At 41.2% G+C, this 64,830-nt stretch overlaps 1 protein-coding gene across 1 annotated transcript; it reads left to right on the forward strand.

Moving 5' to 3' along the window:
* Positions 1-388: 388 nt before the first annotated feature.
* On the forward strand, positions 389-55,044 carry SMS (spermine synthase). Its single transcript, XM_050902805.1, has 11 exons — positions 389-474; positions 20,235-20,355; positions 31,129-31,222; positions 31,998-32,062; positions 34,699-34,874; positions 36,740-36,894; positions 37,809-37,898; positions 38,962-39,076; positions 39,634-39,713; positions 50,442-50,557; positions 53,712-55,044. The coding sequence occupies exons 1-11, from the start codon at positions 411-413 to the stop codon at positions 53,752-53,754; spliced, it is 1,119 nt and encodes a 372-aa protein (XP_050758762.1). The 5' UTR covers positions 389-410; the 3' UTR covers positions 53,755-55,044.
* Positions 55,045-64,830: the final 9,786 nt, after the last annotated feature.

Below are 64,830 nucleotides of genomic sequence, written 5' to 3' on the forward strand. Positions count from 1 at the left end.
CATCGGGGAGGGGCGGCCGCGCCGCAGCGGCCGCGATCCCCGCCCCGCGGCGCTCCCGCCGGCGGCGCCGGGGCCGGGGCCCCGCCGAGCCAGGCCGGCACCAGCCCCCGCTGCCGAACACCCCTCCGCACGGCGCCCGCTCCTCTCGCCGCCGCCGGCCTCCCTCCCGCCCCGCCCGCCCCAAACCCTCCGCTCCTTTCCCGCGGGCCGCCAGGCCGCTCAACGGCCGCTGCCCTCCCGCCCCGCCGCCATTGCCCCGCCCCGCCCCGCCGGCCGGGCCCCGCCCCGCGCCGCGCGCGCCCACCCCCGCGGGGCCGCGGCAGCCCCCGCGCGCATATAGGCTCCGCCGCCACACTCCCCGCGCCGCCGCCGCCGCCTCCTCCAGGCATGGCACAGGGCTCTACCTCACTATGGCAGCAGCAGCAGCAGCAGCAGCGCGGCACAGCACCCTGGACTTCCTGCTCGGCGCCACAGGTAACCGCCGCGGCAGGAGAGAGGAGAGGGAGGGGGCCGCGTCTCTTCTTCCCCCCCGCCTTGGCGGTGTGTCGCGCCCCGCCTCCCCTCGCCCCTGCCGCCGCCGAGGAAGCGGCGCGGCCGCCCGCCCGCCAGGCCCCGCGCGGGCGTCCTTTTCCCAGGGCCTCCCTCTGGCGCCCCTGCCCGGCTGTGTGCCCCGCCGCCCGCCCCCCCCCCCCCCCCCCCGCCCTCCTCCGGCATCCTCTTCTGGCGGCGGGCAGGTGCCCCCGTGCTCGCCGGGGCAGCCATGCCCCCGCCCCGGGCAGGCGGGCGGCCCGCTGTGGCCTCCTGCTCTGAGCCCGCCGTGCAGCGCGGCCGCCCCGCGCTGGGGACAGCCCGGCTCGGGGCGAGGCGGCGGTGCCGAGCGGTGCAGGGACGGCGTGCAGATGCCCCCGCCCCGGTCGGTTACCGCGGCGGGTTTCAGCCGGGCGCCAGGGCGGGCTTTCCCCGCCGGCGGCGGGGGGAAGCGGTCGGGCGGGAGGTGCCGCGCCGCGGGCCCCGGAGGAGGGAGGGAGGGAGGGCCTGGTTGTTTCCGAGCGGCCGGGCCGGGGCTCCCCGCGAAGCCCGCCTGGGCTCAGCGCCCCGGTTAGTGCAGCCCTTGCACCGCGCTTCGGGCGGGGGCGATGAAACGGGCTCGTAAGTCCCGAGGAGCGAGGTGCGGGTACAATGCGTGAGTGTCTCGTCACTTCGGTGTTTCTCTAACCTCGTCGCAAAAGCGTGCAGGAAGCGATTAGCGATGGAACTCGGCTTTGGATGAGCCACCGGCTATTTCAAAGCTTTACTCCGTAATTATCTGTAGGGGGCATGTTCAAGCCAGAAACCGAGGAAACCACCACGTTTCACAACGGCCAAGATGGGCGAAAAGGTTTAATCGGGGGGAGCTGCCGCGGGCGCCAAAGCGGTGAACGCTGAGCAAGGCCGCCAGCTCGGGCTGGCCTTCCCGCTCTGCGGCACCCTCCCCTGGGTCAGGCCCTTCCCGGGGCCGCAGTGCCTCCGGGGCTCTGACCTTCCGTGTCGTCCCCCTTTCTTTTTTTATTTGCCTTTTTGGAAGGAGGGAGGTGTGAAGGCGGTTCCCCGCATCTACAGATAAGATCTATCAATAGCTTGATTTGAGGGAGAGGTTCCTGACCCCAGGGGCTTTGCTTCTGTGCGGTGCCCTTCCGTGGCATTGCTGCGTTTGCACTTCAGAGAGCCGGGAGCAGAGAGGGGGAAGGTATTAATGGAGTTGTTCCCAAACAGTATGCTTTAGGATATTCTACTGTGTTTCATGGTGAAAGTCTTCCAGTTTCCATTTTACAGTGAGATTTTTATAATGCAGCTTAGCCACTCTAATAGTGACCTAATGGCGAACGAGATAGTCCTGCCATTTTCCTTGCACCTTCTGCTTGACTGATCTAGCATGAGCAGAATTGGCAAGCTACACCAGTCTGAAAGCAATTTTCGTGGGTACCACCCAGCCCTCCCCCAATGACCTCTTTACCTGTTTAGTTCCCTGAACTATGATGGGTTTGGGCGTTACATCAGTAACTGGCTTCTGCAGAAGGGTCAGAATTGCCAGGGAAAAGAGTAGGACTAGGTGTATTGAAAATAAGCTGCAGTTATATTAGCTGCTTTATGATATAAAAACTACGCCATTAAATAGTGTGTGGTAATGATCTTAAGTGTTGTCTTGCTTTCAGGTAGGTCTTCTGTTCCATTTCCCTTTACTTTTGAAGACAGTGTTTGGATCTTTCTCCAGTCAAGATGGATGTGCCTAAATGGGGGTGGGGGGATAGACCAACTATAGAAGTGTTGCTGTGTACATCAAAGGAGGGAAGAAGCCTTTTTCCCTTATGTTTGTTTCAGTACATCTTTAGTGAGATGTGAAGAACTTTCTTCCACCCATGACAGCTCTGAAGTTGGCTTGTACTTTTCATGTCGAGTTTTTCGTCTCATCTAGTTCTTAATGGGGCAAAGCATAGAGTTGTCTGTAGAGGAAAAATTGGTGAATGTATGTTTGTGGTTTGTGTTAAAGGAGTTAAAGTCTAATGCTGAATCATGGATCGTCAACTAGTTGAGGCTTTTAATGTAAGTTACATGGGCAATAAAACTTCTGAATGGTCTGGAATGCCATGAAATGGCATTTAGTAAAATGAGATGCATGGTTTTGGACCTTCTGATCTTGTGAGGATAACATGTTACCTCTACATTGCAGCTGAAGCTGTTGCATCTTGAGAATGCAGAATCTGTGAACTTCTTGGTAAATGCACACTCCTTATTTCTCAAAACATTAGCTGTGTCCTCAGTTTTTGATAAATATTTATTTTTGGTAGGTATTAATATACCTGTTAAATTTGCCAGCTTGTAGGAAGGCAAGACTTTATGAAAGCAAGTTTGTTCAATAGTTTGTGTTTCATTTCAATGCATCTTGCAATAATGGTACATGGTTATGGTGCCTATTTGTTTAAGAATCTTCGTATATAAGCAGAGTTGTTATATATGGTTGATGAAATCATTTGAATATGGTTCTCGGTGTTCATGTTTAACGCAGTAGCTATCCAATGTTCTCCTAATCCTGAAGGGAATAAAGGCTTCACTGTTGTCCAGCATCAAGATTGAACATGACTATAAAGGATGGGGTAGTGTTTCTGAGATGTTAATGTTTTTCCGGGGTCTCTTTCTTTATGTGCTCTGTGTGTGGCTTGTCTTCATCCTCAGTCTTTTGAGGTTCTCAGGGAGTAAAGGAGGGAGGCTGCCTTTGGATGTCAGTGAAAGGATCTGGAGGACACAGCTCTGCGTTAGGAAGATGGGATTTTGTCATGTGCTAATACTTGCACAGCTATTAGCTAGCATCTGCTTGTGCTGTGGAGTGGTGTAGATTCTGGTGGGTCATTCTCACTAGCTGACTTACTTGGCATGTGCCAAGACCCTTCAATAGCAGCCCTGTTTTCTTCAGGCAGTCCAGTTCTATTGGGATATTGGACTGTGGCGCATGTCATGTACATTCTTTGGGATTCAAATGTGTACTCGGCAAGGATCTTGAGAATAACTGGAATAGCAGTCATTTCTTATTGTTTACCATCATAATTTCTGTAAGGTTGATAGTTGTTGGAGGTATTGAGAGATGCCAGCAATGTTGGTGGAAACATGGGTGTAGTGAGTTAGAGGATGTCCTGGTTTTGGCTGGGATAGTTGATTTTCTTCCTAGTAGCTGGTACAGTGCTGTGCTTTGGATTTAGTGTGAGAATAATGTTGATAACACACTGATGTTTTGGTTGTTGCTAAGTAGTGCTTATGTTAAGCCAAGGACTTTTGAGTTTCCTGTGCTCTGCCAGCCAGCAGGTGTGCAAGAAGCTGGGAGGGAGCACAGCCAAGACAGCTGCCCAGAACTAGCCAAAGGGGTATTCCATACCATGGAACGTCATGCCCAGTATACAAACATGGGAGAGTTGGCCGGGAGGGCTGGATTGCTGCCTGGGCATCGATCAGTGAGTGGTGAGCAACTGCATTGTTCATCACTTGTCTTTTCTTGGGTATTGTTTCTTTTTTGTTATATTCCTTTTCATTACTATTATTATTATATTTCATTATTATTATTGTTAGTATTATATTTTACTTTAGTTATTAGACTGTTCTTATCTCAGCCCACGAGTTCTACCTTCTTTCCCGATTCTCCTCCCCATCCCACTGGGAGGGGGGAGGGGGAAGCAGCTGCGTGGTGCTTAGTTGCTGGCTGGGATTAAACCACGACAGAGGAGAAAACAAGTCCTCTTGCATTGGTTTGAGATGAAGGGAACACAACACTATCTTGGGAATGGGGCTGCATGAGACGAATGAAGCCATGTACCTCTACTAAGAGCTGTCAGTTTTCTTCAAACTTTTCAATACATTTTTTTAATAAACTACAAAATCTACAAATTAGTCAAAAGAAAAAAGGCCCTTTTGTCTGTTTTCATAACTATATCTCCTCTAATTATGCATCCCATCAGTTTTTAAAAATAATAACAGGCAGTCAGATATAAGCAGGGCTGAATCTTTAATAGCTGGATAACACAACCTGACTTTCTGTGATGGTCTCCTCAGTTGCTACTTTAATCAGCTCTTGTAAAGCTCAGTCCTTTGAGCATAAGTATCTTGATTATCTGTGGCCCCTCAGACAAGCAGACAACTTCAGCAGGCAAACAGCGTAGTGTTCACTATCCTAAAATACAAGAAGAGTGCTTTAACATTTACAAAAATGGATACAGATTGCTCGCCTTCCTTAATTGGGGCATAGAAGGCTTTAGTCATGCCTTTCACTTCTGGGCCAATGATGTTTTTGTTAGTCAATCAGAAATGAGGAATTTGAGACTCCTCAAGTTATTTAGTTTAAGGACTTTATCGTGAAAGTACGTAGATGCTTGATGCCTTATACAACATACAGTAATCTAAAATCAATTCTGTAAAGGTAAATCTTCTCATACATGGGAGTGTTTCCATCCATGCATGAATGTGTCATATAAACTTAGCTTTCTTGGTTGCTGAGTATTGAAATAATTAATGTTCTTCAAGTTTCTTTAATGGGGGGGAGATAGTATAGAGACTCTAGAGGTTTGGTTTTTTTATTGGCTTCAGAAAGTTGCTTAGAAAGGGTAAGAACTTGTTGGAAAATCAGTTTTAACTGTCTTAAAGTTTACTGTTTGGGATTATTGCTGGGGTGGGATTATACAGTTCATAGTACAGCTGCACAAACAGTTGTGCTGACGACATTCAGGGCCAGGGCACAGATGAGTGACCTGGTGGAGGAGAGCAGTGATTACCTGAGCTGATAGTGTTACTGAAATAAATTCTTATAAAACTTTTGTGTGAATTAGCACACAATGGGAATGCAAGGGCTGTAGTGCAGGTAAGGCAATGGTTGGGTTTTTAATAAAAAGGGTAAGTGGATATGTGTGTGCATGTGGTCTGTTTTTCTTCAAATGAATGTTTTCATGGAGATAGAAAGAAGAGGGAATGACCTTTTGTGGGCTGAGCCTCCTCTTTAGGCCCTCTGTCAGTGGCTTTGTTCCTGTCCGCAGGGTCCAGTGCTCAATTCTGACACTGCATGTGGGGAAAAACTTGGTGAGAAAATCAAGCCTGTCATCAATAGCATTACATGTAAATAAAAAAATGGCTAATGGCTGCAGTACTTATGTCTAAATGTTGTTGGATGTAGACAACATATTAAGAGATATTCTTTACTAATAAATTGTGTGAAAGAAAAATCTAACAGGAATCATATATTGGATTTGACTTGCAAAAACATTTTACACTTCGGTTAGTGTTTTGCTGCATAACTGCACTTATTGAAGACAAACTTGATTTACAAAACTTTTCTTTTGGAGGTTTTTTCAAGGGGAGGCACTAACTGCTTTACAAGTTAATTAAAAAGACATAAAATGTCTCAGCTGAAGCATCCATTACAATGTAAGAAAGTGATTAACTCTACTGGCAATCCTATATCTTAGACTTTTGGCCTATTTTTAAGCAGACAGGAATGCTATCAGGTGAAGCTTTAGTATGCAGTCAGGTTTGTCAAGATTTCAGTAACTCTCACATCCTTTTTTTGTTTACAGCTGTTAATAATACTGCATGATATACTCCAGTGTTTGACATCCTTAAAAGTGTAATAACTAACTGGTCATACATGTTGTGTTCTGAAAGAATCTTGATTGTAAGATGGTCTAAGTTACTCTACTAAATGTTCTTTTGATATTGGAGTTTTTACTTAGGCTATCAAATTGTTAAATATTTGAATTGCATGCAGTTAAGCTAATATTTTCATTCTTGTCTTTGTTTTGATTGGAAATCTCAATGCTCTTCATAGAGCAGGGCCACAACTTTATGTGGTTCTTGGCTGTGCTGATCTAAACTTTTGGAGGGGGGAAATAGTTGACAAGGCTTTGTTTAGTTCTGCATCCCTTTGAAGCCTTGTGGTTCAGTTTCCTTACTTTAAGGACTAATTAAAAAAAGCCTTTCTGAGGGGACAGTCTCCCAGAAACAGGAGTGTTTAAGAGGACTAAATGATGAGGAAGGGTGCTGTATTGGCTCTTCCTCTACCATCTCTGAAACCTCTACCTGGATTTCTACCTGTGAAAACTCTACACGAGTTCAGCTGCTCGTGTGTTGAGCTGTATCCTACTGTAGTAAAGACAATTTGGAATCGGTGCTGGTTTGGTTTAATAAGTAGATAATCAGCAGTTCTAGCTGTTGAGTCATGGTTCATCCTGCACTGTGTGGAAATACCAGAGAAAGCAGGAAGAGGTGACAGGCATTGAAAACTTGGTGCCTCTTGCGGAGTTTTTCCACATGTTAAGTCAGAATCTTGTGGATGAAGGAGAAAGGCTTAAACTAATACTAAATCCTTGGCAGTTTCTAAGATTATAAATGAAAAACTCATCAATAAAACCTTTGAGCACTTGGCTGTGTATAGAGTTATTTTAAAATTAATATTCTCTGTAATGGGTGTTTGCCTAATGTACTAGAGATGCTAGGGCTTTGTTTTTATTATGAGGCAGATTCTGCTTCTATGACTGGAGCTGGCTGCGGTTAACAGTAAAAACACATTAAGTGTATTTGAATGTATTGTGGGGCGAATGGCATCTCTGAGCCTTGTAGCTCAATTTGACTGGTCTGTCAAGTATTGGGTTGTCTGAAGTGCTGAAACATCTGATTATATTGATAACATGTGGATGATATGCTTATCTCTTTTCTTTACCATATCGATTTATGGTATGTTTTCAAAATTTGCTGACTCCTTGACAATGATCTGTATGTGAAGACCATGTAAACAAAGATTAAACAAGACTTGAGTAAATGCCTCTGGAGCTTGCAACTCTGTTATCAACCCTGGCTAAAGGTGTGTTTGCAGCTAGCTTGCAGCTGCAGTTCAGGAATGGGTCTGTTTTAGTTGTGCTCCCTTAGCAGCCTCTGTGAGCAGTGTGGGCTCAGCCTGTGCTCTTGGCTGGGCTGTTTTGAGCTGAGCCCTGCAGGTCTCCACAGTCTAGTTCTGACAGGCCTGGACCAAGAAGTAGCCTGTTGTGTGTCAGAGCACAAATGGGGCTTGTCAGGAGGTGCTAATACAGGAATTAATAGCTTTCCATTTTTAGCAGCAAGGACTGCTGTGAACTCATTCCTTGCTTTTGTTGGTTTCCAGTTTTGAAGATTAAAATGCTTTATGAATGGAACTCTGAAAATATAATTATCTGATTCTCCAGCATGATGTCAAGTACTCAATGGCTGCTTGCTTGGACATGAAGGAACTGTTGCCTGCAAAGGTGGAGGTTAACAGCATGGGAGATGTTTTCCATGAGGGTCTGGTTTGAGGCTGTGGAACAAATTCCTGCAGGAAATAGACTGCTTCTGACACATCAGTATTTCCCATTTCAGGTACACTTCTCTGACAATGCCTTTTTAATAGCAAAATCCTTGGAAGGAGAGAAAAGTACATATGACAAGTACTAATCACTTTGCTTAATACATTTCTAGAAGATGGTCACGTACCAGGTGATGAAAGTGGCTGGAGAGATGTAAGTGAACAGGAGAGCTGGTATTATTTGGGCATGCTGAAGTTCTGTTACCAAGTACACTTTCTATCTTACTGCTTTTTTTGGATGGAGGGGCTACAGAAACATTATCACCTGTTGTAGTATAAAATGTGAACAGTCTTTATGTGCCAGTTGATGGACTTCATTTGTCTCTCCCAGTAATGCATAAACTGAAGTTAGTGGAGCTGAGGAATTGAAACAACATTTGTTGATGTTAAGGCTCAAGCTCCATATCATGTGAAGTAAGTTTTCTGAGTGCATGAATACTCTGGGTAAAGGTGGTATGCCAAACTTATATATGAGAAAGTTGGTTTGCAAATGCCTTTGGCTTACCTATTTGCCTGCTGCTCAGCTCTGATAATCTGTTGGGATGAAGTGTTGCAAGAAGTTTAATGAAATGCTGTCTTTCAATAGCAAAATTAAACTTGACCAAGCGGCAAGTCTGGAAGAGTCTGTTGTGAGACTTAGATGTTTAAAAGGTAAAAGATACTGTTCGTGGGTTGACTAGAACAGTGTGACAAATGTCACATATCTTTCTCTAGATAAGCAAATGTTGCTTCTGTATTAAAGAACAGTGAATTCGTATGAAGTAGAAAAACCCGTAAGAATCTTACAGGGTAAAGTAGCAATGAGGGAAAGGAAAAAATGTAAAAGCTTTTTTTCTTAACTAAACTTTAGTGTGATTATTAAACAGCAATGGGACTTGTGGAGGCTTATAAATGGTTTTTCTTCCAGAGTTACCAGAGAGTGGCAGGACTTCTGGTGAGCTGTTGTGCACCATTCCAGAAGATCTGCATTTAAAAAGTTGTTGTTAACTGTAGTAGGATGTCACATCATAACTAGCTGCAATTAGATGCCAGGCATAGGAAAACTACTTTTAAAGCATATATTTTATCAAAAATACAGAAAGAAATAATTTGTAAATATCAAAGTGAATGGGAGAGACTTTTTAAACATTCTTTAACTGTGCATGTGATTACTGTGAACGGCGTAGTAACCTGGGAGTTCTTTGCTGCTTTTATCCTCTTTCTGACTTTGTTTTTGAAGGGGCAGTACTTAAATAGTTCTCCTTAAGAGTTGTCCTGGCTGTCTGAATTCGGCATGCTTGGTGTCTTAAACTTATTTTTTTGTCTTGTGGAATGTTCTTGTAGGACTCACCCTACCTAACTGAAAAACATTCCTCTAATAGCTGGCTGAAAATGGTCCCTCAAGTGCTCCCAGCAGCAATGAGGGGCTTCTAAAAGTTTTGCTGAAAGCTAACAAGGAAAAACCCCTCTATAGGTCCCTGTGGCAGGTTCTTTTTAAACTTTGCTAGTGCGTTGTGATGCAGGAGTCATCAGGCTCACTGCCTTCCGATGTTGATGAATCCACAAGCAGGAACCCTGTATTTGTGCAGTAAACAAGCCAGGAAAAGTGTGCTTGCAGTGCTTGATTTCCCAAGTAACTCATCAGTTGTGTCAGATGATAATGTAATACTTATGCAAATAAAATCAAGGTAGATTCTGGAAAGTGATGCTTTGTCTTCATTCTTTTCTTTCAAGTAGTTTTCAGATTCAGACATGCTGCAAGTATTTTAACCGTGACTTTGCTAGCTCTGCTGTAGTCAGCCACTGTTACAGAGAAATGTTTATTTTCCTGTCTCTGGGTATTTTATTAACGATGCTCATAATTGAGCTCTCCTGTAGGCCAGTGTCTGTGTTTAATTGCTTATCTCTTTGCACTGGTACAGATTTTCAGAGACTTCTGTGCACAATACATCCTGGCTCCTACAGGTATCTCTGCAGGACCATGGCATTATGCAGAGGCTAGGTGTACCTGCTGTCCTCCTGAACTCTGGCTGGTGTTCCTTGTCTAACGAGTGGGTAGAGATTCTGGGTGGCAGAGTTTTGGAGACTAGTAAATACATTTACTACTACATGTAGTAAAAGTTTAATAACAAAACTGAGCTGCTTCACTTAAGTGATCTGTTTTAAGCATTCTGAGTCAATCTGCATGATTTAATAAAATAATCTGTACACAAGTGTGTGGCGGTATGTGTAACAGTCACCTAGATAGACTTATGTCCTCAACTGGTTAGTAGGATTTATCCTTCTTGAGTGCTCGTAAAATGCAAAATGCCTTCAGTAAGGCTCTGATCTTCTCCCAGAAGTCAAGAATATATTAATTGGGAAGTCAGTCTGTGGGATGACAGGAAGAAAATATGGCCCCTGGTTATAAAATTTATTAATAAGCACTTTCATGTCCACAACTAATCTTAATTTAGTCTTCAAGTGTGAATGAGCTCTAAATTGGTAGTAAATGCTTTCTTCTGATTCTTCCAATATGTATGTTGCTGTGATGAGTCTTCATTTGTGCTTGAAAAGACTTGCTAGTCTACCTAATTTCATATGTGCAATGTGCTTACTTTATTCAAGCAAGAAAATGATTTGTTTAGGTAACACTTACATTGGCTTAGTGACTAGCTTTACATTAAAACATGAGAACATAGTTTTATTTTGATGCTTCACTTTGCAATTTGGCTCACCTGAAGGGTTGCTATCCTGAAAAGGGGAGGAGGTGGTACTCCTCTCAACAGAGTTGTGTGAGTTGAGTACTCAGGTACTCAACACAGAAAGTGTTTTGTGCAACGGTATAATCTGTGTTTCTTGGTTTCTTCGTTCTGCACTTCTATTCTGGTCTTCTCTCTGTTGTACCCTCTACCTAGGTTGCATGCCTCTGCTGTATTCCAAAAGCACTGAACAGCATGGTTATTAACAGTAAACCATAAAATAGATGTAGAATGACTAATGCTGCCAAGAATGTGGCATTTACTTAGAGAAAGAGTGACAAAAAAGTAGGTGTATACTTGAATCCCTCTTACAGTAATGGTGCTCAGCTTCTGCAGGTTTGATGTGTAGCAGAGGTCATGTTAAAGTAAGAAAAGCTCCTTAATACAAGGATTCTTGTCTCTAAGAAAGCATTTGTACCAGAGATCCTACATGATGAGGAATAAAACTGGCCAACCTTGTTAGCATTCTTTACTTCCTCATTTAAATGATGTGTTTGACTGAAAATTCATGGGAGACTGAGATAAAGAGTGGGAATGCTGTGATATAGTCTAGTAAACCTTATGTTCTGCTCTCACTGGTTTAATTAAACTCCATGTTGTGGTGTTTTGTGATTGAATGTACTGAAATAATCAAGTCTTGTAACTGCATTATCTCTCCTTGTAGCAGAAGTTCAATATTTAACCTTTAAAAAGAGGTTTTTGTCTTAGACTAGATGGAAATGGAATATTGCCTCTTAAATGCTGCCAATGAAAACGTTCTACCACATCACTTCTACTTGAATGTGGAGCCAAACCTGCTGTTCTTATGTGTTGAATTTCAAATTATAAATACCTTACAAAATTGACCTTAGAGTTAAGGTCACAGCTTTTGTGTATAACACTGTTTCAGATTAGTCTTACTCTGTGTGTGTGCTTCCTGGTGGTACTTTGAGGTGTGACGGTACCATTATTCTGCAATTTGATAATAGATGTTTTTAATATTGTAATCCAGTAACTAGAATTTTATGTCCCCTTGAAGCACAAACAGTAAGGCTTAAACCTCACTGTTGGAATGTATTTTTATTGAGGCTGAGGTTACAGAAAACTTCAGGAACTTCAGATTTGCAAAACAACATAGTTCTGTGTACAGTAAACTAAATCTTTGGTTGTCCTAACACAAGAAATTGAATAGAGAAAGAGTGAAGGAGTAACTCTAATGTTTTTTTTTTTCCATTATGGAAGTGGATGGAGCCGATCGACCTATAGTTGCTGAAAACTTAAGGTTTTATGTAGAGTTTTCCCTTAAAGGTGATTAGGGAATCTTACCCTGCTTTTGTGAAAGAACTGAAAAAGAAAAATCTCTCTTTATCAGAGCTTAGAGGAGGAAGTGGGAAAAGGTGATTTTATGTTACTAAGACTGCATCTCTGGGAATGATGTTTTTGATTTTATATACACATGCACTTTGCACTGCTTGCAGAAGTTGAAGCACAACCATTCCTGTTCACTGTCCATACAGTTGCTTTTGGCTGAATTCTTGCTTAGCATTTTAAGTAATGACTTGCTGGTTGTGCACCCTGAACTTGAATTTTTATTGTTGTATAGGAAGGGCTAGGGAAAAGTGACTGTGTAGCTCTGTTCTCCAACATTACTGTAAAGAGATTTGGACAAAGATTTAAGGTATTTCTTATTCCATAAAGGCGATACATGACTGTATGAGCTATCTTAGAAAATGTGTTTGTGTGCTAGTGCCATCTGAAAGCCCCTACATATTTTGTGTTACTTTAGTCACTGTTATTACTAAAGTTATAGTAGTGTGTTTGAAACTACAAGGAAGAGTTCAGCTTTTTAAAGGTGGTCTTAGGGAAGTTGAAATAGCTTTTCTTTTTCCCCCCTTGCATTCCTTTGTCTGAAGCTGTGCTTCCACAGCCGTCGTTCTGGTGAGTGGCAGAGGGAAGACAAGTCAACTTTGGGAGATTCCTGCATGTAGGGAAGACGAGGGAAGAACGTAGGTGTAGATTGTGGAGGGTGTGTGGTACTCTTTACCCAGGGCTGGGTTCCTTGTAAGTGTGTGACCCTGCACTGATTCTCTCGGTGCATATGAATGAAGAATCTGGGACTGAAAGAAAATCAGTATTACTCCTATCTTCAAAAGAGCAAGAAGGAAGATGTAGGGAACTACGGGCCAGTCAACTTTATCTTGATACCTGGGAAAGTGATGGAGTAAATCTTGGAACTATTTCCAAACCTGTTGAGGACTAGAAAGTGTTTGGGTGTAGTTGACATGGATTTACAAAGGGGAGATCATGCCTGACCCATGTGATAGCGTTCTGTGGTCAAAAGACTGCCTTGATGGAGGAGGGAAGAGTAGTGGTTGCTGTTTATCTAGACTTTAGTAGGGCTTTCCACACTGTTTCCAATAACAGCTTCATGGACAAAGTGGTGAAGTACAGGTTGGAGAAATCCACAATGATGTGGATTGAAAACTGAACTGCTGGGCCCAAGAGGTTGTAATCAGCAACAAAAAGTCCACCTGGAGGCCAGCCAGTGGTAGTATATTCAAGGAGTGGTAGATAGTGAGGCCAATGCACTTTAATATCTTCATTAAAGACCTGGGCATTGGGACAGAGTGCATCCTCAACAAACTTGCAGATGACACAAAATTGCGAGGGGTGATTGATGCACTGTAGGCACTCCTGGCCTACAGGAACCCAATGAAGTTCAACTAAGGGAAATGCTGAGTCTTGCACCTGGGAAGAATGACCCCATACACAAGTACAGGCTAGGGACAGCTTTGCTTTCAACTTAGGGATCCTTCCTCTCAGCTCAGCCCTAATGAGGCATATCTGGAGTGCTGGGTCTAGTGCTGGGCTCCCTAGTACAAGAGAGTTGGTCCTACTGGAGTAGGCCCAGTGTAGGGCCATGACCATGATTAAAGGACTGGAGCATCTGTTGTACAAAGAGAGGCTGGATTAGCTGGGACTGCTCAGCCTGGAGTAGAGAAGGCTCAGAGGGATCTTACTCATATAGAATCATTTAGGCTGGAAAAGACCCTTAAGATTGAGTCCAGCCATTAACCTAACACTACCAAGTCCACCACTAAACCATGTCACCAAGTGCCATGTCAAATTATATATATAAAAAAAAAACCTGATGGGGGGAGTAGAAAAGATGGAGCTGGACTTTTCTCAGTGGTGCCCTGTGTGATAGGACAAGAGGCAGTGAACACAAACTGAAACACATGAAACTTGATCTGAACATAAGAAAACACTTTTCATTGTGAGGGTGGTTGAACATGGGAACAGGTTACCCACAGAGGCAGTGGAGTCTCAATCTGTGGAGACAGCAAAAACCTGACTGCTTGTGGCCCTAAGCAACCTGCTGTCATTGAGCCTGCTCTGAGCAGGGGGTTGGATGGGACAATCTCCAGAGGTTACTTCCAATGTCTGCTGTTCTGTGGTAGGTAGCTGACCTGGCTGTGCCAGAGGGATGTGCACAGAATTGACTTTAAGTAGAAAAATCAGACCTCAGGTGAACTACAGGCTTGCTCAGGGGACATGGTCACATCATTGGCTTAAGCACTCTTTCACTCTTCCCTCACACTCCTTTTTGTCAGCACTAGCTCTTAAAATACATGTTGCAAGTTGTTTTTAATGCTTCACATGCCACTCCACTGCCCCCCTAGTAGAGTCTGGTGTGTGAGTGTAAAGGAAGAGGCAGGAATGAGAGAGAGTGGGAGTGCTCTGTTTGGTGGCAGTGCACTTTTAGCTTGGCATGGGTCAACAACAAAAACCACCTGGAGTTCAGTCCCTAGTCAGTTGGATGCTTTGGGGAAAAGGTGGCTGGTTGCTGTGGACCATGCGTGGGAAGGGAAGAGGCGGGTTGCATTAACTTGTGCAGAACATTGGAAGAGAGGGGAGGTGATTATTGCAAGAAGAATGTAGAGTATTTAGCTGGGTATAAGAGGAAAAACTATTATGCTCTCAGAAATGCTGCATTAAAGACTTCTAGTGTCTGGCAGAGAGACTTGTTATCTCATGCGGGTGTGTTTTGTGTGTATTCTTCTTGGCAATCTGAACTTATGTAGAGGTGGTGGTAGTGGAGGGGAAGAATGAGGGTTGAATTCTCCTGTTGGTAGCTGGGTATCTTTAATACTTAGAGCTCATTCTGATTCATGATTGTTTTACCCATAATTTCCAAAAGGATACTTGGATGCACTGGGTGACTTATACTGACTAACTGTGATTACATGGATGTGCCGGTAAGTTCATGCACTTGCTGTTGTGGCACAGTATAGCTTGATTTGCCTATATTCACTATGTAGCTGGAAGTCCTCAGAGCAGGAGTATGGGGGATGTTCTGTGGAAACTCTTTAGGAAAAAGCAGCCTTCTACTCTGAACCTTGTGTAATACAGAATGATGAAAAGGAGTAAGTGCACAGGGAAACTTGATGATCTGTTTTCTCATGGGTGGTTGAACAGTAGATGACTATTTCTACCTCCTGCCCCTTTTTTTAAGCCTCATGCCATGCATGATTTGCTGACTTCTCTGTTTAAGTCAACAAGATGAGGCTGATTCCCACAGGTGCAAATTGATTTAAAGGAATAATTTTAGTATAGACTTCTGCTTCCTGCTGTTTTCAGCTTTCACAGAGCTGGCAAGGACAAAACAAATGATTCTTCCTGTGAGTGAAGGGGTTCTGACAGGAGACTTCCAAACTTAATACCTGGGAGGTGCGTGTTGCTGAAGCCAGTTTTTCATTTGCATCTGTTAACATGTTGGGCAAAAGCTAGCTTCTTTGTCCTGGGGAGTAATGAAAGCAGAGGCTTTGGGGTGTGCTTGGAGGGGGTCCTTTCATTCTTTTGAGGCATGGGTTTATTTTGTAGTGGTGGTTGAAGGAAAAGGGCTGGTTTAGGCAACTGTTGTCATTCTGAACTTAGTTCATCCTGTGATATTTCTGTGGAAACTTCTCTGGATAGTCTGTTTCAAACACTAGTGTGCTCTGCACACTCATTTTCCATGCAGGTGGATGCTTTTAACCAGGACAAAAGGAGTACAATTCTTCCTAAGTTAGCAAGTTTTAAGAAAGAGTGCTGTGCAGGAGTTGGTGACTAAATGATAATCAGTTATCTGCAAATTATGTACTGTGCTATACTCTCATGTGTGGGGGAGAGGGAGCTAGTAGGATGAGGCTGTTGGCTTTCCATAAACTGTGGTGCCTTTTTGTTGCTGTTTTTTATTATTTCTCCATTTGGTGTAGTGCCTAAAGGAAATCTAGGGCATGTGAAATACAGGCACTGGAGTCTAAAGTTTCTCCTCAGCTCTGGATTTTAAAATTTATGAACACTTTGCTCACTAGCATTTCTGCAGCACACCCCTAATTCTGGAGTTTTTTCATGATTAAGATTGAGATCCAATATTGGCATTGGAAAAATGCCTCCAATTAGTCTATGAATGAGAGGAACCCCTGTACACCTATAAGCCTGGTTACTGTGTTTCCAGTAGGTGGTGGTGGAGGGAGGCACCATGAGTGGCCTGACTTGGCTGTGGTGGGCTTGGTGCCAGAGCAGTCAGGTGTGCTGCTGCAGCAGGTGGAAGGCCCAGCCTCCTGCTGCCCTCCTCTTGAACTGCCCCTGGGACCTCACCTGGCTAGAAATGAATCTCTTCTCAGGCGTGTTCCCTTCATCACTTGTATCAGACACCCTCCCACCTTGCCTCTGTGCATTTCCTTTTTGTGTGAGGTTTTTGAAGAATTGGAATTGACAGGTAGGGTTCCCATGTGTGAGAATTTGGCTTGCACAACACAATGACTTAATACATTGAAATGATTAATTTACACAGCTCTGAATTGAAACAATATACCAGGCATTCAGGTTGCTGTTTACTATTAGCATATTCTGCATTTTGGCTCCTAATGTACACTAACTCTTTAATGTATTGTTAATGAAGCAGTTCGCTTAATTTGATTTTTTTCCTTCACCTTTCTCTATTGAAAGTGTAGCTACCAAGGGAAAAATACATCAGAGGTGTGGAAGCATATACAAGTGCTTTGTGTCCTGTTGTTTTGGTTGTGTTACATTCTTGCTTGCTAGAGGAAATGGCTCAAAATCAGGGTAAGAAAAATTTGAAGTCAGAAATGGGGTGAATATTTTCAAATGAGAGCTAATCTGTTCCCATAGTTTACTAAGATCTTGTCAGTCCTCTGGTATGAGGAGGTCTTAAACCAGAATATTTTTAGAGATAGTCTGGCTCAATAGCAGATTACTGAGCTCACTGTTGGAGTATCTGGGTGAAACTAGCCAGTGTTATGCATGAGGCCAGACTGGATGCTTATAGTAACTCTGGACTTTGAGCTGCGCTCATATTCATAGATCACTGTCAGATATTGGCTTCTTGGCTCCTAAAATTTCAGAGGAACGTCTGCAACTGCTGCAAATCATATCTGCAAGTGTGCTGGGATTCCAAAAATGTCTGGCTTAACTGGGCATTAACTCTCTCGAAATACGTATCTCTCAAATCTTATACACAGTGTTTTTGTTTCTGTCTTGTAGAGTTGAAACTCTGGGCCTCTTCATTCCTTCTGGCAAATAATTATCAAATAGTTAGAACAGTATTTCATGCTTGGTAACCAGGGTTTGATTCCTTTGTTCATGAACAGCCAAAAAAAAAATGGCTACTTGAATTAACCTTTTGATATAGATTCAAAGGTGTTCCTACTGTTCTAATCACCATTGTCCTTTTTGCTTATCAATGCTTGATATAGCATATCTGAGCTTGGAGTGAGGTGGTGGCAAGTGGATTTGGGTGAGAGATCCTGAGATTCCTGAAACTTCCTGATGCCTTCAAGCAACCACTGATGCCTCAAACATTTTGAAAAGGAGTCTCCAATTTTGGAAAATTAATTAGCCCTCCAAGGCAAATCTTGTGTGGTATAACCAAAAGGAGACCTGATGAAAGAGCATGTTGTTGTTGTTTTAATTTCCTAAAGTTAATCGCATAATAGGAAGAGCTCAGTCAAGCTTGTGCCTGGCTGCTTAGCAAAGAAATCTGCTGCCGAATGATGAGCAGCTTGTGAGGCATTAGTATCTTCATGGAGCAGAACAATACCAGTGATGATTTGTCCTGCAGTCTCTGCCAAGACGCACCTAGCAGGAATCCTTGAAGTTGTTGAAAGCAGATAGGCTAAATGTGGTATGAGCACTTCAGTTGTTCCAGAGTCTGTTCTCCATCTTACTACTTCAATGTCTTGCAGGAGCTGCAGAAGTGAAGTGGTCAGGGGTTAGTTGCACACTATTTCAGTTTGGGTTTCATGCTAATTTGCTGGCCTGGAAGGGTATGGCATGCGTTATTAAACTGAGTTCTTGTTTAATGTTGTTGTGGTAGTGACATAAGAAATAAGTAGGGGAAGGAAATGAACATGGGTTTTCTAAAAGATGAGGCAGAAAGTAAAGGCATGGGGCAAGGAAGCAAATGCCAAGCAAGAAGAGGGAACCACATGTCTGAAGTGACAAAAATAGTTGTCAATGTACTGGCTTTGGAGCAGCTCTTCCTATCCTTACCAAAAAGTGATGCATGCCAGAAGCTGCAAAGTTAAAGTGAGCAGTGCAAAGTTCCCTTCCCAGTGCAGATATGCAGAGACTGGAACCAGTTTAAGAACTGTGGCTCTAATTATGGCCCATTTCTTGTATGCTTTTGATGTTCCAAAAACATGTTGGCTTGATTGTTGGCCCACTTATTACTACTGTAACCGTGGTTACTGGGCAGATAAACTGTGTACTCAGTCTTAATTATTGCCTGTGCCATTGTGGTACCTGACTGATGCTGGATAGGAAGTATAAAAACTTACTGGTATAAATGATGCAGATTTTGACAGGCAGGTAGGGAAGGAAGAAAGCTTCATAGTGATAGTGGATTCTGTGTGGGGTGTTTCATCAGTGAGGGTAAAAATCATCAATGGTGCTACCGACTGAGAAAGGGCCAGCAGTCAAATCATTCACTGTTGTCCAACAGAACTTATTTTTCGTTGATTCTATTTCCCCATAATTTGCAACATGAAGAGTTAATGAGTGAGATGTAGAAGGTGAAAAATAAGTATCTCAGAACATGCATTCAAGATCAGATAGTACGAGCAGTAAGAAGCAGGGCCTTTCCACTTTTTATTACATATCCTTGGCAAGATATTGGGGAATTGGCTTGCTCTTGACTTTGTGTAGTGGAAAATTAAAGTAAATGCTTTATCTGTTGTTTCAGTCTGTCTGGTTAAAACATACAGGGATAATAGAGTCCAGGCTTTACAGATGAGCAAACATAGGTTTCAAGTAATCAGGTTTTCAGTTTAGTCTACTGTGGAGTTGCGTAGAGATGATAGATGAGCCCAACTTTGATTTACTTGGTATAGATTTTTTTGTTCATTTATTTGAAGCTTGTACAAATCAGCAACATCCTGGAAACTATTGGTGATTATGTCTGCAGGCTACACTTACTGGTTTCCAAGGTATATGCATTTGGGGGCAGGGAGTAAAACAAAATAATTGCCTTGGGAATAACTCTGTAATAGGTTGGGGCAGGGGGAACAGTGTGTCAGTGCTGAAGCATTGGGTTATGAACTGTGGCTGTGCCAGGTGATTTCTCTGACAGACAGACTCTAAATCCTGGTTACATTATTGACATATTGCATGACCATACTGGCTTAGTTTTGTGTTTGTGAAGCAAAAGTGATGATACTTGCCTCACTGGGACAGCCTGTAGATTAATATTGTGTAGTTCCTGTTCTGGTAGGTGCAGCTTTGCTAGCATCCTCCACTAACTCACCTTGTCAGTTCCAAAATCAACTGTCAAAACTTGCAACTTGTTTTTGGGACACTTGTTTGAATGGAGCATCTAAAAGTGTTGTAATGAAGATTATTTAAAAAAAAACCTGTAAAACTAATGTGTACAGCAAACCTGAGGCTTCTGAAATCGGCACATTCTAACTGAAGAAATAACCTTTATGGACAAATCATCAGCTTGCTTTTGAAGATAATTACCAGAGTAACTTCTTTAGTTATTTCCAAGTGAATTTTTGTGTGTTTTGAGTGAGAGGTCTTTTCCATAGCATCATGAAGATTTCAGTTGGGGGCCTGCTCTGTCCTGGATGTTAGAAAAAGGATGTTTCTACAGGGCAGAGTGGATAGGGTAGTTTGTCCTGTCTAGTTTTCAGTGCATTTGAAAACATGTTGAGCCGTAAGACGGGGAAACTAAGTTTCTTGTCAGTGCTGTGGTTTCTTTCTGGGATTGTTGTTTACGTATTTTTAAGTGATTTAAAAAATAATTACATGAGTAAGGACTTGCCTGGATTGTGATACAGTATGGGACCAATAGTAGCCATAATAAAAGTACTCTTATTACATCCATTGTAGATAAACCCTTCTGCTCAGGGGTAAAGACTAATTTAAAAGAAAATTGTTTGGATCCCCATGCACTGAGGAACATCTCTGGGGATGGAGAGGGGGAAGGGAGAAGGTACATGAAAGCTGTTGTTCAGATGGAACTCAAAGAAAAAGTCCTCCAGGCTGCCAGCAAAAACTGTTCCGGCTTTAAAAAAAAAAAGCAGAACTGATTTGAGTGGAAAATCCTTACTGATTGATTATTTTTTCCTCCCTTAATCTCACAGCTGACTGCAATGCCATTCTTAAAGCTCTACAGCCCATTTTTCAGGAGCAGGGAATGACAGAAACAGTTCATAACTGGGAAGACCATGGTTATCTAGCAACCTACATCAAAAAAAATGGCAGGTGAGTGGATTTTATCTTCCTTCCTATAGATTATGTCCACTCTGTCCTCCCTTACAAATATTTACTTCTTCCTGTATTTTGGATCTCCTTCTGGGGTGCAGGCAGGGCAAAATGTTCTTTTACTAGCCTTGTGTCTGAAGGGACTAAAATAAAGCAGAATCCTGTTGATAATCTTGGCTGTGTCATCTTGCAGTTTGGATTTCAGAAGAGTTGAATTGGTCAGTCTGGGCTGTATTGATGTAGTAACATTGTATGGCGTCTTCGTCTCAGGGCCAGTCCTTCCAGATGCAGGACAGCTCAAGTCAGTTCAATGTATTTGTGATTCTTCTGGCAATTGAATATGTCTAACTATGTTCAAGTCTAACCTTATGTGAATGATGAAAACTTTCTGTATCTGTCTTGTTATATGTGCTTTTAAACACTTTTATACACTTCAAATTCTCAAGTAGCTGCTGAAGTAACTAACAGCATGACAAAGGTGGTTGGTGTCATTAGTGACACTCACAAAGCAGAGTCTACTGGGATAAACTGGTAAGCAAAACCACATTCACTTTATTTCCTGAAGCTGCTTTACAGTGTCAGGATTAGTTAATTATTATATACATTTATCTGGCCTATTAGTAACTACTGTAATTGTATTGCACTTCATTTGTTTCCAGTTATTCTGTTGTTTGTTCTTGACATTCATTGTGGCAGTTGCTGCTTTTGTTCTTTTTGAAATCTCTACTTCAGTGTTCTTCAGGATTGGAGTTAAGCTAAATAAGCTTTAATTTGTTGGCTCTCTTTTCCTGGGTGTCCTGTTAAGCAGCTCAGTTGGCCACACTCCTAACATGAGAATTGCCTAAGGATTTTTAAGTTATATTGGTGTTCTCTCTCTCATTACAGAGAGAGCGAACTGATAGGTTTAGTAGGAAAATCAGATCCTAGGCAAATGTATTGCCTGCTGGAATTTGTGTGTCCGTATATTTACTCTGTATGAACATATTTGTATGTACAGCTCTATGTATTTTATATATAAAAGTAGTGTAGACCCAACTATACTAGTGTAGTTGGGGCCTGACTTAATGTAACAAGTAAGCTGGCTTGAGTCTAGTCTTATGTTTATATCTTTCCCTATCATGCTCTATGAAGTTCTTAGTATATTTCAGTCAGCTTTTCAAATGTGACACTGGCTTTTTCTGATGAAAGTTATTTGGTTTTTTATACTTGATGTGCCTAGAAAAACCTGTTACTTGTCTCTTGGTTTTGTACAGTCTTTCTTATTCTGTTTTTAGTTCCTTGTGCTTTTATGTTCTTCCTGAATAATTTGATAAAGATTCCAGTTCTGGATAACCTTTTGTTTCTGGTCAGTGAAAAGATAGCCAAGTTGGTAATTTACTGCTCTGATGCTATCCTTCTTCTGTATTGGGTTGAGTTTGTATTTAGTTCCCCTAAAAAGATAATATCAAGGATATACAAACTCTGAACAATTAGAAGGTAAAATATCTAAAAGTAAAAAGGACTTACATGATTAAAGATTGGCTTTCTTTGATTACATGGCCTCATTTTGCTTTCCTGTGCTTCCTTGAGTCTGAAAGTCACATGAGATGTGAATTCTTAAACTGGCTTTCCCCTTTGCAATCTCATCTCTTCATTCCCCTTAAGAAGACAACCTCTTCTAAAGGAACGGTTTCCAGAGTTTAATTACCTGTCTTTTGACACGTTCCAGGAACTTTCTGGAAAACTGTCCTTTGTGGTATAACTTTTCCAGGAGATAACTGAACTGGTATCTAGAAGCATCTCTGAGTAAGGTCCTTATAAAACACTAAATTTTAAAGTATCCAACCTGATTTCTCCTCCTGCACTGTCAACTGAAAATGCTTGTTGCTGCAAATTCCACTGTCTTCCTCAAGTACTAGAGTATAATACTAATGAATGTTTGAAGGGGGAAAAGAGGATGTAAAAGTTGATATGTCTGTGTAGGAGAGGTGGGGAGGAATTAATGGGAGACAAAAGCCTGTGCACTGGTGTACAGTGCATTCATGTTAACAGAAGAAAGTTGGTCAAGTTGCCAGTTTCCATGGTAAAGCAGAGCCCCTGTGGGGATATCCTTGTTGCTCTGAGTGTAGGCTTGGGAATTCAATATATTGGAGAACTATAAATCTACCTCCAGTCAGTTTTTGGATGCTTTTCAGAACTGTCCTCAAGTGGATAGCATCCTATTCTCCCCACTTCCCCCCCTGCTGTTTCCTGAAAACCATGTGTAATAGATGAGCTTCAGCAATTGCCGAGCATTCATACTGGCCCTAAATGGGTTCTTTCCTATGTGTTTTACTATTGTTGATCTTCTGCTTTCCAGCAGCATGACACTTTGAATCATCTAGCTTTTCACTGTGCTGCTAAATACAACTTAAGCTTTTGCACCAAAGGATAGTTCACAGTATTCTTACTGCTGTGGGAAGATGAAGATGGGAAGATGGGCCTAGTGGCCTTCCTGCAGGGAAAGAAGAGAGGGTCTGTTATGTTGGGTCTTGGTTCTAGATACCTCTTGCCACTGTTTACTGTGCTAAGTAAAAGAGCTGGGGAGCAAAGGCAATCACTCAGACATCTGTACTGCTGCAGATTGCCAGCTTGTTTCCTGGATTTCTTCTTTAGGGTTACACCAGCAGTTTGTCAGCTGGCAGGTTCTGGGTTGGTTTGTTCAAGTCCTCTCCCAAAAGGCAGTGTTGGTGAGGCTGCACAGTTTGGGCTGCTTCTGCTGTCTTGCAGTTGTATCAAGTAGCCTCACTCTTCTCATGTACAACCCTCATGCCATGCTCCAGGGCATGCAATGCATACAGTCAGCTTGATGTAAGATACTTCCCTAGTGACTGCAGCAGAGCCCTTGTGTCACTTCACGTGCTTTGATATGGCAGTTGGTGGGTTGAGGGAGAAACCTCACTATCTTGGGGCCCTGGGAATACCACATGGGCCACAGGGAGAAGTGGGGCTAAGTGGTGTAAGCATGGATGTGGCCTGCCTGTTCTGAGGGGAGTTCAGCTCCTTGAGCCTAATAGCATCATATGCTAGACATCTCTTAGACTAGCACTGTTCGTCTTTTCAACTCGGTGAGAAATATGATAGAGAATACTGAGTTTCAGGAAAAAATGTGGACTTAAAGATGCTCTAAATACACAAATGGGCTTTCTACTACTGCAGCACCATTTTTGCCTTTCCTGATTTGCATAGGCTGATTGACTTGCTCTGTCACTCTCCATTTGACATGTTTTTTAGCAGTCAGATGCAGAAGTCTCCACTTCTCCCAGTAAATATGCAGGTGCCGCAACCTTGCCTTTCCTTGTTCCCTGATGTCTGTTGTGCTTCTCCGTCTGCGTCACTGATCCAAGCATGAATGGGCTCCCCAACAGATGTGTGGTTAACTGTCAAAAAGTCTTAACTGAGCTTGATTTTAATGTCAAATTACTGTTGTCAGCTTAATGTTAAATTGTGTACAAGTGTTGTCAGTTCAAAGTTACATTTACTAATGAAGATTCTTAACACTTATGAAATAAGTTCTCAAAGTTCTGATACAATACAGGTCTGGAAATAGTTGAGCTTTGAAGAGAAGCTATCCAGGAGAGCATCCTAACCATAATAAGGAATTGCAGTTTGCAGCCTCAAAACTGAAGAATGAAGAACAAGAGTGCATAGAAGAACTGAATATTAAGAGAAGATTGTTCACTTTGCAAATGGCTATTTTTTCTGGTGCGGTGTTAAATGTAAATTAATAAAGAATGGTTATTGCTTTCTCTTGGTATATTCATTGCCATCTGAACTCCAGTGCATACTGGATTTATTTCCCCTGGGAATTACTCACTTTGCCAGTCAACTTACTGTCTGTAGTGGTGTGAGTTTAAAGTACTTTTCTGTGCTTTGTCGGCTCCATTAAACACTGAATTGGGGAACAGTAGCATGTACAGGAAAACTTTCTGTGAGTTTTGGGACCTCAGCAGTTTTGTTTCCTTAAGTTTTCAGATCAGTTAAACTGCATATGCTTTTTTGAGGCAGCCTTAAACAGTGTATTTGTGTTAATGTCAGTTGATGTAGTTTCAGTTAACTGAAACTACAAAGGGTCTGAACACTTAACCAATAGACTGGACAGTTAAACCCTGCAAAACAAACGAACATTTCGTGAGTGGTAAGAATGAACTGGTGAACATAGAGGATTTGACACTAAATAGGCTTTATTTTAATACTAGCAATTTTATGTCTGCATTTTATCATACTTTTTTTAATTAGTATAAAAATCTTATCTGACACAAGTAGGAAGAAATTAGCCGAGGCATGCAGACTTTTCTTCCTTCCCTGCAAAACAGTATACTTCTGGAAATGAAGTAGCTTGGAGTAAAAAGCAAGAAAAAAAAAAAATTGTGGTGGAGGGGTAGGTACATCATGAGCAGTTCCTGTAAGGATGGCCCGGTGTTACTGGGCACAAAAGTTCCTCAGGATGAAAGATGCATGAGTTGGTGCTGTATGTGAGTAGGGGTTTTGTGAGTATGCACATACAAACACCTTTTTAACCAGCCAAAGGTGACGGAGCCATTGCAAGACAAAGATGTGCGGGTGATGTAACAAGCTGGGTACTAATCCCAGGAAAAAAGTGTTTGAGATAAGATAGTAATGTGTTGCTAAACAGTGTCCATACTCCAAAGTCTGCAGAGATAACCCCTGTAGCTTTCAGGGTGCCCCGTGCTACAGATTGTTGAATTGTGGGCACTGCTGTTGACAAAACTTTGTCTCTGACAGAGTTACTGTGTGAACAGCCCCGTGGAGGGCTGTGCTTGTTAAACGAATTGGAGCTGATTTGGGGATTAAGCCATGCTTTCCTGTTGTCATTACCAAAGCAACAGATCCCTGTTCTCCTTTGTCTGAAGCTAAGCAAGCAAAAGTCACATGTGGCAACTCTACCTGGTCCATTTACTTTGTGATTTACTCTGACAAAGGACCTAATTGAGGGAAGTTCAGCTGAAAACATTTACTAATGAGGTTGTCAACACAAGGCTCTAGAGCTGGGCAGGAAATGGCTCACTTGAGCCACTCAAGTCCCTGCCTGTAGTGGTGGGGATGAATACACTTCTGCTTTGCTAGTCTGCTTGCCCAAATGCTGCTTGGGGAACAGTAGCACATGCAGGAGAGGAGCTCTGTCTCTGGGTTTTGGGGCCCCAGCAGTCTTGTTTTCTTGAGCTGTGTGTTTTCAGATAACTTCCAGAATGTTTTCAGGGTCACCTTAAGCAGCATGCTTTTACTGAAGTGTCACTTACTCTAGCTTTCACTGGACAGTTAAAATGTTAGGAATGTGAAGGCTTTATCTCATTAATGGATGTGGTACTTTGTACATAGTCATAGGGCTCAGTATATCTTAACAGATTAAAAAAATTAAATCTGGGGTAAGGAGAAAATCATTAAAGCTAATCTTTGGTATCTTCTCAACTAACTATATTTTAATAGCATCACTGCTCCCAGGGTTTTTCTTGTCCTTTGTGCATCCATGTTCCCTCTTTTATCATATTCCGCCTGAAAGTTCTTTTAAAAAACCTACAAAACCTGAAACTTAGAGTCACTGTTTCTACAGTACAAGATTGTCTTTTAGAAAAGCTTTGACCTCCCGTATACACACATCCATTTCTAGTTTCTGTTCTGTGTCTGAATTCTTGTTTAGGGAAATGTAATCCTACTGGCATTTGACTTCACTGTTCACAACAGTGCAAGATTTACCCAGCTGAAGTTGGTTTGTATGTCACTGAGATGATGAATATGTTAACACCATGAAGGGAGGAGTGAGTGTTTCTACTTTTTTCTTTCCTGTGTTAGTCTCTTGCTAACCACTCTATATGCTAGTCAGCATATTTTAAAGGAGCAGGATGAACATTCCTCAGCTCTTTGTTTCAGGCTAAAATGTTGTAGCTTATTCATGGAGTTACCCAGAGAGCAAAAATGGGCTGAAGAATTGGAAGCAGTTGCTAGGAATCAGCAACAGTTTAGAACTGTGGTAGCTTTCACTAGTTTAATTTCCTTATTTTGTAAAAAGAGAACAGGAATAATGGTGTAGTGAAAAGCTGTGGTTGCTTAATTCCTTAAGGTCCCTTAAGTACTCTGTAATTAAGATGAAGAACATTTTAAAAAAAAAAGTTGTGACAATTTTTTGGTGGGGGGGGGGGCGGATTTCCTAGTATAAGCAGGTTTTCATTTCCTCCCTCATTAAGAGCAGTTTGATAGGTGATGCTTTTATTGGCAAGCTATTTTTTTCAAATACTTGAACTATGCTATCTGTTCTATAGTGACCCAAAGTTAGTCTGTCAGCAGATAAAAGCTTTGATGGGTGAAGAGGGTTTTGTAGGTACCTGTCTGTCTATCCAGTTTTATTCTCTGGGTATGGTGTGGGGGGAAGTCCTTTCCCAAATACACGGGATTGCTATGTTTCTTACACCTCAGTATGAGTAACTAAGATAGGATACACATTTTTGGCTTAGAATGTGTTGATCTCCCTGCTTCTGGTTCTTTTTAAGTAAAGACGATGCTCATCCAAAACCTTTCTCAGTTTCAGTTACTTTTTGATTTGTGCAATTGCGATTTATTTCTTAACATCTAATGTTTCCTGTTGTTCAGTTGACAAGATGCAGCACTCAAGACAAGATGCTGCACTCAGTAGAATTGTTTCTGTAGGTGAGACTCATGAGTTTGCGTGCAAGCACAGAAAGCTTGAGTACTGCCCTAGAAGATGTGGCAGGTATGCAGGTGCAGCAACAAGTGGAGCCTTGCTACAGTGGAGGCTGGTTTTCGCATGTAGATTTTGTTGCCTAATGCAAAGGAGAGGATCCCTCCTCACTGAGCTTTTTTTCTCACCACTTTTATGAAAGTGCATGTGGCCACACACCAAAAGTCTGCCAGGTGTTTTATTTTGAAAACAGGAATTAAATTTTTCAGTAAGACAAGATGCAGGAGGGGAGACTTTTGAAAACTTCATTTTTTCACAGTTTTTTCCCCTCATTTAGATTGTAAAGTAATCTTTGCTATATTTTCATAGGTAGAAAACAGAAACTGTATTATCATGGTTCTTAAAAGCCCTCCTCCAAATACTAAAAGAGCTGCTGCTGCTGAAAACCTGCATTCACATGTGTTCTGCCAAGCAGGCAAGTGTAAAGTAACAAAAGTCAGCGTAGCCTTTGCTCTCTGCTGATAGAAGCTAGTAAGTCTTTTGTGGGTTCAGCCTTGGTGCTGCTATTGCCTTAGTGCTACTAGACTGGTCGCTTTTCTGAATGTACACTTGTACTGTTCGCTGTGTGTTTAAATCTTTAGAGGTATTTTAGCTTATTTTGGGTGTTCATTTCCAACCAGGTGACTTTTAACCAAGGTATAACCAACCTGGATCTATATTGGCTTCTTTGAAAATTTTGAATTTCGTTCAAGATTGTTTACCATAAATTAACTGTCTGAGATTATCAGCCAGACACTCAGAACTTGAATTTTTGTCCCACTGCACTGCTCCAGCCTGGTGCCTGCCTTTCATTTCCCCCCCACTGCCCCAGGTGTCAGGACCTTGCTATTCTTGTAGAGGTAACAATTAGATGAAATGAATGATGGTTCTGCGGCACGACTGTCTCTATTCTAATGTGATCATGTCACTATGATGAGTCTGAAGTTGTGTGGTTATCCTTTTCAGAGCAACCCTGCTGTCTGCCTCTCCTTGCCTCCCACCCAAAAAAAGACCCCAAAGCAAAGGCAGTAACATTCCCTACTGCGGAAGTATTTCATGCAGTCACAGGGGAAGTGAAGACAATGTCAGCTGTCAAATCATATGACAGCATTGTGATTCTTGTAGGAGAGGAAATTAAAAGAGAACTCAAGTCATGGGACAATCAATCTGTTGCTTATTTGTGTCAATAGCAACCCCTGGAATATGGGAATAAATGTGACAAAATTTTTCTAACAGTGCAGATATTTCTGGCACTGTGCCGGATTTCAGAGAAGTTAATAACAGTGCTGTCTCATGAACTGCAGATACTCATTTCTGTCTGTAGTGCTGCAGCTCTGAGAGCCTGGAGCAGGTCTATAGACTTTACCAGAAATCTCCCTTTTCACTGTGAGTGGTTGCATCCAAAACCTGCTGGAGTGACCAGTGCTTCCATCTAGCGAGCTCTGCTCTTTTGTCTTTCTCTCCTTAAAAAAAAAAAAAAAAAAAAAAAAAAAGATATTACCTCCTGGAGTCTTGCGATAAAGCTGTTTGTTCTTACACTTATGCCTGACTATTTTTTCCTTTCATGTTAGGCACATTACAAAATAAACCCCTGCTGACATGAAAATCATCTAAACAGAATCCTGGTAGGGTTTTCTCCAGAGCTGTCCTTTGCAGTAGCCGTTCCCTCTATGCTGAGTACCAAGAGACTCTAGGAGAAGCACACAACTAATTTGAATCCCTTTGGTTCAAGGGATTGTAAGGTCATAGAGAGAAGTGCTTAAAAACTCTGAAGCCCTGTAGAGACTGGTGAGGGGGGAGTGTGTGTCTCCTGCCCTCTCTTCTTTTATTGTTTTATGGTCCTACTTGTGTCTTAGTGGTATTGATGGGAACATCAGCTAAAGCTGTAAGATGTTGTGGTCTCTATGCAAAGCATGAAGTGGCCCATGTATCGGAAGTACTGAACTGCGTCAGTCACCAGCAAGTGGGGCGCAGCATCCTAAAATGTGCAGGTAAAGTGTTTACCTGCCGAAGTTTAGAATAGCTTCCTCTGCTTTGCTTTGGTTTTGGCAGGAGTGCAGTAGAATGAGTTTGCTGGTTCTCCCTAAACACTTTCTTATATAGCTTGTATGAGGGAAGCAAAAAGCTGCCTTAGAAATGTCTTCAATACTGAAAACACTCTTATTCTTCTAATTAGTTCATAAACCTGGTCTCTTAAGTGATAGCACTCTATCTGGTAGTGAAAAAGAAAAAAAAAAAGCATCTTTGTTTACTACTTGACTATTTTCTGTTCATCCTTTCATCAGGGTAAAATAGCGTGTTTTATGCAGGAGTAATTTCCTGGTGCGGGGGGAATGCATATTTTAAGGCTATTCTGTGGTTTCGCTTAATGGCCGTGGGGAGTACAGGCATTTTCTGGTCCCTAATCAAAACCACTTGTCGGGAGGACACCTAGTGGACAATCGCCGAGATGTAGGGAGGGTCACTGAAAGATTGTGACGATCTGCAGGTACTTGGGAGGGGGAAACATGGTGGGCGTGGGCGTATTGTATAGAAACGTCTCTCCTCCTGAAAGCAAGACCTGTACGTAAAGTCTTCGGGAAAGCCTGAGACTTCCCAGGCTCATCTTTTGAAGAGAAGTGGGTGATGCTCTGGTTTCTCTGTCAGCTGTAAACACATCACAGCTACAGATCACTGCTGTCCAAAGCCATCAAGAGTGGTTTTATTCTTGAATCACTTCAGTCAGTTTCATCATTTGATCATTTTACAGTTACCGAAAATTACAATCTTCAGATAACACTTACAGAATATTCAGGATTTTCTCTCTGACTACAGCTAAGAGTGTTTGGCCAAAGTTCCCACCACCATGGGAGAGGCAGTGTTCGTATTGAGGCTGACGGTTTAGGAAAGGAGCTCTGGAAGGGACAAAAAAAGGTGGGAGTGGTGGGGAGATGGGAGGTCACCTAAACTTTTTGTCTCAACAAGAGTTGGTTTGTGTTTTGCCTTTGAGGCTGAGTGGGGTGGTAAGAGCAGACAAGCAAAGAAAGGGGCATTCAGAGAAATGTATACAGCTTTACCTGGGGCTTCTCTGTGGTGTACTAATGAACTTCCATCCCTGAAACCCCTTCTTTCTTTGCTCGGCTGTTCCTGTTCCTGTCCCCTCCTCTGCCCTCTTCTTTCAGTGTATGCCTATCCTCCCTTCCTTTACGTAATACCCTTGTAGCCTGTTTCTTTTTGTCTTCTCCCCTCCCCAGTATGGAAAGGAGATCACCTCTGCTACTCTGTGTTTATTTTCTTGTGTCCTTCCCCATAGTCCTTATCTTTTGTTTTGTTTGTTGCAAGGTCTTGAAGGTCCTCTATTTGTCCACCCAACACCTAGCATGGTGAAGCCTTGCTCTTTGGTCTTTAAATGCTCCTGTAATAAATGAAATATACAGTAGGAGTTTTGTCTGTCTTGCATCTGTATTCATCAATGAGAGTTTGCTGCTGTAATTTCTTTGCCAGTCAAAGCTGTGGTTTGTTCCAGGACACGTACTGTTTTTCACTTCTAAATTTTTGTTCAGCTTTGAATGTGAACACTGTCTCTGAATAGTTGCTATAAAGTTTAAAAAAAACCAAACAAAAAAACCCCAAAAACCCCACCCTAAAGCCAAGAATTGAGAAAGAAGGTATAGGGGAAGGAAAGTGTCCAGTTGTTTTCTTGAGGCTTGATTTCAATTAAAAAAACAAAACAAAAAAACCCAACACAACACACCTGTTCAAGCAGGCCTTATTTAAAGAGCTGTGACTAGTAGGCAGTATATTTTCCCCTCATACCATAGTTCTGATTTAAACACCCTGTTTCACTGCCTTGCTGCCTGCTGATTTTTAGTTGTGTAGTGACTGGCATGCTCTTGCAACTTTGTTTGGTACTTAGTGACTTGCAGAGGAAGACTGGAGCTGGCAGTGCCAACAGTTAGAGATGGCTGGAAAAAGAAACGTGCATTCTGAATTTAATATAACTCATTTCAGACTTTCTTTCCTCACTCACTCTGATTTTTGATAATAAAATCGTCATCACTGTCTCTCACTTTATTTTGTAGTTTTGCCAATTTGAGAATTCACCCTCATGGATTAGTCTTGGTGGATCTGCAGAGCTACAATGATCATATGAAAGGAAGAGAGGAAGTCGATCAGGTATGAGTGATGCTTATCTTACTAGGCTTATCAAACTGCATGGGGAGCCCACTCTTTTCTTGAGATCTATCAAAGTATATCTTGGTAAAAGATTATTAAATATCAAAGTTAGTTCAAACCTGAATACTTACAGATGAGGACTAGTAACACCTATTGTAGTTGCATACACGAGTGCGTGTGCGCACACTCTCTCTCTTTTGCATGTCCTGGGCCTCATGTTCTTTGCTGTAAAAATTGTAAAGACATAGCAACCTTGGTTAGGGCTCAGGTGTCTTCGGGTACCCAGGGCAGTGAGGGAGAAGTGATGCTCAACCCACAACCTGGTGTATTAGTGTATGACTTTTTCCCTTCTCTGAGTATAGAGGCTCCCCATCTCTCAGATTAAACTTCTTCCCCACAGAGAAAAATAACTTCATCTTCCCTGATACGACAGCTCCAGAAATTGGATATTGCAGGGGAATAGGCCACTGCTTTGGCGGGAAGGAAACCTTACAGGGTTCTCGCATTCCCTCTTTGACTGTGCCTGAAAGGTCTGGCTATGTTATCCTGGAGGACAGCTAAACACAGTGATGACAGCTGCTGCAATATGCATGTTCTTGCTAGTAACAAGGCTAAGGCGACCAGCTAGATATTCATAGGCTTCTAATGTTACATTTCAAAGCCTTTCAGTGCAGGTGCTACTTTTTATTGCCTTCCAAGTAGCCTAATTTAACAGATATTTTACATTAAGTGATCACCTGTAAATTTCACCTCTCTTGTTTGCTATTTTTTTCAGCTTCTAAACAAAGTAGAAGAAAGAATGAAAGAATTGTTTCATGGTAATATAAAAAGGGTGAAACGGTAAGTTCGTACATCTACTTCTGTATGTGGCTTGTCTGCATAGTTGCTAAAGATAATAAGCAAATTATACTTTGCTGTACTGTGATGAATAGCCTGGAGTATGAATTTATGCGTGTGGTTTTTTCCCCAGTATTTTAAAATTGTTTTATTGCAGAATTGACGATACTGTGAGGTTTGTCACTTTGTTAAACTTCATCTTCAGTATTGTTACTTCGGGCAAGGATTATTTCTTTAATTTGCTGCAATGGTTGCATGAAATGGTGGGAGAAAATGCAACCAGGAAGCAAGAGCAGACTGCTCTGGAAAGGCTGGGGAGCCAAGGGTGGCAGGGGATAGGCCAGGACACGAACTGTACCCTCTGGGCGACATCCCACAGCTCGTGGACAAGGCGAGCAGGGCTGGTGACGGTGACCATGGTCTGCCCCAGCCCTGTGACTGCCAGGCTGGGCTGTAGTACCGAGGCAGCTCTGAGACCAAGCTGGGTGTCAAGGATTGGTGAAAGACTTGGGCAGGCCTGGGCAGAGCTGTAGCTCGGGCAGGGACCAGGGGTGAGGGCTGGAGCCAAAATGAAGCTCAAGCCCATGGAGGCGGCCCTGCCCTGACAAGGTTTCCTGCAGCTCTTTCTCTCACAGCTCTGCCCCTGCTGCGCCTAGTGGCGCTGGCCTTGAGCAAGTGTGGCAAAAACCCCGGGGGCACTTGTGTGCTTAGGGCCCTGCCAAGAAGATAGAAATGTTTTGTAGCAAATTTTTTTAATATGACTGAAGGAGGGAGGCTTTGTAAGCCTTCTGTCATTTCGGTTTACTTAAATACAAGGTTATATATTAAACTGTAGGGATGCTGATTGTGGTTCATTGCCTGCTGCTGAAACAGCATTCATGCTGGAGTTGCCCAGGGATCTGGAAGGACACAGCTTACATTGGTGTCTTCCTTGCGGCTGTCTGGCAGTGACTGGCACCTCGAAGCCAGGGAGCACTTACTGCAGGCATGCACTTGCTGGAAGGTGCAGTGGGTGCTTTAAAAACATAGTCAGAAGTGGAGATGGTTTAAGAAAAGCAAAAAGCAATGTAAAATCAACAAGATTCAGTAAAGCCAAGGAGCAAACTACAAAATGGGAAAACAGCTAAGCGGTACTGTAGCAGAAAGTAATCTGAAGACTGTATGACACCACAAGTAAAGCAGTAGTGATTTGCAAGTGATGTTATACCTTGAATATTGTTTTTTGTGTTTAACAGTTGTATGTAAAACACAGAGAGGTAGTTATCTTGCTTTACTTCATCCTGGTAAAGCCTCACCTGCTGCACAGTGTGCAAATGTTAGATAATCTTGTGTACATGTATATGGGGGAGAAGCTCTCTCTTTGAGGATATCTTAATACTGAAATATGATATTGGGAGTTTGTGGAATCGCTATGATAGGAACTTGTTAAAAATGGGTCAGGAAAAAGTCTGCCTGAAGTGATCTAGATTAATTTGGTTACCTTAGTATAGGAAGATGAACCTCCTAAAACAGTGGATCTGGCATGGATCTTGTCACACACCCCTCCCTCAACTTTTTTCTTTCTTTTTTTTTTTTTTAAATTTGCTTTGCATCCTTCTGGGGTGAGCTTCACACATGCAGCTCCACTAGAATGAATGCTGCTGGAAAAGTTGTTCCTGCCTTTTTGTTGTCTTGAGGAAGCGAATAGATGCTCTTGCTCACCGTGTACTGCCATCTTGCGGCTCACTGAGGGTAGAAAATATTTCTGAAATGTTTATTGAGAATCACTAGTGAATTTAGAAGAAGCTTGTCTGTGTCTGGACTTCTGCTATACCCTCCTCTGGGAAAAAAAGCTCTTAGCTCTCTGAAGTGTATGTGGGAAATCTGATGAACTCTGTGCCTGCACATTTTGCTTAAAATGGAATGCAATCATATTGATTATTCACTGCCATTTCAAATATGTATATTACAGGCGAAATACTGATTTGAACCAAGGTACTTCTATATGGAATTAAAAAAAAAAAAACCCACCAAACAACAAACCCAAAACAATCTGTGCAGATGCTTGAACCACTTTTAAAAAGTAATGCAAACTGTCAGCTGATATTGAGGATTGTGCTTATATACTGCAGGGTGACTCAGTTTGAAACACTATAATAGTTCACTTTTTGTCTTTGTGTATGTATTTAAAATGTCTCTCAGTACAACTTTAGAAGGGTGAGATCCACTAATCTCAAAGAAATGGCATTCTTAGCTGAACTGAAGGTGGGAAGAGGTTTTGTCATGGTTTTTTTGTCTGCATTCTGCTTTTGTATTGTATCCATTTCTAGTCATGAGCCGATTCTTCTGCGAGGCTGGTGTGTTATGTAAATCCCCTCTTAGGGTAGAGATAGATTCATGGACGCATTGTAGAAGTTGTACATAAAGAAGAACCATTTATATTTCATCTGTGCCTTAGCAAGTTATGTATATTTAACATATGGCTGATAGGTTTCCTATCTGTTGAGTGTTATATCTTGCAAGTTTTCTTAGATCCCTCTTGTAAATATTATTTATTTATTATGGTGAATCCACAGGATGTTTAGAGGGAGGTTTTTTTTTTTAAAAAAACTCCTTCTCAAATGTTTTGTAATCTTTTTTTTCTTATTATTTCTTTCTAGATTGCCAGCCATTTTGAGAGGAGGTGTCATTGATAGATACTGGCCCACAGCTGATGGGCGCCTGGTGGAGTATGACATAGATGAAGTTGTTTATGATGAAGATTCACCTTTTCAGAATATTAAAATTCTGCATTCAAAACAGTTTGGGAATATTCTTATCCTCAGTGGGGATGTTAGTAAGTATCATCTCATTTGAGGATCTTTTGCGTGAAATTGTAGGAAGTGTTGTTCTTTCTATGGCACAGTTTTAATAGATTACTAAGGATCATGGTTCTGATGCTGGAAGCTACATATATGCATGTACACCTATATCTGTTCCTGTATATAAAGTATTTTAATCAGAAAGGCTGACCAATGTAAAATCTAGACTACAAAAAAGATTTCTTCTTTTCCCAAAGTTGTCGTCATTGCTGTGGAAGGTGGCACAGGAGAACAGAAGTCAGAGTGCTCTCTAGCAGAGCTTACTCTACTCCTTTCTTTCATATGAGCTTTTTACCTGTTGGTTGCAAGTCCAACCTCTTTGAGGGCTTCTCTTTGACAGTAAAACAAGCTACTTTGTCAGTCTTCAAAATGCAGTGGAATTCTAAGGAAATACGAAGAAGTAGGAGCTGGTGGGTGTGTGTGGGGGGATAATCCTGCTGCTCCTTTGATTCTCTAAGGGAGTCACCTGCTTGGTGAGATACAGGACAGCTGTATCTTAAACTATTTAGCTGCTTTGTTGGTGAACATCTTTTGACTCTGTCTTCTTCAAAATGCTCAGTTGAACTCTAAGTTAATCAGAAGAGTGACCCAACCTTTATGGGAAGGTCTTTATATGTGGTACTCTGTGCCTGCTGATCTTTGTATTTTTGAAAGTGAACTTGGGAGAAGATGGGCTACTGTTCTTTTAAGCTGGATAAGAATGCTGCTTGCTAGAAAATCTAGGCATCAAGGAGTATGCTTTGTAAAATTTTTCGGTACTTATGTTGAAAAGTACTGACTGAGGTAAATGAGGGATGTTGCTGTCTAGGGATAGAATACCAAATTTCAGTCTAATAGTAGAGTAATTAAGAAATTTGACTATAGCTTTTTGAAATCACCAGAAATACCTCTAACCATTCAGTTAGCTTTCTGCAACTGTCAGGGGAACTTCTGTGCTGATGGCAGCTGAAAAGTGTTGTTATTGGATTCATTAGCAAGATATTTCTAATTCAGTTAGAATTGTATTTGAAATCACCAAATTAGTATTCCATGCTTCTAGCCAGAAATTTTTATCAGTTTCATATGGAGATGAGGTTTTTTTGAACGTTGTCACAATGTGCTTCATAGAAAGGGAAGTATGGCATTACTTAGTTACCTTCCATGGGATTTTAAGGTACTGCTTTGTGTCATTTTGTTACTGTGCACTTATAAGCGAAGTGCCGATTGCCAGGCAGAATGATAGGATATGCCATGATGTGCTGCTGCACAAAGCTTTGCCCTTGTAGCTCAGATCTGTTACTACAGCTTAGGGATGTTATCTCCTGCTTTGAAGCTAATGGTGAACAAGTCAGCAGAAGGTGTGCTTCAGGGCCCTTCAGCAGTTAGGTGTTAACGGTCATACTTGTGCTTCTGTGCAGGGATCCACTGGGGTGCATCTAGGTTGCTCTTTTTAGTTGGGATCCAGAGTGTGCTTTCAAAAATCTCCTGATTTGTTTCTTGCAGCACTAGTCTGCGGTAAAAACCCACTGAAGTATCAAGTGTGGACATCAAGCCCTAAGTGCTGACAGTTCTGCTCTACAACTTTGCTTCTCTTGGCACTCAGTGCTTCCTAATGCTGAGGTAGTCATTGCTGGGTTTGCATTGAGAACTAGAGAAATCCTGTGTGGGATTCTGAGGAGGATCTCATTAGCTTTGGTAAATCACCAGCCTCCTGTTACCCGGACTGTCTCTGAGAGCTAGGTTGTTTCTGTAGATGCTCTTGCTTTGGTCTGTATTATATTACCTTTGGATTAATACCAATTAATGAGAAGAATTAAAGATGTAATGTTTCTGTCCAATTCTTTCTCTTCCTTCCGTTCAGATCTGGCAGAGAGTGACCTGGCATATACTCAAGCCATAATGGGCAGTGGAAAGGAAGACTACACTGGGAAAGAAGTGCTAATCCTAGGAGGTGGTGACGGAGGTATACTATATGAGATAGTCAAACTGAAGCCAAAGATGGTTACTATGGTAGAGATATCCTTTGACAAATGACTGATCATTCATTTCAACATTTTTCAGCCTGCTTTTTCTGCTGATGTCTTAGCATTGAGCACAATTAACTGTCAGGTTCTGACTTGCATGAGGAGATAGGGATTAAAATGAAATTTCTTTTTGTCAGCTTAGAGGGACTCAGTGACTACATACTTGTGCATCATTATGTAGCGCGTGCTTTCAAGTTCCCAATCCATACTATAACTCTTGAGTAGCAATTTACATAGAACTGGAAAGCAACACTTCTGTCATCAGACCAATATCTTCTCTGATAACAGAAGACAGGTCTGTCAAGTCTGCAGTTTGGGCTGAGTTCTGCCGCCTTGGGTTCTTCTGTTTTTCTAAAGAAAGCTATAAAAAAAAAAAAATCCCTAGAAGCAAAACAGTTTAATCAATAGGAATGTCAGGACTTGGTGAATTGTGTTGGTGGCAGAATGACCAGCTCTTGCCCTGTCTTAAAAATGCTGATACAAATCAAATTTTCAACGTTCAGTAGTTCAAATAGTTTGTAATGTAAACTGCTGTTAGCCACATGAAATGTTGATCACCCTAGGTTTTGGGATCCCCTTACTAGAAACTAAAAATAATTGTTTTAAAAACGTAGGTAGCTTTATGGGGTTTTTAAATACACCATCCTCTTGTTCACATTTCAAGCTTTTGCAGTAGTGGTAACCTAAGGTACCAGAAATACTGTAAAACCAAAAATAAGCACTTCCTAAACCTCTAACTGAATCTGGAGGTGAATACATAAGGTTGGCTATTGCAATATGTATACCAAGATATACATCTTACTATTCCTTTGTGAATGTCACCCTTTTGAGAATCTCTTTCTGAAGAAATAGAAACTGTTACCTGTATTATTTCTGGAATGTAGAATGCCTTAACCAGCTTCAAACATTGACCAAATGGTGATCGACGGGTGTAAAAAATACATGCGTAAAACATGCGGAGATGTCTTAGACAATCTGAAAGGAGAGTGCTATCAGGTAATTTTTTGTTTTTCTTTCATTAGAAGTAATATTTCAAATACAATTATACCTAGCCTGCAAGACTGCTATGGCAAAGTTTTGGGGAAAAGTCTTGTGATTTTGCTTAATTTTGGGAAGGATTTTTTCCTTCTTTATGACACGTCTAAATTTTAATAGCTGGCAGTGGGATTTGTGTTGGAAGTATATATTAGTGTCAAAATACTTTAACTCTCCATCTTCACTCTTTTAAAAAGAATTATATATAGCTTTTAAGGAATGTGAAATACGAGAATGTTTATTGCCATAGCTTACAAATGAAGAGGAAATAGCCGTAAGGATGCAGTGTTAAACATCATTCCTTAAATTGAAGAAAAGATAGAAGAAATGTGTATTTAAGTTAGTTGTCCTGTACTATTGAGAATATCTGAATTTGTAATACACATTTTAAAATTATTTTCAATTTGCAGGCAAAATCTCTTACTGTTACACTGCTAGTATATTACAAATTAAAAAAAAAAAAAAAAAAAAAAGAAAAAATCATGCATCCCTGCAGTTAAGGTCTTTATGTGCTGCATCTGACAGAGTTTACAAACTAGCCCAGGTGTAATCTGACATCTTCACTGAAAATCTTTTCTTTCTGTTTTCATTACTGCTCCTTAAGGCTCTCATAGATACTAGTTTACAGGTGTGAGCTAAAAAAAGCATGCAAAAAAAATAACAAAAGTCACATGCTACTTTGGATGAGTCAGTGGCCCTGCATACAAATACCTTCTTTTACTTGTGTGTTGGAGGACTGCTGACTGTTGTTACCATTTGGTAGGTAGAACAGTGGTCACCCAGCAATCAGTGACAGAGCTAGGAAATTCAGTCCTGTAGTGCCTACGTTGTCATTATCATAATTCCTACAACTGTTCCTCCTTTTTATATGATGTAAAAAGTTGAAAATGGAGCCTAAAATTAAACACACATTTAATTTTGTACTTTTCCGCTCCTCTTAATTCCCGTGAATCCACCTTTGTTCTTTTTACCTAGTCAGTTTTAGGGTATTTTGAGGACTAGCTACAGTATTTCATTCTTACAGGTTCTAATTGAAGACTGTATTCCCGTACTGAAGAGATATGCCAAAGAAGGAAGGATGTTTGATTATGTAATTAATGATCTGACGGCTGTTCCAATCTCCACATCTCCAGAAGAAGGTTAATCTTCTAATTTATTTTCCTAAACTTCTGAGGATTTTCCACGTTTCCGCCCCTCCACTGCATAATAGTTGGCAGTTTGCAACAAAAATACTTTGATTCTTGCCTTTTTAATAGCAAATCTGAGAGGCAAAGAATGATAGTAACATATCCATTCTTTTTGAATTTTTCTTGAATGTTAGAAAAAATTAGCCAGTGCCTAGGACTTTTTAAACTGTGCTCTTATTCCAGAATAAAATGAACTGATGTAATTCTTGAGAAAGCTTTTGGGGAGTTCGCATGCCAGTAAATTTTTCCCCACTCTATAATTTCTTGGACATGTCTGGAAAATTACTGTGAAGAAAAACAGATACTTCCACCATCATAGCCATTGTGTATGGGTTATGTGGTTTTTTTACTGGGTTTTTTTCTTGTTGGTTTGTTGTTGGGTTGGGGTTTTTTTTAAAGGTATAGGATAGCTACTTTTTAAACAGTAGATATATTGCAAGTCTTCAATATTTAATAGTGAGCAAGCGAGTAATGTGCTGTTCTGTTTTTAAATCACACTCTATATGCAGATTCCACATGGGAATTTCTGCGGTTGATTCTTGATCTCTCAATGAAAGTCCTGAAACAAGATGGAAAATACTTCACACAGGTATGATGACATCTGCATGTAAAAAAGTATTGCTGTATATGTATTGCAGTCTGCATTTTTCAGGTAAAAAAAGGGGAAGGGGACAAAACTAAACCAACTAAAAATCTGCTAGCAAGCTGGTTTTCTCCTTTTAATGAATCATTAGGGATTTTTGCATGAAATTTCAGCTTTGCTGACTTGTCTTTTTTCATTATTTCAGCTGAATTTGTAGTGCTTGTGTCTTTGAATTTAAAAGCGTAATTTCAAGAATCAGCTAGGCGTACTACAGAATATTTTAGCTGTAAGCAATTCTTGGAAAAGCAGAACAGATGTACTTTATAATCAGATACATGGTTTTTAAGCTAGTGTCTCCAGTTGTAGAGTGTAAGACATGAAAATTTGTCATCCATAAAGGTGTAAGAATTTGACATAGGTACAATGGGACGAGAAAATTAGTCATTTGGGAGTAAATACTCTCTTTTTGCTTGCTATCCACTCCTAATGCAAGTCACTGGTTTGGCTTCTGCAAAACGGATTTTGAACACTTGAATATGTTTGTTACAATACTTGGCATTTTGTGAAGTATTTTAGAGTCATAAATAAGATTTTTGTCCTTGTGTATGGAGTTTTTAATGCAACTCTATTTAAAAATAAATAATTTAAGATTTGTATACTTGCTACAGTATAGGCACCTCATGGATAATATAATTGTGGTATAGCTTTCATCTGAAGATACTTTCTGTATGTAATCCTGAATTTGGAATGCCACAAAGCTGTATGCAATTGAACAAAGACATGACAAGACCCAGCAGACAGTTGAGTGAAGGATAAGTCTCTGAAGCTGTATTTCTTTTGTCATGCCCATACCTTAACTAGTCTTCTGATGTGTGGAGCATCTAAGTACAGCATTTTGAAATAATCTTGTTAAGCTCTGGAATAACCTACCTAAAATTATGCATTTGAATTCTATTCCTATCAGCGTAGAGTTTCTAAGGTGTGCAAAGGAACTGATTTACTGTAAAATTGGACAGGTTTATAAAGAAATGCAGAACTCATAGAATGAGGTTTTTGGCAACTTTAATGTGCTGCCTCATTTTAAAATCCTGTGGTTGTGTGGATAAGAAAAATTATCTTGTGGTTGAAATGTAAGATATGACTAATATGGTTGTCTCACACTGTAAATCTTAATGGCTTTTCTATTCTGTTAATAGTGGAAATATTTATGACAGACTGATATTGAAAGGACACTACATCTTTTGGACAGAGCAAGCATTTGTGTTGCAGCTGTCATACTTGTAACATACACAGTGAGACTAGCTGATTTTATCAGAACGTATGTAGCTGACTGTTGGAACGTATGTAAATGTATGTCTGTGGACAGGTATCTGTCAGACTTTGCAGAAGGACTCTGGGAAGAAGCTTGTGCTGAAAGCTGGAGTGATGGCTGTGCTGCAGCCAGGGTACAGGGAGGTTGTGTCAGCTGAAACCAATAGAGGCTGAGACTGGTTGCAGCCCTGCTGTGTGGCCTGTCCTGATGGGAGGAGATAAGTCAGCTCTCCAGCATCTCTGCTTGCATGGGAAGAAAGGACAGCAGTACTGAACCGGCCCTGGTGGGTTTAAGCCATTGTGAAACTGTGCAATATCAGTTTCACAGTCCCAAAGCAAGAAGGTGGGACATGGCAGGATGGGAAAGGAACAATATTAAAATTGAAGTGGCTTGAATTTGGACTTGCGGCTAACTGGTAGCCAGTGAAAGGGCTGGAGTATAGAAGCAGCGTACTCTAGCAACTTCATCTTCCTGAGGGTGCTGAAAAAAGGAAAATTAATATTGGGGCAAACAGCTATCAGAGCTTTTGCTGTATCTACTGATATACTACTTGGCCCATTTGATGGTCCTTGTACCCTCTTCCCAGTTGGGCCTGATTTAAAAACGAAAACAAACAGAAAACCCCTCAGAAAACTCAGTAGTCTGATCATAGGAAGAACAGACTTCTAGGGGTGTGTTGTGGTTTAGGCCCAGCCAGCAACAAAGCACCACGCAGCTGCTTGCTCACTCCTTCCCCTCCGGCGGGATGGGGAGGAGAAAATACAACGAGAAAGGCTTGTGAGTTGAGACAAGGACAGGGAGGGATCACTCACCAATTATGGTCACAGGCAAAACAGACTCGATTTTGGGGAAAAATAAACCAATTTAATTTGTTACCAATCAGATCAGAGTAGGATAATGAGAAATAAAACCAAATCTTAAAAACACCTTCCCCCTACCCCTCCCTTCTTCCAAGGCTCAGCTTTGCTCCAGATTCCTCTGCCTCTTCCCCGCCAGTGGCGCAAGGGGATGGGAATGGGGGTTGCGGTCAGTTCATCCCACATTGTTTCTTCTGCTCCTTCCTCCTCGGGGGGAGGACTCCTCACACTCTTCCCCTGTTCCAGAGTGGGGTCCCTCTCACAGGGGTCAGCCCTCCACGAGCTTCTCCAACATGAGTCCTTTCCACGGGCTGCAGTCCTCCCCAAACTGCTCCAGCGTGGGCTTTCCCATGGAGTCATGGCCTTCTCTGGGCCCAGCCACCTGCTCCAGCGTGGGGTCCTCCACGGGCTGCAGGGGAATCTCTGCTCCAGTGCACCTCCTCCCTCTCCTTCTTCACTGGCCTTGGTGTCTGCACGGTTGTTTCTCTCACATCCCACTCCTCTCTCCGCTGCAGCTCTTCTTCCCTTTTAGCAGTCTTTTCCCCTTCTTAAATGTGTTATCCCAGAGGTGCTACCACCGTCGCTGACGGGCTCGGCCTTGGCCAGAGGTGGGTCTGAGTTGGAGCCGCGGAAGCTTCTAGCAGCTTCTCACAGGAACCCCCCCTGTAGCCCTTCCATGCTACCAAAACCCTGCCACACAAAAGCAACACAGAGTGCTTTAAATAAAATCAGCTGTCTATAACTTTTTTTAAATTAGGTTTTGAATTAATCTAATTGAAGCTGGATATCCAAAGGATTGGGTTAGACTATGGACAGAAGTTCAAACATGACCACTACGGACTTTGGTAGCTGAGCTTAGTCACGCACTGGGAACTCATAAATGGTTTTGAATGCTCTGATGTGTTAGCTGTTAAATACCAGGATCTTTCAGCTCTGTGTATTAACATTGGAAATTTAAGTTACTTTTGTTCCAACTGTGTACTTTCAGGTTGCTTATCTTAGGTAGCAGGCTGTACGAAGGAATCGCATGCCTTTTAAGGCAGTTGTGTTTTTAAAATCCAGGACTTTGTGTGCCTCCCCCATGCCCAGGGTTTCTTCAAGTGCATTTTGGTTCTCTAAAACATAAAATATGTTAAATATCATCAAGAAAAGTGACTGGGGGAATGTCTACCTATTTGTTAAAGCCTGACCTTTGCTATGATGAGGAAATGTCTCATAGGAAAGATGCTGCAAAAGGGTCATTGTCCTGTTGGCTGCTGGCCAGCTATAGATGCTTCTTCTGCCTTGGTGTTATGTTGTACTAATGTTTGAAACTCCTGTCCTCTGTAGTTTGTAGCCTGTCCTCTGATAGTTCTGCTTGCAGGGGTTACCTTGTGCATCCTGTTAGAATGTCATTTATTTCAATGCCCAAAAAATGCTTTACCCAAAAGTGGAATTCTGCTCACAGAATGTCAGCCTTTTTCATACTGTATTGCTGCCTGACTCTAAATGCCGGTGCTGGGAAAAATAAATGGAAATGCTCATCACCTCTTCATTTGAGCTCTGCACAAGTTTTGGAAAATGTTCTCTTCAGCACATGAATTGTCATCAGGCAGGGTCTAGAGCTGTATAACTCTAGATATATATATAATTTATCTGAGATGATCAAAAGAATTTTTTTTTTGGCATGCTACTCTAACACACCTGGTTGTTCCCTCGGGATGCCATGGTGATCTTCAAAGCCGTCTCCAGATGCTAATGCAGAATATCCGTTCACCACTAGGTGGAGACTGGTAACTAATATTGCCTAGCAGTTCATTAACATCTATAGAGAGATTCTGCTATTTATTCGTATTCCTAGGGGATGCAAGAACATATGTGGCCAATTTTAGGATGAAGGAGGGACTTTTGCTTGTTTCAGCTCTGGAAAGGGCAGTTTGTGGATCTCATTCTCTGCTGCTGTAAGTCTGTGCTTAAGTATATCGGGTGGGGAAAAACGCCTCCATACTTGCTTTATGCATCCACAAATAGTAATCACAATGAGAACAAAAACTTACTCGTGTGAGTAGCAGTCTTGCTTTTCATGTCCTTGCTTTTTTAGCTGCATCATCCATATTGAGAGTCTGGCAGCCTACATAGGACCTGGACAGAGAAAGGTGAGCTTTAGGGCCCCTAGCCTGCAGAACTTGCAGCCCTGTCTGTAAGTTTAAGACTTGAGGCTTGTTTGCGAAAGCTTGTTGTTGAACATAATCCCACTACTCTGATGCTTAAGGTCATATGGCTTGCTATACTTCTGTTCTTCCTTCTCCTGAAGCTGGTGCTTTGAAGTGTTTGGTGATGTAATATGGGTCCAGATCTGTGAGGTGCTCAGTGTTGCCTTCTCCAAGGGGAGCCAGTTACAGGTGCAGGTTCCCAACCATCACAGGGGAGAGGACTGGGAGTCAGTGAGGATGTAAGGACTTGGCATATCCTGAGGTCTGGTTTCATCTTTAATGAATGTTCCCAGTGACTTGTTTCTGAACACGTTAAGTGTTTTTATGCTATTGGATGTTCTAAAAGCCAATATGATTTTTAGATTGCCCAAGTGATTTTTTTTTTTTTTCAACTTCAGTGGAGCACGTGTACTTGTAGATACTAGTGTGATATGTTTGTGGGTTTTTTCTGAACCATCACCATCCTGTGCCTTCCAAGTTTGTCGTGAGGATTCTCCCAACAGCTCTGAAACTATGCTCTGTAAGATGCAGAGACTGATTGTAAGGTTGTCAGTGGATTACGTGTAGCTAGGAGATTGCCTTTTTCTGTGCTAAGTTTTTGCTCTCTGATCTAATCCTTTGAGGTTGAGCAGGCTATGATTTTCAGTCTGTTCATGAAGTGGAACCTTTAAAAATACCTCTGAACAGGAATTTGCTCCTTCCTAGTCTGGGTCATCCAGCCCAGGCAGGATAGAAACCGTCTCGGACCACTCACGGGTTTGGGTTCCAGTAAACAGCACTAACCACTGATGGAAGGGATCAGATGTCTCCCACACACATATGCAGCCCTTCACCAAGCTGTCGCTTCCTCCGCTCTCTAATACAGCGTGGCCCTGCCCTCTAAATGTCCAGGCCACCATGATGTTGCTTCATAGTTACACTCCTTTTTTTGGCTACTGTGTGGGTTTTCTAATTGGCAGTTCCAAAGAGGGAGCAGGGTTCTCCTTGACTGCAACGTGAAAAGAGGCTGGAAGAAGGTATGTGTGTCCCTGTGTCAGCCTGTGTGATTTCTTGGCAGTTTGGGAGTCTTTAAGGGACAGACATTTCATTTCCTTGTGTTACTGAGAGTTCAGTTTTAAATTAATTGTTCATTTGGCCAGTGGAGATACCTTCAGTCAGGTTTGCCTCCATTATCTTCTTAAAAGCCATCCCTGTCATCCAAAACTCAAACCTAGCTTTGATGCTAGGTGTTTCATGCTCTATGTATCTCGTTGCTTCTTGGTCACCCTGAAGTGAGGAAGGAAAAAGAAACCAACCTTGGCCATGTTCAACTCCAGCACTTGTCATTACAAAATAAAAATAGAAAACCATGTTAAATTAAAAATAAAAATTAAACTTCTCTAGTATACTGTCACAAGCAAGGATGTCCAGTAGCAATGACATGTAGGGTAAGACATTTAAGAATGATGTGTAAGAAATGGGCAAGTATGGAAAGGGACCCTTCCATCTGCTTTCAAGTCACTTAGTTTACTTTCTAAGGTTGAAGGAAGCATAGTGGCCTGAAGTCAGCCTATAACCAGTTGATGGACACATCCCCTTTATATAGGTGGGTAAAGTTAACTGGAACTTACAGGGTTAATTTAAACAAGTTCTTTTTTTTTTTTTTTTTACTACTTATTTTAAGGAATGGTTTTTTTTATTGTCTGCCCGGAACTGTATTTATTATTTAAACTTGTTGTGCATTGTGCTGTAGAAACCTGAAAACTAAACCCATGGTACTACAGAATGTATGCCTTACAAAAGCCCGGAAGAATTGGTGTTGGGAGACAGGCATGAGCTGTCAAAGTGTGTGCAAACGCTGAGCAAACTCAGAATGCAAAGGCTATGAAACAGTTCAGGAATCGTCAGTCTTAAACAAGGTCTTATAAATACAGATCAGTTAATCTCAAAGTTTAAAACTATCTCAAATACTCTCATGTCAGAGAGATGCTTGTAAGGAGAAAAAAAAATTTCAGAATTCCCCCATTTCTTATCTGTCAAATTGTTTGACATGGAGCAAAGATTAAGTGCGGGCGGGCGGGCAGAGGAGTTTAGTAGGGTTTTTGTATTTGTTGAAAATTGACTGAACAGTGTGGGAGAAAAGTCTGATTTTGCTTATTTCCCTTTGAAAAAGTATAATTGGTGAGTCATCAGTTTTAAAACTTATTAAACACTGTTCAATATTAGTTATTGTTTGAGTATATGGTGGCTGTTCAGAACAAAAAATGTATTGCTCTACCACATGACTATTGTCATTAGGCAGGGGGAGTTAAAATGAACACAGGTTATGAGACTGATCACTGTATTGCATTCTGGGCTTGGTTCCCTGTGTCACATTTTAGTGATACAAGAACATCTAAGTGTGATTGACATTGTTTTCAACACAGTAGTCTTAGTTTATAAAGCTGGTCACTTCTTACAGAAAGGTGTTAATAATACTGAGTTTTGTAGATTTGATTTTTGGAATTCCTAACTTTTTGTTGACTAAAGCCAAGTAATTACAAAAAAATTGTAATTGTTCAGAACTATAAAATCCTGTGGTGTGTCTCCAGAAGGAGAGGTTAATAGAACAGCCAGGTGGGATGTCTGAACCTTTAGGTAAGATTTTGATTTGGAGATTGGGGAGTTGTGGGTTTGAAAAGTAAAAATTGCTTATTGGCATGTTTCATTGTTCCTGTAATTTGTTTTCCACACTGTCTGCAGTGATTTGTCTGTTGCTGGAGAAGGGAGAAAGGATGAAGTACTGAAGTGACAGACTGGGAAACTGTGGATACTTTTATCTCATTGTGTATCCTATTAAACTTCCTCCGTAATAGTGGTATGCTCCATAAATTACCTAGCAGTGTTTTCTATTTATGACTCAAATTACATGCACAGGTTGTTTTTTAGTTTTCTTTTGCATTCAGACTGATGTTGAAACAAAATTATATGTTTGGTAAAGGGCAGCTGAACCAAATAACTGCTACAGTCCCCTGGATAATAACAGGTTACTAAACAAGTACTACAGTAGTCAGTTCATTGTTGTGCTTTGTGCAGTTGTGCTCAGTTAGTGTTCATGTCTTACCTTCCTACAAACCTCTTGTTTTCTGATACCCCAAACCAAATATGATATATTCAATATAAAGCATGCCATCTTCCTTTACCAAATAAACAAGTACACATTTGTTCATGGAATATGATCAAAATGATAATCAAATACATGTTTTATGCAAGTTCTTCTGAAAGAGAGCTTTCAAGAATATGATTTTTTAAAAGATGCTGTGTATAGGATTTTTTAAGTTGAGGTTTTCTTTTCCACTTGTGAAAACTTGAGCACAATGCAAAAAATTCATTAAGCATGATGCAAAAAATTCAGAGGAAGAACAGTAGGATGAAGTCTCTTTTCACTTCGTCTGGAAATAGAAATGTTTTAAATATGTTGTGGAAAAAAATCCTACCAATAAAACGAAGTAGAAAAAATAGTTTAAATCCCAAAGTCAGAATGTGCATTATACACTTTGTTTCTAGTTATCATTTGATGTCGTTACATGGAAAAAGCAATGTAGATGGAGCTGTTTAGACATACTGATTTCAAATAAGATCGCTGTTTGTTTCGGCCTCTGCCTGTTGTACATTGTTTTTAAGAGCACAGGTATTATTTGTTGGTCAAACTCATTTTAGTTCCTTGCTTTGTAAAATTAGCTTTCAGTTGCCTCTGTGTGTGCTTAATTATTTTAAGGCCATTTTTAAAAATCTGGGAGCACCGAAAAGCAGAAGTTAAACAGTAGAACGCAGCTTTCTTAAAGACCGTTCTCTTGGAGTTAAAAGCTTCACAATGTGTTAGCAGAGCGATGCACACGTGTGAAACATAGGTAGTGCAGACATTTTGGAAGTGTTGAATAAATCCTTTGTTCCTGGGGTCCTATAGAACTTGACCTTCATTTAAAGTTACAGGTCATACGGTTACAGCTTATTCAACGTTTTGAGAGCTATAGTTTTTAATCAGATCTAGCTCTTTTTTTCTTAGTTGAACCATCTGCATTCTTTCACAGTCAGATGTGAGTTACACGCGTTATCTAAGGGCAGGAAAGGACAAGATACCTCATTCAGCAGTTGGAAGAAACTCCAAAATTATGTGTGTGTGCGTGTGCACAAACATTTCCAGAAGTCATTTGGAGCAGAGGGAAGATACTGCCATTCCATAGGTGGAGTCTATTGGTTTAGGCTTTCTTGTTCTTGTCTCTCTTTCTTGCAAAGTTCAGGACTTTAGAAGATCAAAAGCAGTAGTCTGCTCAGAAGTGCTTATGCTGGAAGGCTGTTGGCCTGTCCAGTTGTGAACAGAAAGAGTCATCTAGAAACCAAGAAGCTGGCTGTATTAGTAAATGACTGTTTCTTCCCTTATTTTTTTGATTTAACTAGACCTTTTTCTGTCTAATGCATATCCTCATATCATTGAGACTAATGTTCTTGTGATCTGAGATAAATAGCAAACTTTTGTGCCTCGGGTCTCTTGCCATCATTTGGTGGGACTTTGGCTCGTGTGCTAGGTTACTAGGAACTGTGTATTCATTACCATGAAAGTTCCCTTTTTTGTTGTCTTTTTTTGTCTTGTGGTAAACATTGTTCCTGCACTAGAAGTGGTAAAATGTGGGAAAGCTGAGGATTTTTTTGTTGAAAGTAACTCTGGAGAAATGCTAGTTAATGCTTCTGTTCCTACTGATTAGAAATCAGAAAAAGAAAGTAGGCTTTGTGCTAGGTCAAGATAAAAGGCTTTTATACTATAGGCTAGTAAACCCAACCATTAGGGAAGGATGGGGACACACATCTCCTGAAGGTGTCTCATCCTGCCCCACGTATGACCAGATATGTACATGCTGTGTGGTCTGGGTAGATTCATTGTCATCATATAACTTGCTGTTTATGTGTAGTGTGCAGCATGGTTGGGCATCATGTTTGGGGCCTATAGGTTGAGGTGAAGGTTCCTCATGAAAGTGGTGGAGGTAGAAGACCACAAATCAATTCATCTGGCTGTCAGTGTGCCAGGGACCATTAACGTCTTCTCCCCCTTGACCAGAATCAGAGAATGTCTTGTCTCTGTGCTGTGCCACAGCAACAGTACATTCGTATTTGGTGGGTCTTTATTCAATGTCTTGTACCTGGAAAACAAAAGCTGAGTAATTTGTAGACCATGCAGTGGTGACTATATTCAACTGTACTCCATTTTAAATTGGTGTCCAAATAACTTGTATTTGCCACACTCTTAACATCATTGTATTTAAGGTCGTAAAGTATCAGCGAGTCTACTCCAGTTATGTAGGCAAGAAACTTGACAAGAAGGTTTTTTTTTTATTAAACTTTTATTGCTTTGGGTAGTTTGTGTTGGTCAGTCTGGTATTCTGTGGGCTCACTGTTACTGCTAAATCTTCAAACCCATTATGGATATGGATAGTCACTTTTCTAATTAGAGCTTTCTCTATATAGGCATCCCAGGTATATGTTACTGTAACTTCTGCTTGTTAATACTTAACTTTGGACAAGGTTGTGCTTGCAATTAGGAGTTGGTTTTTTTTTTTTTTTTTTTAAATTCTTCACAGTTTATAATCCTTGAGATGTGTTTGTATTCCAAGAATGATTTGTTTGGGTAATATTTGTTTGGGAAGGAATGCTGTGAATTCAATGTGTCTGATATTTCATAGTTGCACTGTTAGAGAAAAATTATGTAAGGACTGATTTTTATTTTGTTCAGAAAAGGATGCTACTAATATTCTTAGATGAGATGAGACAGGTCCCAGAAAAAGTATCATAGGAGTCACTTCCTTTTCAGAAGCATGATACACAGAAGCTCAAGACAACGTAGCCTGCAGCCACAGAACTTCTATATAATCTGATTGATTTTGTCATATTGCTCTGGAAGAATCTGTTTAAAATGAATAGGTTATAGGGTTTTTTGTAGTGCATTTAAATGTTGTAAGACCTAGGCAATGTTAAATAACTGAGAAAATCTGGATGTTGTAATACTGTTTACTAATATATTTAAGCAATCATAAAGAAAATGGTTATTGAGTAGATATTATAGGTAAACAACACATGGTGGTCTGTTTTAACTGGAAGCTCTAATGTAATGGTTGCTTCTGCTAATGAGAAGATAGATAATCCCCCCATACTTACCCTTTCTTGAAAAGATACAAATTGTTTGCTGTAGGCAGAATGAAGACAAGCTGTTCAGTATTTGCCTTGTAAATATTAAATATTAAGAACAGCATGTATCTGGTTCTGAAGTATGTGGGAGCCTTGCATTAATGTCAAAATGTATATATTAATCTGCAGTTTTGCTTATTTGTTTGATTGTAACTGGGACTTTTCTTCTTTTCTCCAGGGAAACTGTATCAATCTGACCGATGCCTTGACTCTGTATGAAGAACAGCTTAGCAGGCTTTATTGTCCTGTGGAGTTTTCAAAAGAAACTGTGTGCGTTCCCTCCTACATGGAATTGTATCCTTAAAGACTGAAAAAGAGTGGAGAGTGTGTATTAATAAATCAAGCAAGCTTAGATTGCTTGGAGGTAATGAACTCAAGTGCAAGAAGGCAGTTCTAATTTAAACACTATTAATGTTTTTTCATAGTAAATGAACTACTGCAGTTTTATTTTGAGGATAATTGCAGGAATTATTTTTTAAAGGTGCCATAAATTCACAGCTGGTGAAATGATCAGTACCTTTCAAGATCAGGCGATGTTTTTGTTAATGATTTTGAGTGTTTCCAAGTGTATTGTTTATGCGATGTAGGATAAACTGTATGATGAGGGTAACGCTGCCTGGGAGTTCTGGCAAGGCTCTATCTTCTTTCTTTTTTTTCTTTCACAAAAAAAACCAAACTAACTTCATACAGATTAGCATGATCCAGATCTTTAAATATTCTCTGATAGATCTATTCTTGAACGTACAGCTCAGACTGGATTTTTAATGGGAAAAAAAGTGATTCCTAACAATCATTACATGTTAGTGTTACTGAAAAAAGTATTCCAAGTGGAGGGGTGTACACATTTCTCGGCAGCATCCCATTCCTAAAAATAATCCTTCAGAATTTCTTCATTTTGTGGGTGGTAGGCAAGTTATACAAGGCGCTAGAATTTTCGGCTTCAAGCCATTAGCTCTAGAGGGGCATTTTGATCTGCTATAGGGTGGTTTGATCTGCTATAGGGTGGTTCTGCTGGCTGCATTTGCCTTGAGTGTTTACCACTTTTGTGTCATCTCCCAGGAAATGTTTCTGCAGGGTAATGCCTGCTGTGACTGTCCCTCTCTTGACAGGAGAGATCTTTCCAGGATCTGCTTATTCATAATATGTTAAGCGTGTGAAACTCTGCCACAGCCTTTCTTCTGTTCTGTGTGTTCATTTTGCCTCCCTTCTCTGTCTCTAATCTTGGTACTGTTTAATGCTGCAGCCTGCTGTTCTGAACTCCATACTGACTGTAACAAGCTCCTCCTGTTTCTCATTATTGTCAGCTCTCCAGTGAAACTCAGATTTGATTTTAACATTTTCAAGACAAAAAAGAAAGAGTGAAAGAGGATATGAAGATATTTGCCCCTGGAGCTTACAATTTCAGAGAAACTGGTTAAGTTATTTTTGCATCTACAACTGCCAGGCCTTAATGCAACATGTATGTGATTTGAAGTATGCATCCTCAGAAAGTCTTCTAAATACTTATTGCATTGTTTATTTGGAAGTATGCAAAATGTTTCTAAATGAATTGAGTAGCAAATGCTACTTCATTCCTTTGAAAAATACATTTAAATGCTTCTAGTATGCTAACAGATATGAAATATTTTTAGCAATAAATTTATTAAAACTGGCCATTAAATAGGTATAACAGAGCTTGAAAGTGAACCGTTCTTAGAGAAATGGGGCAGGCTTTATTAGTTTGCCTTTTCTGGATGAATTAACAGTGATATAATGGTATAGATACAGGAATGTTAAAGGAGAAGTCATTTTGATGACTTCAGACTAGCCCAAAGTAAGTACTCTAACTTTTAATTTGGCATTGGACTTCTGATAGCCCTTTACCTGCATTTCAGGTACAGGTTATTGCCTTTCTTGAAACTTAAAGATTTCCAAGTAGGAGTATGTATCTGAATGGAAGGTTATACCTAAATGCTGTTTCACAGATGACTGAAAAGATGTGAGGGTTTACGGTAGAATTGTGACAAGTAATCAAAAATTAGGCTTTTATTTCTTTCTGAACAATGTGACGCATTTGTGACATTCATTTAAGTGCCTGAAATCTCTTGAGCCATTGAACAAATCTTTTCAGTTACACAAATGTTCATTTTTGTAATCTGAGCAAAAGTTGGCTGCATTCAGGTACCCACGCAGGTGAAGTACTAAGCTGGCTTATCACTTTTTATTGTTACTTGTTTTGCCTACTTCAAGAATTATTATTGTGCGTAATTGTTACTTGAAATTCTGGTGTTTACCAGTGTTGCTGTGGGGGTCATCAGAAATTCAGGTAGCTGTTGACATAAAAGCCTGCTTTCTATTTTAAGAAAAGCATATGTGTGTCTGAGGTCCCCACCAGGACCTTATGGTGAACATGGAGGCTCCCACCTGCAGCGTGTGAGACCTTACTGTGTAAACAGAAGAGCATATATCTTTATGGTTTTGCTAAGTTATAAATCCCAGAAATCTATGCCTTACTCTGCAGCTGTTGCTGTAGCTCTAAAAAAGGTGATGTTCGTGTCTCATCCTCCCGTCTGCTTCTCTGGAAGCAGGTGGAATTATGTAGCTCTGACCTCTCTCATGTGCCTAACGTGGCAAGAGAGCTCTTGAGGATCAGTTGTCTGTCCTGTCAGGAGTACCTTGGAGAACTGTGGTTTGAGCATAGCTTCTGTATGACTCTGCTGGAGCTGGGTCCATCCCAGAGGACCAGCAAAAAGAGCACTGATGCAGCTGTCAGTTGCTCTGTATTTGCTTCTAGCTCAGTCTGGGCGACATAAAGGTCTGCTTTCTGAAAGTGTTTCGGTACCTAAGGCAAACGCTGCAGAAGCTTTTAGAGAAAAGCCTAGGCAAAATTTAGATGGATGTTAAGTGAGCATTCAACAGAACCCCTGTTGAGGCAGTTAAGAGGCCTAAGAGATATTTAAAATTTTGCCCAGTAAGATACCTGGACAGCTAGTGTTCAGCTACTGAACATCTTGGTATTAATTTTCTGTCTGCGTTGGGGATTCACAAATTAGGTAACTGGATGTCTCTTTCTTATTCAAGCTTGCGACTTTACAATTGAGAAGATGAGCAAGAGGGATCCCTACTTGGTGAACTCCTGATTGAAGTTTTGATCGCTCTTCCCAAAGTAGTTCTGTAGTTTGTTCAGCGGTTGCAATGCAAAAAAATGCACCACCTGAAAGTCTGCAGCAGGAATTAGAAAACATGGGTTTGCAAAGGATTTCGGTTTCAGTGGAAATGGGATGCTCTTTTGAACTGCTGAGTCAAAAAGAGGATCCAGGGAGATTTCACTCTTGAGGTTTTTACCTACCCCATTTTTATGAGCTACCAGAAGTTTTCAGAATCAAAATATAAGTGAAAAGAACTACTTCCATTTTAACTATGTACTACAAACTTTGCCTTTTTTTCCTTAACTGCTTATTTTCTCCAGATGGGTATTCTACACTATTTGGAAGAAACAAACTGACATCTGAACATCAAGATTATTTGAGATTATCCTAAATGTACATGCTGCATGGAGCATATAGGCCTGCCACGTGCTGCATATTGGCATCTTGAACCTTTAAATTATATGCTGTAGATGATCCTGAAACTTAGTCATGCTATTGATTGTGAATTCTTTAAATGTTTTTTATTATTATTTTAATTTAAAAGCAAATGGAAAATGTATATTTTGATGAGCTAGGGTGTTATTTTTGAAAGTCAACTTAAAGATGAATAAGCAGCAAAACTATATAGCTGCTGAATGCACTGAACCTTTAGAATGTGATCCTTTTTATTTTTTTGTAGATCTTCACAAACTGATTGATTAAAAAAGACATCTTTAGCATTTCATTCCTGAAGGGTGGTCCATGGAGTTTGTTTTGCGTTTTTTGTTTTTTTCCACCAGATTTTTTTATCTATTGGTGCTTTTTAAGGATGGAGGGGTTTTTGTTTGATTTTTTTTTTAAATGAACACGGCAGTGCTTCCATATAGAGAAGAAAGACATAACTAACAAAAAAAAAAGTCTCCTGAAAGGGTACCCCAAATCCTTCATTGCAAAGGGAAGAAAGCTAGTCTTAAATTTTGTTTATTTACTCTAGTTTTATTCGTCATTGCGGTAATCTCTTCTGCAGGAGAAGAATCTTTGACCTTTCACCTCATGGAATTCTTTAGCTGCTGCCATATTGATTATTTGGATTTTGATATGGATTTAACAGTAGGTTAGAGGCACTTTGAACTCTATCAGCATGAAAATTAAAGTGGGTTTTCCATCCCACCACAGTGCAAGAAATTGAGTGTAATAAGGTTCTTGTGGGCATACACTCCTCAACCTTATGGGAAGCACTAGGTTCTTGAAGAAGAAAGGTCACTTTAGAGGGCAAAGAAATGTGGGTGTAATCTAGATTGATGTGCACCAGTATTGAATGTTTTGAGGCAAGTATGTATACTTCAGTAGGGTAAGTTCTGGTTGTATTGCTGCAGATTGACCATGTTGTTTGGGGCTCTTGCTGAATTAGATTCACGTGCAGTGTAAAAATCAGTGGAAGCTAGGTTGCATTGTAGTTTTGTTCTGAAAGATAAAGCATTTTTCTTTAACTGTTTCTCATGTTGTCTGAAAAGTTATATTTTTGTAAGAATGTGCTATGTATTGACTAAAACTCTGCTTTCAGTGTTTAAAAGATCCCACTTGAAAGGAGGTAGGAAGGATATAACCATTCTGTGCATTTCTGTACATTTCCAAGTTAGAATAAAAAGTGCACTATTTCCCTAAACGCTCTAATCCTGAACCATAACGATGTTTTTTTCCTTGAACACCTAGTATCAACATTTTCTTAGTTTTATTGGAGGCAGTTGATTCCCCCTGCAAGATACTGTTAATGAAAACAAAACAAACAAAAAAAGCACTCCTAAGATCTGTGTTCTTAAATCATACATAAAGAAGAATTTTACTGCATCCCACATATATAAACTGTTCATGAAGTCTGAGCAGCCTATGTAGAATTCCAGAGTGATACTGGAAAACTTGCAAAAGCTTGCTCTTCATTTGCTGTATAATTATTTTTGTATTGTACAGTTGTTCTGTTAAAAGGCTTTCAGTTTGGAGAGCTAATAGAAGTACTCTTCAGTCTTATTGTTTTAAATTATTGCAGTTAATGTTAATTCTTTAATATACATGGGGCACAGTTCTTCCATGGCCTACAGCTTGTGCATCCCGAAATACTCGTAAAGAGCAGAACCTTCCTCTGAACAGGAGACAAAAGTGTCTTGCATTTCCCTGAGTGTTTTAGCTCCGTTGTATACATCCCAGAAAATAGCTTGATATTATTGCCTGTAACCTAGTAGTGACCCTTCATTTATGGTGCAGGACTACAATCAGTATATTGTATAGTTGCAAATGAATGCAGATGTCCTATAAACAATACATGTATCCTTAACTTTGCAAGCATGAATATTCCCATTGATTCTTAGTGTGATTAATCATGTAGGTGAAATTAAGCACACGGGCATTCACTGGGATGGGGCTTACAGCATATATGTTCCTGAATGAGCTTGACAGATGTAGAAATCGGTCACAGCAAGTGGGGGTGGTTGTGTTTTAGCAAAGCAACTTGTGAACTGGAAGGTGACTTAATATGCTTGCTGGCTTGCTGTGCCAAGGCTAGCACTTTTCTTTAGCATCACTGCACAAGGCTGCCTGAGCACAGCGATGTTGGGTGTGCAGGGATGTTCTGTAATCGGTTCCCGGAATGACCAGGGGACCTGAATTACCTATTGATAGGTGAGAGGCAGCAGTGCTTGCAAATCTTTCCTTTTCAACTGATACAGTGTAAAGAGAGTTGGAGGAATTATTTTTTTTCTTTAAACTTTTTTTAACGTAGGTTTTTTAAAGTGATAGATGCAGTATAGAGCAATTCGGCAAACACTGAACATTATATTTTTTTAAGTTGCTGAATTGATTCTGAACAAATATATACACAGTCTTTATTTATTTGTTGCTGTAGTGTAGATTTTTTTAAAAGGAAAACAAGTCTCTTTGTGTTAGAATTCTCAAATGCAAACTGCTATAGCTGATCAGTTTTCCATGTTTAAGGCCAGTTGGGAAATAGCTATAATTGCTGCACTACGTATGCAAACAGTTCCCAAGATATGGTTAACATTAGGGTTTTCTTAATTATTCTTTGCACTAAATGCTGCTTCCACCTAGAAATGTGATCTAAGTATTTAAAAACTTGATTGATAGTAGTTTGTGCAAAGAGAAGACTGCTGGTGTTGTATCTACTGCATCAGTGCAGTGTACGTGTTAAAATAAAGGTACACTATTATTACTCGTGTGTTTGAATTGTTAAATACATTGCGAATTCAGTGTTAAAATGACAGAATTGATGGGTATGATGCTTACCATTGTACCTCTTTTTTTTCTTTTCCTTGTCACCTAACAAACATAAAGGTACTTAATGGTCCCTTTATTGAGTATCTTTTCTGTCTCAGATTAATAAATTCAGTTATTTTCCACATAATATATGATCAGATAAGATACTCTGTAGTATGAACAGCACACTGATGTTTGCAATGGGGAGGATCACTTGAGGCTTCAGTAATCTTTGCCTAGAAGGAGTTAATTTTCTGTAGAGTACTGTAGATGTGAATTCTTTGGAGGTCTGTAAGTATAAGTTTTAGTTTTTCTGCTGAAGTGGCAAGTTGGCTTTGGGTGGCAGTGTGACTCATTGCGTGGCATAGTGAAAAGATAGGCTTAGAAGAAATAAGCGAGACATTAAGAATGATGCAAGCTTTGACACAAATTTAAGGAAGAGGGAGAAGGGCATGAACAGGAAGGGCACATTGAAGAAGTTACTCTGGGGTGTGATTCAGAAAGGTTAATAATGTCAGACAATGAAGGAAGAATGTGACTTCTAAAAGAGATTGTGGTGAGATTTACATAAATTCCAGCTAACTGGAAGGGAGAAGTATTTACATCTGTCTTAAGTACAGTGATAGCAAAGAGCTTGGTAGTTGGGAAAAAGAAGGGGGAAGGCTTAACTTTTTGAGGAAAAAAAGTCTCACATACAGACTTTGAGGGTAGGATAAAATATAATTTTAGAGCGCCTACATGCATGACAGGGAAGATAGGTATCTCTTGCTTTTTTATTTTCACTGTTTAGAATTTGAGGTGTTGACAGCTTGCTGGAGGGAACAAGGCGAGGGGACGAGTGAGAAGAGTACTCAACTTCTTATTTTAATTTAGGAATAGGAGGCTGCAGATGATGTTGCCTGAGGGTAATAGGAGGAAGTTGACAAACCTTGCCCACAGAGAAAAGAAGGGTTAGTTGGAATCATTAAAGGAGATGCTGAAGGAGCAAGTGAGAGAAGTTGCAAAGGAAGTAAGTGCAGGAGTGATTAATAATAGCATTGAGCAACAGAGAAGTGCCTTTTTGAAATGTGGGGTGCTTTAGGAAGCAAGGAGTTAGAAATGTGGAATGGGAACCGTGGAAGGATGTGAAGTAGTTCATACAGTGGTCATACATTTTAGTGAACTTGAGCTTCAGAGGTAGAAATGGAGAAAGTACAAAGGAAGGAAAGAGGGTGAAATGCACCCTTGTCAAGGTAAGAAAGGATGCAGGAGCAAGAGCAGTTAAGATGGGAAGGAACTGGGGGAATGAGCCAGGAGAAGGAACCAGAAACAGGACAGCAGAATAGATGTGGTGGGGATTTGGGGAGCACGTCTGGACATACAAAAAAGGAGTGCTGGTTGCACTGCTTAGCTTGTCCTCTGTAGGTATCAGAGGGAGAAGGAAGAGAGATTGGAAATGTTTGGGGGTGTTTTTACTGAGTAATGATTGCAAGATGGCTCCTAAGTATTTTAGGAGGAAAAGAACTTAACTGCTGGAAATCAAATGATGACCAAAAGGAAACTATTCAGATTAAGGGGTGTTTAGGGTAGACAGATTACCCAAGCAAATAAATACAAACTTCATGAAGCCCAAAGGACAGGGAACTGTGGGATTTAACTGTCATGGGTTGTCATTATGAGCATGGAAGAGTGGAAGGCAGAAGCATACCAGTGGCATTTCTGCAGTCTTCAGCTTGTGGAATTGGGAAAACTGATCAGAACTGGCAAATGTGTGAAAACAAACAAACAAAAGCACTGCTACAGCCATTATAGGGTTTTTCATCTGACTTCAAAGTGCCATCACAACTTCATTGTATGTTACTTGAGAGGATAGTAAGTTTCATGACCTCAGTGATGAATGCACCACACATTGTGTGCCATATTGCCTGTGAAGCACTATTAGTATGATTTACTTTGAAAGACCCAAAGACAAAAGTATTTTATTGATGTATAATGGAAACATCTTCATGTGAGTAGTCTTTGTATGTACAAAGACAAGGAGCAATGGAATTTTAAAACAGTAGTTGTAGTAGATGAGAATAACAAAGATGAGTATATACAGCTATGTGAAGCTTTTTGTTGTTCTGGTAGCTGCTAATGTTATCTAACACTTCCCTATTTAACTTCAGTTAATTATCAAAACTGATGTTTTTGCTTTTTTAAAATTATTTTATTCCATGCTTTGTCCAAATTCTGCTCTTAAGCTTCACACTGAGACATCCTGGGAAATTACTTCCTAATGATTGGCATCTCTTGTAACACTTGAGTGTTTTCGATGATGTTTTATAACCACTGGTTAGTTGTTTGGGGTGGAAGGATGACTGAGGGTTTTTTCAGGCAACAAGTTTTTGACAATTTATTGTTTAAAACCCCAATGAAGACTGACAGAATAATTAAAGGAGTGTGCATTGACTTCTATTTTTAAAAAGGTTATCATCCTTTTTGAAATTTTTACCTGTGTCATGTAGTAAAATGTTTCTACTACCATTATAAAATTCTTACCATATATATAACAGTTAAATACTGGGAAAGGGAAGATACCTGCTCACAACTTCTGGAGTTGGTTTTGAGACAGCCATGTGCCTTAAGAAGTTATACTTGAGATGCACTTACAGAATCGTAGATTCATTTAGGTTGGAAAAGACCTTTAAGATTATTGAGTCACACTGTTAACCTAACACTGCCAAGTCCACCACTAAACCATGTCCGTAAGTGCCACATCAACATGTCTTAAATACCTCCGAAGATGGTGACTCAACCACTTCCCTGGGCAGCCTGTTCTAATGCTTGACAAGCCTTTCGGTGAAGAAATTTTTGCTAGTATCCACTCTAAACCTCCCCTGGTGCAACTTGAGGCCGTTTCCTCTCATCCTATCACTTGTTACCTGGGAAAAGAGACTGACACCCAGCTCGCTACAACCTCCTTTCAGGTAGTTGTAGAGGGTGATAAGGTCTCCCCTCAGCCTCCTTTTCTCCAGGCTAGACAACCCCAGTTCCCTCAGCCGCTCCTCATAAGACTTGTGCTCTAGACCGTTCACCAGCTTCGTTGCCCTTCTTTGGACCCCCTCCAGCACCTCAATGTCTGTCTTGTCGTGAGGGGCCCAAAACTGAATACGGTATTCAAGGTGCAGCCTCACCAGTGCCAAGTACAGGGGGATGATTTTTTCCCTAGTCCTGCTGGCCACACTGTTTCTGATACAAGCCAGAATGCTGTTGGCCACCTTCTTGGCCACCTGGGCACACTGCTGGCTCATATTCAGCTGGCTGTTGACCGACACTACTCTTCCCCAAGCCTGTAGCATTGCATGAGGTGGTTGTGACCCAAGTGCAGGACCTGGCACCTTGCCTTGTTGAATCTCATACAGTTGGCCTCGGCCCATCAATCCAGCCTGTCCAGATCCCTCTGTAGGGCCTTCCTTCCCTCAAACAGATCAACACTCCTGCCCAACTTGGTGTCGTCTGCAAACTTCCTGAGGGTGCACTCAATCCCCTCATCCAGATCATTGACAAAGATATTAAACAGAACTGGCCCCAATACTGAGTCCTGGGGAACACCACTTGTGACTGGCTGCCAACTGGATTTAACTCCATTCCCCACAACTCTTTGGGCTTGGCCATCCAGTCAGTTTTTTACCCAGCAAAGAGTACACCTGTGCAAGCCATGAGCAGCCAGTTTCTCCAGGAGAATGCTGTTGGAAATGGTGTCAAGGGCTTTACTAAAGTCTAGGCAGACAACATCCACAGCCTTTCCCTCATCCACTAAGTGGGTCACCTTGTCCTAGAAGGAGATCAGGTTAGTCAAGCAGGACCTACCTTTCATAAACCCATGCTGACTGGGCCTGATTGCCTGGTTGTTCTGGAGGTGCCACGTGATGGTGCTCAAGATGATCTGCTCTATAACCTTCCCTGGCACTGAGGTCAGACTGACATGCTTGTAGTTCCCTGGATCTTTCTTCTGGCCCTTCTTGTAGATGGGCGTCACATTTGCTAACCTCCAGTCAACTGGGACCTCCCTGGTTAGCCAGGACTGCTGATAAATGATGGAAAGTGGCTTGGTGAGCACTTCTGCCAGCTCCCTCGGTACCCTTGGGTGGATCCCATCTGGCCCCATAGACTTGTGTGTGTCTCAGTGGTGTAGCAGGTCACTAACCATTTCCCCTTGGATTATGGGGGCTTCATTCCGCTCCCCATCCCTGTCTTCCAGCTCAGGGGGCCGGGTACCTGGAGAACAACTGGTCTTACTATTAAAGTCTGAGGCAAAGAAGGCATTAAGTACCTCAGCCTTTTCCTCATCCTTTGTCACTATGTTTCCCCCCACATCCAAGAAAGGATGGAGATTCTCCTTAGCCCTCCTTTTGTTGCTAATGTATTTATAGAGACATTTTTCTTGTCTTTCATGGCAGTAGCCAGATTAAGTTCTAGCTGGGCTTTGGCCCCTCTAATTTTCTCCCTGCATAACCTCACGGCATCCTTGTAGTCCTCCTGAGTGGTCTGCCACTTCTTCCAAAGGTCATAAGCTCTCTTTTTTTGCCCCCGAGTTCCAGCCAAAGCTCTCTGTTCAGCCAGGCTGGTCTACTTCCCTGCTGACTTCGTCTGTTTCTTTGGGATCTTGACCTTCTATTTGGTGAAGCCCTGTGTGCCTTTACCTCTGCAGTGGCTGGGATCAGATGCCACATCTCTGGCTATATGAAATGAAGAAATGGTTGAGTGTGTCTAAGACTGCAGCAGATACTAGGCAGTGCTAAGGAAAGCAAAGACAATCTCTCTGGCTTCTGCATGCTGAGACAAGAACAGAGTTAAGTTACACCAAAAATATGGGGTAGCTTGTAGTAACACGCAGTAACGTATAGCTAATGTGCACGTGCTCTGCTGTTCAGGAACTGCACCCAGCAGATACTGTTGCCTCCAGCAAGAGCAATGGCTGTTGATTTGCTAGCCTTGAGCTTTGGGCACACTTGCCATACTTAGTCTGTCTCATGTTGGTTGTTTATCTTTTCAGGTACAAAGTGAGCTCAGGGAAGTCACTGACATCTCCTGGAGACCTGATGATCTTAATACATAGGCAGCATGCTGTGTTTTCATTACGCACGTTTTTTGTTATCCCAGACTCTGTATGGGGTGTGAGCTAGGAACTGCTGAAGGTACCTCAAAAGCAGAAGGCTGACCCAAGCTAGCTGAAAACCTTACAGTGCATGGGAGATGGGGCTAGCAGGTGGTGGACTGCAGTACACTTACAGATACCAAACCACTTGCTCATCCTATCACATACACTGACTTCTGCTTCAAAACTGTCCAGGCTGTCACTTGCATGTCTCATAGTGCAAAACATCAGATGGTAGTGTCACATTCCGGCACCCCCCTTGATGATCTGTTCCGGTTCTGATAAAAATTAGCTTGCCTTAGTGTAGAGGTACCTTACAGCCAGTGTAGAGCCCAGACTGTATGTGAGAATTGGAGATCTTGCTTCTGAGTACGATCCAAAGCCATCAGTGTGTAGAATGGGAAGTCACTGTGCTTGTCTGTCCCGACCTGTGTGCGCGCAGTTGGGCCCTTCTGCTGCGTTGTGTGGCAGGATTGTTGTGGGCACTGTTTGCACCTGGGCAGTAAGGCCAGAGCAGTCTGGGAGCACTGGATATATTGGGCCAACTCAGATGTGAGGTGCAGTGCTCGCCCAGAAGCCTCCCTTCTAGGAGCGCCAGGTGAATTGCACAGGCACAGGAGACATGGGAGACAGAGCTGCAGGACGGAGAGGGACAAAAATGAGGCTGGTGGCTGTGGGTAGACCACTGCTCTCACCACAAGGGAAGTCTGCAGCCCACAGCCTGTTTATGGGTTCCCTGCTGGTAGGGGGCAGGTGAGACAGTGGACGCTGGTCACCTGGATTCTTCTGGAGGACCATGTGCAAGCTGCAGGAATGCCTTCCTGGAACACCTTCAGCCTAAAAAAAAAAAAAATAAAAAATGGTGATACTTTAAATGTGAGTGACTGGGAAGACAACAGACAAGGCAAGAGAGGAATTTAGTGCTCTTCAGGGTAAGTAGAGAAAGAGACAGCCTCATTAAAACTGAAGAGTCCCAACCATTTTTACGTTGCTGACTGCTTAGCCTGGATGCATAAAAAATATTGATAACTTTTGGAAGTTTTATCCGTAATAATGAGATTGGTTGTTCTCTTGAGCTAAATCTAAAGAGTTGAACTGCTGCCAAAGCCTTTCTTGTATGGTGTGTATCTTTAGTCTATGGGTCATGCTAGAACTATTTTAAGAGCTTGCTTACAAGATGGACCTAACTACTAGGTTTGCTGAGACTAGAAGGTATAGTTCCTCCTGTCCCCTGTCTCTCTGAAATTCTATTTCTAGATGTGCTGCAAATGCACATGAATATGCAGAGATGTATGAAAATTTAATTAGCCATAACTTCTCAAAGATCTCATGATCTCAAAGATCAAAAATATTTCAAACTTTCTTGACTGAATCGAGTGTTTTCCAAAATCTATTCAACCCAGTTCCCTCAACACTACAGCTTGTGTGAAGGGGTTGCTGTGAAGGCATTTCTTCTGGTAGCTATGCCATGTAAGTGGTCCCAGCCATCTTCTCTACACTCCCACCTCTTCGTTCTCAGCCTGCATTAGCTCCTCTGCTGTGAGAGTTGCAGCTAGCTCTCCTGTGGCCATGTGGCAAACCAATTAGGTTAAAAACGAGCAAGCAGAGACATTAAAGGGAGATGGGGAACCGATCTCACTTCAGCTACACTGCTGAAATGAATGGATGAAAAAGCAATCTGTTTAAAATGGACCTGTCTGGTTCATCGTGTTGCCAGACAAGCGGTTGTGCTGGCAGACCTGAGTGGTGTGCAGGCTTGGGAACTGGTCATGGGGGGGAGCACGTCAGAGGAAGGTGCGGGATAAGGGAAAAATGTTCAAAGTAGAGGCTGTAGCATCGTAGTTTATATCTGCTTTAGAAATATAGGGGAGGAATTGTTAAGGGAGTTACCCCTTGGGTTTTTTTCTTGTTGTTTTCTCTAATCCCATCTACTGAATCCTTTATGGGCCCCTTCCAAATTGAGATATTCTATGATATTATGATTTCAGTCATCTAGAAGTTTCAAATAGTTTGAATTTTTGGGAGCAGCTAAAAGGTGATCCAGCAGAAACCACATGCCACTTTGATCTAATGGAAATTAAGAGCTTTATCTGTGTCTATACTTTGCATGTAGCTTTTGGGGGGGGAGGTTGTTTTTTGATTACTTGTTGCCATTCATACCTTCAAAACTTTTAAATAAAATTTTGCTTGTGTTAGTAATTTAACTCTCCCAGTTCATTTCAGGTAAATGGACTGATTTTTTTCTGTTTTCTGAGGTTAGGTTAAAAATGATGATGATAATGCTACTTAAGTTTTAGATACATTTTCTCACGAGGGGTTTGTTTTAAAGAATATGTGGGCAGCGCCCATTTCATGCAACGTGAACTCCCTGGATGTTTATCTACTTTGCTATGTTCTTTAAAAAGAAAGAAATGCAAGATCTATTATTTCATTTTATTTTCACTACAAGAAAAATCAGCAACGTGGTTTTAGATCCATGTGCAGAAGGAGTACTGTTATTTGTTACTACAAAGGTAAGCACCTGCTCAGTGAGCTACAGCTGGAAGGAAGCTGTGTGGGCCACGGTGAAGCACTCCAAGGTGATTTCCTTCATCTAGTAGAAGTTCTCCTTACTGAACGTGTGTTATTTGGGAGAGCAGAAGAACATGGGCTAGGTCTGGATCATGTTTGTGACCTGGCTTCTCGGGACCTGCTTGGCTGCCTGGTGGCAGCAGGTGAATCATTTTTTCAGTGAGTGGCAGAAATTTGGCCTTTCTCAAGCACTTAGTTGTGAACAAGTGATACTCAAATACATCTGAACTTCAGACACACTGAAATACGTTTTATGTCATGCCAATCAAAATACATTTTAATAGCTTTAAAAGTTTTATAGTGCTTCTGGATTCATGCAACAGTGGATGCGTTTCATTCAGTATTTTATGTAACTTAAAATATGTTTTATAGTTGCTTTTATCCCCAGATATAGTGAAGAAAAATAGATGGTTAAAATAAAAACAGCAAGCCATAAACAATTTTATGAAATGAAGTTGAAAACACGTGATTCCTCTTAAGAGCATGTTTTCCGAAGGCAAAGGCTG

Source organism: Gymnogyps californianus, chromosome 1 (assembly GCF_018139145.2).
Source record: "Gymnogyps californianus isolate 813 chromosome 1, ASM1813914v2, whole genome shotgun sequence".
Taxonomy (NCBI): Eukaryota; Metazoa; Chordata; class Aves; order Accipitriformes; family Cathartidae; genus Gymnogyps; species Gymnogyps californianus.

Bases quoted from the DNA above. Each gene is read 5' to 3' on its own strand.
- SMS (XM_050902805.1), top strand. From the start codon at position 411: ATGGCAGCAGCAGCAGCAGCAGCAGCGCGGCACAGCACCCTGGACTTC. The intron at 36,895-37,808 runs ATATCCTTTGAC...CCAGCTTCAAAC, and splicing joins AGATGGTTACTATGGTAGAG to ATTGACCAAATGGTGATCGA. The intron at 39,714-50,441 runs GTATGATGACAT...TCTTTTCTCCAG, and splicing joins ATGGAAAATACTTCACACAG to GGAAACTGTATCAATCTGAC.